The following is a 72,089-nucleotide window of genomic DNA, read 5'->3' on the forward strand; positions in this document are numbered from 1 at the left end:
AATTGAAAGTTGTGGAAAGGTCCTTCCGAAAAATACATTTGACAAGGTGATGACTCTAAACAATGTTTGTATCACAAAATTGTAAGAAATATGAACAAAATATTTGTGAAAAAAAGCTACCTCGCGGAGAGGTTTTCAAACTCAATATTTTTATTTGTTTCTTCTTGCTTGAGTCAAACTGTTTGTGACATGAACACTTGGGGCATGTCAATTACAAAACCTTGTAAGGAAAACTGATCAACTTAGAAGTTTTGTCTAACTTTGAGTGCAATAAATAAAAAAAGTCAAGTTTGCGTGGAATCTAAGTATGTTGAGCATTCTTATAAATCTGTTGAAAGAAATTCTAATCCCTTAGAGTTGATTTACACTGACATTTGTGATATGAAGTCAACACCATCTCGTGGTGGGAAAAAGTATCTCATAACTTTCATTGACAATTGCATTAGAAACAATTATGTCTATTTGCTGAATGGTAAGGATGAAGCAATAGAAAGGTCTAGACAATATAATATTGAAGTTGAAAATCAGTTGGGAAAAAGATAAGAAGTGGTAGGGATGGATAATATAAATCTCTTTTTGCAGAAATATGTTTGGAAAATGGATTTATGCATCAAACTATTGTCCTATTCACCTAAATCTAATGGAATTGCAAAATGAAGAAAAAATAACCAAACTTTGAAGAAAATGATGGTTGCATTACTTATAAGTTCAGGTTTACCACAAGACTTGTGTGGAGGACTATCCTTACTGCAAAAGGGAACAACAAAAAGTTTTGTCTTTTCAGAAAGAAAGCAATTTAATTTGTTCAGGACACAATCTATTTCATATGAGAAATGGAAAGGAAGGAAATCCAACTTGAAATACTTCAAGGTGTGGGGGGTGTCTAGCCAAAGTCCAAGTTCCTATTCCTAAAAGGACTAAAATAGGGCCTATGATTGTGGACTGTAAAATTAGACTTAAGTAGTATAGTGAAGGGTCTAAAAGATCTTGGAAAGAAAAAAAGAGAATGTACTTAATAAAGAGATTCAGAGGTGTAGTAAATGTCAAAGGACATCTAATTCCTTCGAATATGATTTTGTAACATTTCTTGTGTCTTTTGTAGACTCATCCTTCTGGAAAGATAGTGTCAATTGTGAGATTGATGCAATCTTGAGCAACCATATTGGAAGTTAATTGATCTTCTTCCAAAAAATAAACCTTTGGGTTCAAAGTGAATCTTCAGAAGGAAAATGAAAATCGATGGAACTGTTGACAAATATAAAGCAAGACTTTTTGTCAAAGGTTTTAGACAAAAACAAGGTCTTGATCTTGTCGATATATAATCGTCATTAACTAGAATTACATCCATTCGGATGTTAATATTATTAGTTGTGGTATATGACCTCCAAATTCATCAAATGGATGTGAAAACAACTTTCTTAAATGGAGAATCGGAGGAAGAAATTAACATGGAACAGCCCGAGGGTTTTATGGTTCCTGGTAAAGAAAAGAAAGTGTTCGAACTTGTTAAGTCACTTTGTGGACCCAAACAATGACATAAGAAATTTGACCAAACCATGTTGGCAAATGTATTTAAGAATGATGGAAGTGATAAATGTGTTTACATTAAAATCACAAGGTCGTTGTTTGTTTGTATATTGATGATATGTTGATCATCAGTAGAGACACTAATGACATAAATGCTACTAAATGTATGCTAGAAAGCAAGATTGATATGAAAGATCTTGGAGTTGCTGATGCGAACTTAGGTATAAGAATCCTTAGAACTCCATAATGTTTAGCATTGTCACAGTCTCATTGCATCGAAAAGGTACTTAACTAGTTCAAATATTTGGATTTCAATATTGTCGCGACTCTAATAAATGTGAGCTTTGCATTTTAAATAAGTGAAGGTGAAAGTGAATCACAATTGGATTGTGCTAGAGTATTGGGAAGTATGATGTATATCAAGAAGTGTACACGATCAGATATAGTATGTGCTATTAGTAAACTAAGTCGGTTCACGAGTAATCCCAATCAAACTCATTGGATGACAATGAAAGGAGTTTGGGGTATTTAAAATATACTCAAAACTATGTCTTGCATTATAACAATATCCAGCAGTATTGAAAGGATATAGTGATGCAAATTGGATCACCGGGATCAAATGAAGTAAAATTCACGAGTGGATATGTATTTACTCTTGGTGGAGGAGCAGTCTCTTGGAAATCTTCCAAAAAGACATGTATCACTAGCTCTACAATGATCTCTGAGCTAGGTGCTCTAGATAAGGCCGGTGAATAAGTTGAAAGGCTTCGGAATTTCTTGATAGATATTCTTTTTTGGTCTAAACCTTTGGCATTAGTATGCATACACTTTGATAGTCAAGATGCAATAGGTAGGGCATGGAGCATGATGTATAACGAAAAGTCTCTTCATATAAGAGATAGACACAATACCGTTAGAAAACAACTACTCTCTAGTGGAATTATCACAATTGACTATATAAAGTCAAAGGATAATGTGTCGGATCCACTTACAAAAAGGCCTAACTAGAGATAAAGTTGAAAGATCATCTAAGGGAATGGGTTTACGGCTTAGGAAAAGTCATCATGGCGGTAAATCTATCTAGCAAATTGGAGTTACCAAGAGCTAGATTCAAGGAGAAAAACAAAGTTATGACTGACGGTTCGACATTGTCAATCAACTCAATCCATTCTCATGATGAAGACAATGTTCAGGAATGAGGTTAAAACATTAAGGCTTGTTAATGAGTTAATAAAGCTTAAAGTTTATAATGATTTGCTAAGTTTGGCAGACTTGACCAAATAGTGTATCTACGCGATGACACGGTTAGAAATCACCTATGTGAGTGTGAAGTGTAAGCCGCTTCAAAGAGATTATTGTCAAAAGCTTATTCTCTATACACTCACGAAACCAAGAGGTGTTCATGGCTGAAACGAACACAACCGTAAGAACAATAAATGGTAAAGGGTTAATTGTGTGACATATGGTTGTCTAGGTATACACCAAAGCTCAATAGTTCAAAGATATCACATCTACTGATTGACAGAGTATATCCGACATATGTTCACTACGGAAAGTCCAAGGGAAACCTACTTATCCAGATGCAATTAATTCTTGCTTGTAAAATATACACATACTTGTCCGTTTCTTTGTCTTGGAGACATTCCCCATTCATGCGGGGGATTGTTGAGTTTTAAAGGGTATGAATGGAAAATGAAGAGTTACGACTTTTATGAATAGTTGTGACTTTTATGAAAAGTTGCGACTTTTATGAAGATTTGTGACTTTTATGAAAAGTTGCGACTTCTATTAAAAGTTGTGACTTTTATCAAAGGTTGTAACCTTTCCGAAAGATTGTAACTTTTCCAAAGGTTTGTGACCTTTCCAGTAAGGCACAATAAGAACATTTTCACACTACCCTTTGTTTTCTATAAATTGAGGGATTTCCTCTCATTTTAGTTGAATTAATTTTCTGGACTTCTTCTACTACTACTAAATATAGTATTCTAAGTGTACTTTACTGCCGTTGAGTGGTTCGCTGACACCGTGGTTTTAGGTACCGATACACCGGTGAGTAAGATCGTTCTATCCTGGGAGGATATATTCCATTAACCTCGGGTACTTGAGGAGAATAGTTTCCTTAAGAAAACACTGTGCATTCAGTGGGCTCGATTTCTTCTTTGAGAAAAATATTTTGTATATTGTTTCTAATATGTTTCTGATTCTATTTTCTCTACTAGTTTTAATTTCTTAGTTTTGAAAATATTCTTTAAACTTTGTTGTTTCTTATCAAGTTCTTCAAAGTTTTTTTCTAAGTATCTTAGAAATACAAGATGAACAACACTGCCCACAATTTGTTTGTAAAGTATGTTATCAACCTTCTTCCTAGTTTGATCTTTATGTAACTTCAAACCAAGTTCAGCATGAGTGTTAACTGAATTGCAATCCATCATCTGAAATCTATCCATAATTTCCCCTATATATTTCTTTGAGAAATAAAAATTCCTTTATGATATTGTACTACCTCTCTATTCCGAGAAAGTAATGCATCAATTTGAGGTCGTACATTTCAAACTCATCCATCATTGACTTCTTAAATTCTTCAAACATGACAACACAATTTCTGGTAAAAATAAGATCATCAACATACAAGCAAATAATGAGCATCTTTCCTTGATCTCCAATCTTAACAACAATGTATGCTCATAAGGAAATTTCAGAAAATCAACTTTTAGAAAATATTCCTCAATGCGACTATACCAAGCCTGAGGAGCTTGTTTTAGACCATAGAGGGCCTTTTTCAATCTGTAAACCTTATGCTCATTTCCAATTTTAACATAACCAGAGGGTTGTTCAACAAATACCACTAAAAAATAAACCTGAATTACCATGTGAACTTGGTCCTCGTTATTCATTGAAATTATTGGAAAATGATAAGTTCCTTGATTATATCTGACTTCGAGTCAATCCGATATCTTGTTTCGTATGGGGTTGTGTGCTCATTTTTTGTCAAACTGAAGAGTCATACTTATGAAAATACATGACCTGATTCTCTATTACTCAGCTAGAGATTACTCTGATATGGTAGAAGATGATGATGAAGATATACTCATGAAAGCCTTGAATAGGGAGAACTTGAGAAAAATCATCTAGAGCTTGGTCTTATCAAAACAAACTAATACATTACCATGATTTCCTTAATAATTGGCTAGTAGACTAATAATTTTATGCTTGAATATGAATATCTACTAACTCAGTCTCAAACTGTTATATGTACACACTCCAGTCACATCTCGAACAATGTTTAGAATGTATGCAAATGTTATCCCTACTCTTTTACTAACAACATCAATCAAATCATTGAGGAACATACAAAAGGGGAACATGATGTCTCTGTAATACTCAAATATGTACCATCCTTTTTCAGTGCATGTATTCCCTGAGTATGTGTCAAATACAAGCGCTAGTGAACCTTGTCTACCCTAAAAATCCAATTCTGTTAAAAATCACTAAGAATCCTCTCATTGACAATGAGAATCCTTCAATCTCAAACTACTTAAATTATGAGGACCTCAATCTTCCAGCCATCGTTACTTTAATTCAGGGGGAACATAGCCCTACCTCTCACATTTGGACCAGGTTCACAAATTTCCAATTGATAGTCCATCTATTTCAAGTGTATAACCAGATATCTCTCATGGGAACAACTCTTTTAGGAACAAACTACTATTAGTGCCTTCATTATTGATAAATTCATTTCTATTGCACCAAAACTTGATAGATCTTTTACATATAGTTGGTATTCTTTTGAAAAGTCATCAAGAAAAGACTATCTAACAAAAGGACCATGAATTAATGAATTTTTTATGCAGTTTGACCAGAGCTTAAAAAATAAAATAAAATTTAAAAAAAGAAGAAAAAATTCTGAAATTTTGGTGTAGTTGAACCAACTTCAAAGAAAGGGAGTTCCATAACTTAGTTGTTGTTAGTCTAATGCTTGCAAATGCTCACTTGGTCTCCTTGAAACTAATTATGATCAGCTGATGATGACCTCATGATTGCTCTTAATGACATATCACTTTCTAAGAAAGCTAATGATAATGCAGGAGCTGGTGCACAGTGGGCGTATTAAAAAAACTATTGATTGTAGTAAACATCTTCTTCCTCCTCACTTTAGTAATCTTCCTCCTCACTTTAGTAATCTTCCTCCTAATTCTTATTCTTTTTTTTCTAAACTCTTTGATGTGATTGTATTTGTATCATACTAGTGATATCATATGTTTTTTATTTAGGGCTTAAACGGGTACATGCTTGCTTATTTTGTTCCTCATTGAAGATCTTGATTATGTATGAGTAAGATGGCTAAAAAACGGTTGATGGCAGTAAACATCCTCTTCCTCCTAAACTTTATTCTCTATTTTTCCAGACTCTTTGATGTGCTTGTGTCTGTCTCATACTCGTGATATCATATGTTATTGATTTAGGGCTCTAAGGGCTTAAATGGGTACATGCTTGCTTATTGTTCCTCATTGAAGATCTTTATTGTGTGTGCAAGATGGCTAATATCCTCATATTAACTTACCTTATTGTTAACAGAAGTGTACTACAAAGTGTTACCCAAGTGGCCATGAGTTAAGATGATATTGTGCTCATTGTATGTTCATAGAGTTCTTTGGTTATTGGTTTTCAATGATGTCAAAAGGGGGATGTTATATGATGTGGGTTAGGGACATATTGTGCATAGTTTTTCATCATCAAAAAGGGAGAAATATTGAGGAATAAGAGAACATGATGCTTGTAGTTTTAATTATTGACAAAGTGTTTTGATGCTTGACAAAGTAAACTATGATGGATTGCTAATATCAGTTATATGATATGGGTTAGGGAAATATTATGCATAGTTTGTCATCATCAAAAAGGGGGAAATTGTTGGGTAATAACAGAACATGATGTTTGTAGTTTTGATGATTGACAAAGTGTTTTGATGTTTGACAAAGTAAACTATGATGCATTGTTGGGGAATAAGAGAACATGATGTTTATAGTTTTGATGTTTGACAAAGTAAACTATGCTATTTTTTATCATCATCAAACAAAGGGAAATTGTTGGGAAGTAGGAGAACATAAAAGTAATTTTAATGATTGATAAAGTGAACTTGCTTCACTACTTGTTGTCTTATGTGTACTCTCTCAGGTAAACCAGATCCCAGATGTGAATGCGAACAGCCTGTAAAGATATGGGAGATTGCATCAAAGAATAAAACTAATAAATTGTAGAAATAAATGAGTGAAAAAGAAATAAAGAAATAGCTGAAATAAAGGAGCAAAGAAAAAAAGAGATAAAGGAGCAAAGAAGGAAAGAAATAAAGGAGTAAAGAAGGAAAGAAATAAAGAGTACAATTAAAGTCCAAATAGGAGTCAGTTTCTTTATAGGATGAAACTCCTTTTAAAGAAGAAAATTATAAATTTCCTTATTGGAGGACAAGTTCTATTCGAAGTAAGAGTCCTAGTCCGTGGTATACTAGGACATGGAAATTCTCCGGTATATATATTCCATGAAGACCATCGAAAGCCACACTTATTGTATATTCACGAAAATTATCATTTTGAGAGCAATAACAATAGGAGCAAAACTGCAAAACTTCATCAGAGCAACACTGGAATAAGGTTCATGAGTTGTATTCGAGTCTAAATTATTGAAGATTGAAGGTTGATCAATTAAAGGCTAGAGTTATTAGTCTATGTTGAGTAATTCTAGGTTTATTGTTTAGTTGCAATAATTTCTAGATTGAATAACAAGAAGTGGGTTTGACTTCTTGAAGAGTAGTTAGTGAAGTTTGTAACAAGAAGCAAGTTTGACTTCTTGGAAAGTGAGTTTGTGAGAATTCTAACAAGAAGTGGGTTTGACTTCTTGGAGAGTAGAGAAAACAGTTATAGTTAATCATTGAACAATTTGAGTGAACTATTAAGGTGAGGTACTAGAGTTAATCCCTTTGATTATTGAGTTGTAATCTAAAGTTGCTCTTTGAAGTTAGTGAATGTTGTTGAAAATCCTACAAGTTGTAGGTTTTGGTTTTTTATTCCCTTGAGCAAGGAAGTTTTCCACGATAAATGAAGTGTTATTTACTTTCTGTTCTAATACGACTCTAGGAACTAGGTTCCTAGAAATAACTGTTGGTGCATAGTTTCTTTTAATCTCGACCTCTGCTTTGAGATTGATTAGTATTGGCTTTGAAATTCATGTTGAAATCTCTGCATGATCTCCTATTTGTCTTCCTCTTCCTCGGCCTCTACTTCTACCTCTTCACTGTAGTTGCTGAAAAAAGTATTAGTAGAAGCCCTCAACACTTGCTCCTGAACTCCAGAACTTTTATTCATGAACTAGTAAAGAACTTTGCAACTCATCAAGAGATAGTTCATCTATATCTTTTGACTCTTCAATTGCATAGACAACTTAATTATATTTTGATGTCATAGAGCGCAAAATCTTCTCATCAATGTCTACATTGTCTATCTTTTCACCTTATAAACGCATCTTGTTGGTTATTTCCATTGTTCTAGCACAATAATTGGTGACAAATTCTCCTTCCTTAATCTCCAGTGTTTCAGAATCCTTTCTCAAAGCTTGAAGTTGTGCACGCTTCACTCTGGTAAAGCCTTGATACTTCTTCTTCATAGAATCTCAAATATCTTTGGAAGTTTCTTTGCAAAGAATAGCTTTTGGAATGGGACGATCAATTCTCTGAAAGAGATAGTTTTTTGCTTTCAGGTCTTTTAGCTTTCTAGCTTCCAATTCTTCTCTTTGAGCATATGTTATAGTTGTGACTTCTGGTTGCTGAATTTCAGATTCAATGATCTGCCAATACTCTTTGGACCGCATGGAATTTTCCATTAACATGCTCCAATGATCATAGTGACCATCAAAGCGTGGAATAGCTATAGTTGCATAAAATTATTTTTCAGTAGCCATTGGGTAATATGAAGAAGAAATATGTGGCTGCCTCATTTGTTTTTTCTCTCACGATAACCTAGCTCTTGATACCAATGTTAGAAGATGAAGAAGAAAAATAAGAGGTACGTAAAAGAGAAAACAATGTATGGAAACTGATGCTTTCATTCATAACTTCAAGCCAATATATAGACAAACACTTAAAAATATAGTTCCCCTAAAATAGGGCACATATCAGTCCACAGAAACCAACTTACTCCTAGATTCCTAAAAGAGACATAACACATGACTCCACTAATTCCTATAAATCAAAAAACATATGACTATTGCAACTTAAAAAAGAACACAATTCCTAAAGACTAGGTAAATAACTAGAAGAAAATAATTGTAACGTCTTGGATTTGAACGAACGAAAAAGTTGCAGATTTTCATAGTTGGTGTCCCCACCTATGAACTGTAGGTTCTCCTACGAGCCATCGGTGGAAACCGTAGGTGGTAGGGTTAAATGATTTTCAAATTCACCATTAATTGTGGGCTTTTGACATTATGGTATGATAGTATTCACCTATGGAGTTCTTTCCTCCATAGGGTTCCTAAATTCTCCAATTTTACAAGTTCAAGTCTCCAATTGAAGTTAGGATTTTCTTCCATCACATGGGTTCCTTTAAATGTTGATCCAATTGATTGTTTTATATACTTTTATGCATGAATTAAAGTTACTACATGTTTTAAGTTGAATTCCCTAGAACCCATGCATGATTTATGATTTCTAGATTTTTATCATATGATGAAGCTCTTGAACTATGAAAGAGGAATTTATGAAGATTGTTGAGTTTTATAATGCATCGAAATCAAAGAAGAAAGAAGTGAATGATGAAGACGAAGTGAACATTACTAAAGTTAAAACATTGGGTCTTGACCATATCGATAGTGGGCCTGCACAACAGAATGGGAAGACATTTAATCATATTAAAAAATCCAATGATGGCCCATATAGATACAAGCATCAATAATTTGTATATCCATTAGATATACTTATATACATGATATAGTGTAGTATCTTTCTATAGAATATCCTAGAATATGTATATGTGTACAAATTAGGTATAGGTCGATTAGAAAACCTTTTTTTTTATTTACAGTTTAGTCCATTGCAGAATGTACAAAACCGCAGCTTTGGCTGAAGGAAATATGAAAAAGAAAAATATCCTGCGTCTTCAAATTCTTTATGGTATCAGAGCAGTAACAAATCTCTTAATCAATCACATTCCAGCTTTCCCTTGAATCATCACTAATACTGATAATACTTCAACAACAGGGGTGACTCTCCAAACTGGGAATGGAGACTCCAACAATCCCCTTTACCTCCACTCTTCTGATGCTCCAGGGATGAGCCTTGTCAACACTTCCTTTGATGGAAGAGGCTATCAGAGATAGAGGAGATTTGTGCTTATTACACTTTCAGCCAAGAATAAGTTAAGCTTCATCAATGGAGTCATTCCACAACCCAAGCCTGATGATCAGACCTATCTAGCTTGGAGTAGATGTAATGCTATGGTCACCACTTGGAACCTTAATTCCTTGTCCAAAGATATTGCAGATTTTGTTATCTATTCAAGAACTGTGAAGGATCTTTGGACAGATTTGGAGCAGAGGTTTGGTCAATCCAATGGAGCGAAATTATATCACCTGCAAAAGGAAATCAATGGATTAACTCAACGATCTACTGATATTGTAGGATATTTTACTAGGATTAAGAGGCTTTGGGATGAACTTGACTCTCTCAATTCTCATATCAATTGTCTGTGTGCTTGTACCTGTGAGGGAAAGCAGAAAATAGCCAAATCTTTGGAAGATCAAAGACTCATCCAGTTCCTTATGGGACTTAATGATGTTTACTCCCAGGCTAGAGGAAACAATCTTATGTTGAATCCTCTACCTGGAATTAACCATGCCTATTCTCTTCTCCTCCAGGATGAGAATCAGAGGGAGGCATATGTGAACCCTCAAATTCCTACTAATTCCTCATCTTTTATGGCATGTAATCATCATATAGTTGGGTAGAGACCAGCTAAACAAAGATCCAAACCTGTAAATCAGGTTCATGGACAAAGGTCCAGATCTGGAACTAACCAGCCTCAGCGAGGTGGTTTCAAACCAAGAAAGACTAAGTATAATCCTAATGTGAGTTGTACACACTATCTAAACACAGGACATGTGGAGGATGATTGTTATAGGCTCATAGGATATCTTGAAGATTTTGAGTTTATCAATATTAAAGGGTATGTTGTTAAAGGGAATGCCGCAGATGTGACTGAGGAATATGAAGCCATGGATCACCATTGTAATGAACTTTATATCAATGACCTCACAAAACACCTCAGTAAGGGGCAAGTCTCACAAATTATAAAGATCTTTAAACAAACACAAGGAGGGGGACATACCACTAACGCCACTCCAAAGATCAATGCTAATGCTATAGCTGGTACTATGAATAAATATATAGGTTCATGTTTAGCTGCTTTGAATAGTGAGTTTGGATCATTGACTATGGTGCATCTGAACACATGTGTTTTGATGAGAATTCCTTTCACAATTTGATTCCTCTCTCTTATCCTATGCATATTAACCTTCACAACTCCCATAGAGTCACTGTTACACATATAGGCAGTATATATATATTGCCTAATCTAAGATTGAACAATGTTCTTCTTGTCCTTTCTTTTAAGTATAATTTATTGTTTGTGCATAAATTGTGCTTACAATTTAATTGTACTATCTCTTTTAACTCTGATAAGTGTCTCATGTAGGGCCCTACGAGGAGGGCACAAGCTTTTGGTGAATCTAGAGATGGACTCTATCTATTGCAGCCTACCAGTTTTAAGTCTAGGGAGTCTAAAACAAATGATGTATCTAATGTTTCTACTAATGGTCATTTCAATTCAATTCTAGTTTCTTTTCCTTTTACTGCAAATGCACTGTCAGATGTAAAAACTTTGGCATGTAAGACTCGAGCACTTGCCTTTTCAAGCAATGAAACATCTTAATTTGGTTTCTTTTCCATCTAGTTTTGATTGTTCTTGTGATATCTGTCCTCTTGCAAGACAAACAAGAGCACCTTTCCCTATAAGTTCTATCAAAACCAAGATAATTTTTGAGTTGATTCATATAGACACTTGGGGACCTTACAAGGTTCATACACATGATGGATATAAGTATTTCTTAACTATTGTGGATGATTTTAGCAGGGGCACTTGGACCTTCTTACTCACCCACTGCAAAGAGTAATGTTTTTCCAATGCTCAAAAATTTCTTGGCTATGGTTGAAAGACAGTTCAATGTGAAAGTTATGAGGATAAGATCAAACAAGGCTCTAGAACTTGGAAAGGGGTCTCTGGAAGCTAGTTACCTAAACTCTCATGGAATTGTTCATGAAACCTCATGTGTTGCTGCTCCTCAACAAAATGGAGTTGTCAAGAGAAAGTATAGGCACTTGTTAGAGATTGCCAGAGCTCTTCTTTTTCAGTCCAAACTTCCTACATCGTTCTGGGGAGAATCCATTCTCGCAGCCACACATCTGATCAATAGAATACCTTCTAGGGTCCTCCAAGGGAAAAGCCCGTATCAGTTGCTTTTTGGGAAATTGCCTGAATATAGATCCTTGAGAAGTTTCGGATCACTATGTTATGTTTCTACTCTACAACATCGTAGAAGTAAATTTGATCCTAGGGCTAAACCTTGTGTCTTTCTGGGCTATCCACAAGGACAAAAAGGGTACAAATTATTGGCTTAGAAACCAAAAAGATTTTAGTTTCTAGAGATATCCACTTTCATGAGACCATTTTTCCTTTTTCTACTTTTTCTCCTATCCCAGAGCCTATTTTTCCCATGCATGAGTCATCATCTTCAGATTTTACTCCTTCTCCGATCTCAAAATCTCAAGATGTTAGTCATGCTTCATTTCCTTCTCTCTTTGAGTCTGCCACACCTCTCAGCCCTACCCTTGACACCCACTCTTCCCCCTTTCCTACCATTCCTCCCAGGAGATTAGAAAGGACAAGGAAAATACCTGATTATCTAACTGACTTTGTTTGCAATAACATATTTCTTTCAGATGTCACTAGAACTTGTTTTGCAGCACCTATGCAGGCTTCTACTTTCTCCTTTGGGCCTTATCTATGCAGAATCAACACCTCCTAGGTTCTATCAACACTATCACTGAACCTAAAGGGTATTCCCAAACATGTTTGCATCCTGGTTGGAGGGTTGCTATGGATAGGGAACTCAAAGCTCTCATAGATAACAACACTTGGGAAGAGGTTTCCTTACCTAAAGGACGAAAGGCTCTACCTTGTAAATGGGTATATAAGGTCAAACAACACTCAGATGAAACCATTGAGAGACTGAAGAAAAAACTTGTGATCAGAGGAGACATTCAGAGAGAAGGCATTGATTATAATGAGACCTTCTCCCCTGTGATCAAAATGACCACAATCAGGTGCCTCCTAGCCATTGCAGTCAAGAAGGGATGGTCCATTTCCCAACTTGATGTTAATAATGCATTTTTACATGGTGACTTACAAGAGGAAGTCTATATGCAGTTTCCTTTAGGGATGGATAAGCTTAATTCTAACCTAAGAAAATCTCTCTATTGTTTGAAACAAGCTTCACGACAATGGTATGCGAAGCTTGCTGGGGCTTTACAATTTAAAGGTTATTCAGCTTCAGTGAATGATTATTCCTTATTTTTCAAAAAATTAGGTTCTTCAATTTCTATTGTTGTTGTTTATGTGGACGATATTCTCATTACTGGGAATGATCCATCAGAATTTATTCAACTTAAGGGATTTTTGAATTCAGAATTTCATATCAAGGACCTGAGAGAACTACATTACTTTCTGGGCATGGAGGTATTGCGAGAAACTCAAGGTATAATTTTGGGACAGAGAAAATTTACCTTCGAACTCTTGGAGATGTTTGATTGCTCACATCTGCCGCCTGTTTCTTCACCTTTTACTCCTTCTGAAAGCTATCGACTTCTGCTGGTCCTCTCCTGGCAGATCCCACAATATATCGACAGCTTGTTGGTAAGCTTAATTACCTCACTCACACTCGCCCGGACTTGTCTTATGTTGTTCTTTGTCTTAGCCAATATATGCAAACCCCGTGTGTTGGTCATTATAATGCCGGACTCAGAGTGTTGCAGTATTTGAAATCTAATCCAGACCAAGGTTTGTTTTTAAACGCTTCCTCCTCTCTGTCACTCATTGCCTTTTGTGATGCGGATTGGGCATCTTTCAAAGACTTGCGCAGATCGGTTAGTGGATTTTTCATCAGTCTTGGCGGCTCACCTATTTCTTGGAAATCCAAGAAACAAGGTTCCATTTCCCTCTCCTTAGTTGAATCAGAGTATAGATCGATGCGTCGGATTACTACTGAACTCACCTGGCTGACTCGATTGCTCAAGGACCTATCTCTACAACCGAATCTACCTATTCCTGTCTTCTCTAATAGCAAAGCTTCTATTTTTATTGCTCGTAACCCGGTGTTTCACGAACGCACTAAACATGTGGAACTTGATTGTCATTTTGTCAGACAACAATTCCTTGTGGGCTTGATTTCTTTATCCTTCGTCCCTTCATCGGCTCAGCTAGCTGATCTCTTTACTAAACCATTGGTTGGACCTTCTCACCACATGATTCTGTCCAAGTTGGGTATCAGTTCCCTCCCCTCCAACTTGAAAGAGGTGTTGAGTTTTATAGTGCATCGAAATCAAAGAAGAAAGAAGTGAACGATGAAGATGAAGTGAACATTTCTGAAGTTAAAATATTGGGTCTTGACCATATCAATAGTGGGCCTGCACAACAGAATGGGCAGACATTTAATCAAATATAAAAATCCAATGATGGCCCAAGTACATATAGATAGAAGCATCAATAATTTGTACATACATTAGATATACTTATATACATGATATAGTGTAGTATCTTTCTGTAGAATATTCTAGAATACGTATATGTGTACAAATTAGGTATAGGTCGGTTAGAAAACCTTTTTTTTTATTTACAATTTAGTCCATTGCAAAATGTACAAAACTGCATCTTTGGCTGAAGGAAATATGAAAAAGCAAAATTTCCTGCGTCTTCAAATTCTTTAAAGATATGCATGTTTCTTTAAGAAATTGAAGAAAATGATTTAAGTTTGCTTTGAGAGTCAAGAATTGAGGTTGTTGTTGTTGTTGTAAAAGGCTTTCTTACATACTAATCAAAACATGAATGTGACAGGGGTTTTCTAACATGAAGGATTCATAGGGTTGAAAGACTTTCTCAACATAACTTTTAATCAAGATTTTGGAGCTATTCTAATGAACTCTAGCTTGGATTGGCTACTTGATTGTGCCTTTCCATAAATAATAAGATGAATATGACTAATGACTATTCCGTGGGATTTATGCTTAGCACCGAGTGGATATCGAGATGGAGGCTCTCCCGTAGTTGAGGCCGTGTTTCTAATAGCAATCCCCCTATCCCATAACTATGTGCCACCATAGGTCGTCTTAGATAACCATTAGCTAGTGGATCCACTTAAGCTAGATGTTTATGGTTCTTACCTTGGAAAGTAAGGACATCTCTTTTCGGTGTGGGATAGACATCAAATTCCATGTTATATCTCACACGGCCTATGTCGGTTAATGGAAAACTTTCCACAATAACGAACTAAGGTTACTTCTAGAAGTATCTCAAATATGTTAAAATTGGTCGATGGAGAAATTACCATCGATTTCCAAGGCCTTCCATTTTCATAAGATGGATTGTTTAAAAAAGTTATTATTTGATTCATTTATTTTATTCATATTTATTTATTACTAAAACTTTTACTAAGTGTCTTTAGAGGTACCTAGAGTTGCTTCCCAGTGAAGCTATTCGAAAGAAGTTCAAACAATATTTTTGATTCATTATATATTGACGTTAGGCAAACACTAGACCATTTCTTGTATTATTATTTTACTTTGTGACTTGTGTATATTACATGTTTATTATACTTGTACAATGTTTTTATCTCCTCCTCAATTTTTTTTTAAAAAAAATTCAGTCGGGACCCACATTTGTGGATTTTGAATGATGCCTAAAACCTTCTCTTTCGAATCACTTGAACCCTTACCTAGAATTTATTGGTATCTTAGACATTTCTTTCTTTATTAATTAATTAATTGGTTTCCTAGTTTTCCTAAAATTAGATGGAGACTCCCTTTTAAATTTATTCTTTTATTCATTAAATTCTTTCTTTTAAAATTAAATTAATTGATTATATTTTTGTAAGTCACCACGACGTTGTGCCTTCAGGATGTCAACAATAGTTATCACTCCAACATTGATATAACACTATTTGAGGCACTCTGTGGGAGGGAATGTAGATCTCCTATAGGTTGGTTTGAGGTTGGGGATGTGAAACCATTGGGTGTGGATTTGGTTAGGGAAGATTAAGAAGGGTGAGGGAGATTCAAGTTAAGTTGTTGGTAGCCCAGCGTAGGTAGAAGGAGTAAGCACATTGCAATGTTAAGGACATGGCTTTTCAGGTGGGTGATCAAATTTTGTTGAAGGTGTCACCTATGAAGGGAGTCATACAGTTTGGTAAGAAGGGTAAGCTTAGCCCTCGTTATGTTGATCCATTTGAGGTTCTTGAAGGTGTGGGACCAGTGGCTTACAAGTAAACATTGCCGCCCAACCTGTGTGGGTTCATCAAGTATTTCATGTTCCTATGCTAAATAAGTATAATATGGATGGGGATTACATCATTAAATGGGACACAATAATATTGGACAAGGACCGTAGTATGAAGAGGAATTGATTGTGGTTCTTGATTGGCATGTCCAGAAGCTGAGGACAAAGGAGATCAAATCAGTAAAGGTTCGGTGGAAACATCGTTCGGTGGAGGAAGCTACTTAGAAGATAGAAAGGGACATGCGGGACAAGCCCTCACTTGTTTGAAAATTCAAGTACTACCCTTTTTTCTACTTTAGCCCAATATTCCTTATTTGATCACTCAGGGATGAATGATGGCTGAATTGGTATCTATTGGAATGATCTGATTTGGTCATTATAAGTAAGCCAATAGCGAAAGAATTTTGGCAAGAAAACTTTCCGGGTAGTGACTTAATTTTTTTTGGCTAGCCCAGCCTTAGATAAAATATAGGCTAGGTGACGTCTAGGGTAATCCAGGAATGGGTAGGGTATGACTTTGAGGTTTGGTTGATATAGTCTTGTATCCAATCCATTAAGGAGTCTATAAGGCCTTTCATAATTGAATTTGGATAAGTCTAACTCTCGGAATGGATCTTGGCGTTAATGGTATGTGTCGAGATATCTAGGGAAGAGTTTCTGCTGTAAAAATACCTTTTTCTGGAGTTTGAGTTCCTAAACTTTCATCGATTCCGCTATAGCAAGAGGTGTCCCTCTATAGAAGAGTGTGCAGACCGCTATGACAGGGTAAGTTCCACTATAGTGGCACCGCTATAGTGGGCCAAAACGAGATTTATTATAGAAACAACCCCAAAACCCCTATTTTCTGCACTTTGAATTGTTGGACTTGGGAGGGGCCAATTTGGGCAATTTACACTTGTTTTTCCATGGAATTCATCGGTAAAGGTAAAAAAAATGACTCCCCAACCTTATGCATTGGTTCTTAAGCCTTACATGCTAGGTTATTTCCATTGAGGGGAGGTTTTGACATGATTCCATGGTGGAAAAATCCCTAAGTTGGGGAAGATGATCATATTTTGGCATGGAGTTAGGATTTGTTGATGATTTGAGTTAATTAATAGGTCATTAGTGATTGATTGTTGTTTATATTGTTTGTTTTATATTAAGAACAAGCCAAGGCACTTCGCAAAGGGAAATCTCAAGTTATTTAGAGTTTTCAAGAGGCTTGATTTGAGGTAGGTGATGGATGTATATTTTTGGTTTATGTATGTATGCATGTTTATTGCTTTGTAGTATCATTTATGCAATGCATGATAGGGAGAAATATGATATGCCATCATGTAGGTAATCTCATGCAATAAACTTATGGTTTCAAGTGGTTTTGTTCATTTTTCTATGTGATTGTGCATGATTGTTAGTTGTCTCGGGTACCACGCCAGCAGGGGCAGACCCACATGAAGTCCGTTGGGTGCTCGAATACCCATTAGCCTCGTCTCGGAATATATATATCTATGTAGAAATTAAGAGGTATTTGTATAAAATTAACATAGAGCACCTAATGAATAAATGATCTGATTGGCCCATTGGCTCTTGGGTGGGTGCTTAAGACTCTTTTTAGTGTTGTTGAACCAAAGTTCGAATCTCATTGTTAACACGTATTTTTTATATTTTTGACTTTGCTACTTTTAGAGCACCTACAACCTTAAAATCGTTCAGAGTTCAAATCTCATTGTTAACATGTATTTTTTATATTTTTGACTCCGCTACTTTCAGAGCACCCACAACCTTAAAATCCTAGATCCGCCGCTGTCAGTACACTTACTGCATATGGCTCAGGTACCATGATGGTACACTAACTATGGATGGACCGAGTACCACGCCGATACACTAAAATTTTGGGTTTGGGTTTTGTGAGGGCACCATGTATATAATTATGGTTCCATGAGAGAACCGTGCATTTAGATTTGTGATCATGTGGGACATGCATCCAGGTATTATTATCTCACGATATGTGATTGAGAGTCTATGTGGTTTGTTACTTGTTGTTATATGCATTATTTTATGTTATTGCATCGTAGTAAACTGTCTATATCCATATCTTGGACTGGCCATGTGATCTTACCAGTGTACATTATGGTTTGTGTACTGATATTGCACCTGTTCTTTTCCTTGTTGAGCACATGACATCTTCCAGCGCCTGATCCAAGACTTAAGTTGAGAGATACTTGACTTTGAATCTACCATGGATTCTTCTACATATTCTTATCCATTTGCTCAGACACTGACTTGTAAACTTTAGTTTATGCTTAGGTTTGGGGTTACATTCCCAGTTAACTATTTAGAGTTTTGGTATGGTGACTTTTAGTTTTTAGAGGTTATTTCTCATTAAATGTTTTTGAACTATGGAGTTGAGTTTATGGAGACTCAATTCTTAGTTGTCTAAACTGTTCTCATTGATTTATATGATGAACTTTTCTTATTTAAATGGTGTTGGGTTGGTTTCAAGTTAGTCATTGGTTCTCCCATCATGTGGTTTAGTGTTGGTGTCACTCACTACGTCGGGGTCTCGACATTAAGGTTGAATCCCCTTATTCTAAACAACTACACGATTTTCAGTTTCTAGGGGTTAATTCCACAGTGTTGATGACTATGACTTTTGTTTTATTGAAAATTTGATTTTTGAAATTATGATAGTAATTAGTTGGTCCTCCCACGTGGGTTAGTGTGGGTGTTGCTCACGATGGATTGAAGTCATGACAAAGAATCTTTGGATATATTAAACAGATCCTTACCAAATTATTGAAAGAATCAATTAGCTTGCATTTATCACGAGTATGATCCTAATGAGCCAATTTGGAAATTCACAATGACTCTGAAAGACAAGTGGGAAAAAAAAAAGAGAAATAATAACCAAAATCAAGAAATATAGGTTTTTAAAGACTTATCCTAGACCCAAATAAAGTTTGATAAATCCTAGGTCTAAGTTTTCTCGTTTTTCTCCCATGGATAAGCTTGCTAATTTTGTGGCTGGAGCTATATAAAATATCTTAACACTAAATGTCAAACCTTTTGGTGAATTTAAAACTTATGTAACCTTTCAATTTTACACTAAATGTGAAACCTTTATGTGAATTGGTTTGCTTAACTGAGTAATTCACATGCATAATTAATGAATTTGCTTGCGTAATTGTCTCTTATTAACAAGCATGACTTTGAAAAGTATAATTGTTGACTTTTACAATCGTGAAAATTTGAATGGTAACAATTACGACATCTGAAGTCATACAATATGATATAGGGGTGTGCAAAAACCGAACCGAAAAAAGTGTTATTGGTTTATTGTTATTGGGTTATTGGGTTAACGGTTATTTAATGGTTTTACAAAAAAAAATTATTGGGTTATTGGTTCGTTATTGGTTTTTAATATTGGGTTATTGGGTTAACCGATAACCCATTAAGAATATAATAATTTACTATTTTAATTTTTAGTTATACATATATATAATATATTAAACAAAAAATATTAATATAATTAGTAGTATATTAGACTAAAAATATAAAAACCCTACGCAATAATTAGCACTACTTAACAATTAACTCTCCTCTCTACTTTTAGTTATTTAACCTTTAGGTTTTACTTTTTAGTATTACTTATTTACTTTAGTTAGTTTATAATTGACTAATATTAGCTTTTGCACGATTGTAAATATCTGCAATTTGATTAACGTCAAGAATTCAGATTGTGTTTTTTTTTATAGAAAAATAACGTAAGAACTTCATTTAGTTACCATAAGCATGGCCTCATTTGCTACTATTTTGACTTTTGTCTATGATTTGGTTTTATTTGATTCTCTTTATTGCATAAAGGGGACCTTGTTTTATATATTACGGTGATCGAAAATTGACCAAGTCTTTGTTGTGATGACCAAAATACAACAAGTTGGTCCTTGTTGTCCCGTTTGGAATGATTATTTCGATGTATGCGTATCGCGTCAAATTATTGGATAAGTTATATATTTGTTTTTGAAAGCATTTTCTTATTGGTTAAATCGAAAACCGAACCGTTAAAGACCTAAAATTGATAAACCGAAAACCGATAACAAATATCTTATTGGTTTGGTTATCGGTTTAGTATATTTAAAAACCGAAAACCGATAAACCGAACCGATAATACTTATAACCGAACCGAATCGACCGATACACACCCCTAATATGATATGTATTCTAAGAGAAAAATGCTCCTTGAAGGTATAAATCATGTTTTAAGTCATTCAAAAGAGAATAACTCTATAGAACACAAAAGATTCTGAAACTTACAAAGTGTGAAAAAAGAAAGATTTTACTGCACGTAGAATCATCGTAAATTTCTGTCTTGATGACCTCATTCATGAATGTGAGATTGCTCATGCCATGTAGGCACACTTGCGAGAGACATATGAGGGCACATATGGGACTGCCTTATACAACTGACTATCAAATTTGATACTTACAAGAAGCATCATGATTAGAATATCAAACTATACCTTAGGATGATATCAAACATGATTACTCAACTCAAAAATATTGATCATATTTTCTCTGATGAGCAACAAGTTAAGGCAGTAATCCGATTTTTTTCAATAGTTGAAAGAGTTGAAGGTTAACTTAAACCCATAATTAGGGTTGTTCATGGTTATGGTTAAAAGACCAAATCGAACCGCGATCCGAACCAAACCGATATTTGGTTTGATTTGGTTTTAAATTTTGAAAAATCGATACTATTTGGTTTGGTTTTGGTTTTACTAAAAAATAACTGCAAAAATAACCAAATCGAACCGATAAATTATATATATAAATTTTATAGTAATTATTTATATATCATTCATAAATAAAATATAAATATTTTGTTAAATTTTAAGTAACTTAAGTCTTTAACTTTACCATTTTCTCAAGTCCAACACTTAAAGTTTAGTCCATCTATTACATTTTCTCAAGTCCAACACTTAAATTTTAGTCCATCTATTACAATCATAAGTCCAAGTCCATCAAAATTCATTACTTTAGTCTTTACCTACCATACCTTTCATAAGATAGTTACACATTCTCTTAATTAAATTACTTTGTTCGTGTAATGATAACTTTAGTATTGTTTAATTGCTTAATTGAACCGACAATAACTTTACAATGGATTGCTCATGTACTAGGTGTTTATGTCTATCAAGATACGTATGTCCGAAAAAATTTATTACTTTCAAACTGAAAAACCCAGAAAAACTTAACCAAACCATCAATAACCAAACCGACAGTTATTTTTTTCGTTTGGTTTGGTTTTAGATATTTAAAAAATCGACTAACTGGTTTGGTTTTGGTTTTAACCAATAAACGATCCAAACCGAACCACGAACACCCCTACCCATAATGATAACATCAAAAAAAAATCTAATATTGTCCATCATGTTGAGCTTGAAGACAAGTGGCTTGGTGATGCTAAAACTATATCTAGTGCCTATGTGACAATATCAAGCGATACAAAATTTTCAAGCTTCAAGCATATGAAAAGTTACAAAAATGTTAGAAAGGGAAGGAGACTAGAGAAGATCCTCCAAGAAAAAGAACATGCCAAAGTCCAAGAAGGAAAAATATTTGTTCGAGAAGAAAGACGAGAATAAGATAAAGTGCTACAGCTGCCATGTATGGCATTCCAAATTGCATCTCTAAGTGATATATATGTTTCTATCACTGCTTTACAAACTGAATCGTATTTTATGTGGATTGTAGACTCAGAGGCCACCGACCATGTGAATAGAGATCGAGAAACATTTGTGGAGTTCTGTCGAATCTCACATGGATCAAAGTGAATATATGTAGAAAATAATGAAAAACTTGGAGGTAAAGGGATATGCACTTACAAAAATGGACTTGTGTAGTTGTCGATCTTTAATATTGCATAACGACCTATATGCTTTAGAGATTCGACAAAACTTAATTTCTTTATTTGCTCTTTTAGATCTTAATTTCGATTTAAATTTTAGTTACAATGATACATAGATGCGCAAACGCAGTACATAAGAGATGTAAGAGGTTGGGAGAGGTAGAAGAATTAGAAACTAAAAATCATTATGTAGTAGTTTTGACTAATAATTAAATCTTTATTGGAGTAGGTTATTTGCACATGCAAGAGCCAATATAACACCTTCTAGATGATTTTTGTTATCACCCATGACCAATGAAAATTGGAAAATTGTACTTTCTTCTAATCTTATCTAATTAAATTAAATTGCCTTAATAGACCTCTATCTTAAATTAGTATTGAAATTTCCCCAACTTTGACCACTACAAGTCATCTAACTCGGTTTCAATAATCTCAATTTTCCTTCTTCCTCACTATTTCACTCTATCATCCATCCATGGATTCAACTTTACATACCTGGAATCCATAAACCCTAAATAATTTCTCAAGAAAATTCACACCATTTTTGTTATACAAAACACCCATTTTGGGTGTATTTTTGTTAAAGATATATTATGTATAGATCGGGAGCTGTAATGGCATGGAACGTGTTCAGATTCTGTACTGCCTTGCGAGGGCTTGGTTCGATCATGATCCTTTTGGTTTTGGGTGTTGTTGGAGTTACCTATTACGCCGTCGTTTTAACCAACTATGGTCCTTCCCTTGCCAGTAGTGGTGGTTTCCTCGATGCCCTCATCGCTCTTTCAGTACTTGTATTATTCCATTGTCTGGTAATTTCATTTTCTCCCAAATTCTGGTAGTTTGTTTATAAAATTTGATGATTTGTGTTTGACGTATTTCCATTTTTTGAAAATTTATATTTGGGTTTTTATGGGCGGTTCAAACATACAATTGTAGGGAATTTGTTAAGTTGGACCTTGGGAAATTGAAAGTAGTTTTTTTTCGAATCCTGTGGATAATGTGGATGATGGCTTCAATATTAAGTAGACAGATTACTGGAGATTTTAGAAAGAAAAGTTTGAGAGACTTCAAATTCATCTTGTTATCGAGTTCTGTGTCAGAGCTGAGTGGGACTATGGATGGATTGGAAGTTATATTAAGTTGCTAAAAAGTACATATTTGTGATGATTGCAGTTGGTGATGCTTCTGTGGTGCTACTTTTCTGTTGTTTTTACTGATCCTGGTAGTGTGCCTCCAAATTGGAGACCAGAGTTGGATGAAGAAAGAGGGGAAGCTGATCCGTTAACCACATCAGAATTCGGGGCTTCGCCAGCTGACTCAGGGAATACCAGAATACGTTTCTGTAGAAAGTGCAACCAGTTAAAACCTCCTCGATGCCATCACTGTTCCGTTTGTGAGTTCTTGTTTTTTTTCACCTAAATGATGATTTTGATTAAAGTTTTTTCGTTTGAGATTGAGTTGTCTGCTTCCCTGTTTTAGGTGGAAGGTGTGTGCTAAAGATGGACCATCATTGTGTGTGGGTTGTCAACTGTGTTGGAGCATTAAACTACAAGTATTTCCTTCTCTTCCTGGTAAGTTATCATGATTCTTGAATTTTGAGTAGTATTGGCTGCTAGATTCTGAACATATTTATAGCGTCAACAGATGACGATAGCTTTCCTGGATACAAGCAATGCCAATCTTCCTTTTCTTGGGAATCTTCACTAGCTCTATGGATTTTCGCGTCAGTGACCCTATGCTCCAAGACCCTACTCTCAGCCTAAGAGACCCCTTAACCCACGTACCACTCCTTTCTCTTACCCCTGGCCCCGACCGAGGACAAAATATAAGGGAAGTATAACTAAGAAGGAAAAATAATTTTTTTTAATGAAATTTGCACATGGCAAGCAAGGACTGTTCGTGACAAACACTTCCTTTCTTAAAATTGGTTGGGTTGCCCTAGAAAGGGGAATACTAACACCACTTAGAAGTCATTCGGATGGGGGATGTGTACTAGGAACCCCACAAATGTTAAGTGTCTTTTTGGAAATCAAAGGCTAGTTTAGGCGGTTTTTATCTATCCTACTCTCTAGAGTGCTTCTCCACCACTCAAGCTTTTGATGACACTTCGTTGGTTTCATCAATTCGCACTTTATTGTAAGCAATTAACATACATAATGGGATATTAAAATGTATTGTGTTAGTTCATCTATAACTAGTGTAAATAAGTACATGCTTAATGTCGATCTCTATGTTAACTCATGGTTGTGAAAATTGAAAACTCCTTTCTATTTCCTAGTACTACTGCTCTCACACTAGTGATGACTTCTTATAATTATTCGTTATGGGATTTATATATTTAATATAAGTTCCCTTCTTCCCCAACACCCACCAAATGACTTTTGTTAGTACTAAATCATATGCTTTCTATAAGGCAATGAACAACATGTGTAAATCTTTCTTCTCACGAATTTCTGCTAATCAGTCCTAACAAAAGAAATACCATCTGTTGTAGATCTATCTGGTATAAATACAATCCAGTTTTCTGTTACACTTGTAGGGTCCCTAGATCTATGCTCTATCACTCTTTTCAGCAGTTTCATCTTATTGTTGATAAGTTTAATGCCGCGATGCTTCACAAAATTTTAAAAATCTTCTTTGTTCTTATGTTTTGGAATAAGGGTACTCTTCCTCTACTCATCAAGCGTTCTACCACTTTTTAGTATAACATTAAATAGTTTGGTAAGTCATACTTCTCCAACCTCTCCAAGATACCTACAAGCCTTAAAAAAATTCTAAGAGCGTAGCTGAAGTCTTTATCGTGTACAAATATTTGGAGATCTTTAAGCTTATCCTCGTGATTTGAGTTGAACAATTGACCATAGTCTCTTTTTTTTTTTTTTTTTTTTTTGTTTTGATGACAAGGGAAATCCGCAGCCGCTACCCTGTGGGTGCGCATAGAGTAAAACCCCCACTCCTATGCAATAGCTCGCAAACCACATAGGAGAGGTAACCCGCACTAGGCAAGCCCGGCATGACGAGCTCGACCCAGAAGGCAAACCCCTTGCTTTCGCTGGCAAGGGGTTTCGAACTTGAGACCTCCAACATGGAAGTCCCAAGCCTAAACCACTGGGCCACCCCGAAGGGTTGACCATAGTCTCTTCTCTTCTCCGTGATCTCATTATCTCTCGTCAAAACTTGTTGAGAATCATTTTTAATACACTTCACCTAGTTTAACCGTTTAAGTTCTTCTTGTTCTCTCATGCGTGCTAATTTGTACGTTTCTTTCTCCTCTTCTCGTGTCCCTAGCTTCTGGTACAAGCCATCTCCATTTGGGCTTCCCCACAAGTTATGGCCCTATTAGCTTCCCTATTAGCTCTATTATATTCTTCGAAGGATACGTAAGCAACCTATGCCTATATAAATATATTTCCTCCTCATTTTATGAGTCATAGTTTTAATTGGTTATAAAGTTTAAGAATGTAAGCATGGCTTTTGAATCTTGTGGTTTGAGACGAGTAAAGGTGTATAAAACATGCCAAAAAAGTACCCTTCCAGTGCCCTTAAACATCCCATGTCATTCTTATGAGGGATTGTCGTTAAGGATAAAATGAGAATGTTGGAATGGAAAACTTCCTAAATGTTGAATAATAACATTCTTTTTTTTTTGGTCATCAAAAGATAACATTCTGTTTGTAACAGGAATGGAAAACTTCCTAAATGTTGAATAATAACATTCTTTTTTTTTTGGTCATCAAAAGATAACATTCTGTTTGTAACATACTAAATAGGAAAGTAAACACATAAATTTAAATGGTGAGAGCAACATTATATTTATGTTTTTCGACGAAATAGTCTCTTCAGTGGGTATGTTGTTGTTGTTGTCTTAAAAGTCTCCTATGTTATTAATTTCAAAAAAATAAAAGTCTCCTATGTTATTGCTTATATGTCAAGTGGAGTGATTTTGATGTTCATATATATCACAGTCTTTGTCTTAGTATATTGTTTTTTTTTTTTTGTCAGTTCTTTTGATATTTTTGGGGGATGAGTGTCACACATGGTTCTGTTGCCTTAGAAATCATATCCACCCATGAGACCTTTGCAAACCATCATTATCTCCTATGTACAATCAGAGACAGCCAATGTTTTTAGTTTATGCGTTCTAGACCACATTTTATTTTGCTTGCTAGGTTCTGAATAAATTATTTATACATACTAAATGAATTTTTAACTCAAAATACAGGGTTTGAGTCAAAGCTACAGGTTATACGGAGCTATAGCTAGTACTGTGGCTTCGCCACCGTGTACAATTATAGTAGGAGTTTCTTGAATGACATGCTGCTAGTCATGCAAGTACCAATATTAAGCAACTGCGATATTAGCACTATCCCTGCATACAGTATCTGAACGACCATAGTGATTATTGTTTGTAAGGAACTTATTCTAATATTGTTTCCTATATGATTTTATCATTTTCCAAAATTCATCTGGCTATTTCTGTGAGAGTGGAATGCAGTTTCCTTAGAGTATTGCAAGTGATAGTTCATATTGAGAATTTTCTTTTTCCATGTTCTTCCTCCTTGTTGGTGCCTGTCAATTGATGTTTGTATGCATCATTATGCATGCATGAATACTTAACAACAATTGTCCTGGTATTTTCGTCGCATTGCTGTATTTTAATGACCGACTGTTTCTCAACTAATTAAAACCTTCTCTTACTGCAGTTCTATACATTCCTTGAGACCACTGTTGTCACTTTATCATTACTGCCACAATTTATTGCATTCTTCAGTGATGGAGAGATACCTGGGACTCCGGGCACTCTTGCGACTACTTTCCTTGCTTTTGGTATGGTCTGGGGATTGTCTTCGTGAACTTGCTACCTGTGATTTCTTTATGAAGACACTGGTTTTCTTAATTTTTCTACATTTCTTGTGCATCGCAGTCTTGAACCTTGCTTTTGCTTTGAGTGTTTTGGGATTTCTGATTATGCACATATCGTTGGTGTCTGGTAATACCACGACCATTGAGGTACTCCATTTTTCTTATTCCTTAAGTTGAATGGTAAAGTGTTTTCCTTTCTATGGAACGCCTAGTGATCTGAAACATCTTTTGTACTGTGCAAACAGCTCTTTAGTCTTGAGGCAAAACCAGTTTATAGAACCTTTCTCTCTTGGTCTTTGATTTGGAAAAGTATCTTTCTTTTTTTGCGCACATTTAATGGCTTGTCATACTTTCAGGCATATGAGAAGAAGACCAGTCCTAAATGGCGTTATGATCTTGGTCGGAAGAGGAACTTTGAACAGGTTAGATGACTGCACAAGATTGGCTTATTTATTATTTATTTCTGATGGTAGGTTGCTCTCAGTATGAAAGAAAAGATAGATGCTTCTCTAAGTAATGCTGCGCTCTGATCTAAATTCTTAGGTATGAATATTATAATAAGTACCAGATTTATGGAGTTGATTTGGAAGTTATGGTTTGAATGTGACACAACAAAAAACATTAGATATAAAAGAGAACTTCCAATTGCAACTGGCACTCAATGTTTATTCTGAGATATAAACACTTGGAAGCTAATTTAAATGCCCATGGTAAAATAAAAGATTATTGAAGAACCTAAACTTCATGGTAGTAGAGAATGGGGAAACAAGGAAGCTTCATTTACAGATGGTGGAGTAGTGCAAACCAGTGTGGAAACGATATGCCATGTACATAGGACCTTGATATCAGGCGCGTTTATGAAACATTACGTACATCTCATAGCAATGATTAATTGACTAATGTAGTTTCATGATTGAAATATAATCGTTGTATAGTGGGTAGAAAGAAATTTGCAATTTCTGTTGCTTTATCTTTACTTTCTAGTTTTACCCTTTTTTTGGTCTTGATATATGCTTTCATCCTCTTCATGATATAAGAAGCATACATTAAACCTTCATATTAGATGCCACTTCAATACAGTGTTTGCAGTTATTTTATGAAATAAATAAAATGAGAAATGGTCGGTAGGAAATGTTCTAACAGAATGATGTGTTTGCTACCTCACTACCTCCTTACCGTTATATCTTTTTCACTTTCTATATGACTTTATCCGGTATACTTGATTTGGTTTAACATTGATTATTAGTCTACTTCTTTTTAAAGTAAATATTTTTCTTTAGAACTACAGGAACAACACAAATAAAACCACTTTTGTATGAAATATCATGAAAATCGTATAAGAAATGAAATAGGTCGTAAGCAATATTCTTTTTGCTTGAATAATAAAACTTGAAAAGTAACTAGGCCAGTAGAATAGGGTGAAGGGGGGGAGTAAATGACCAAAAACATCCCTTAACTATAACCCAAACTTAAAAATATCCTTATATTGTATTGTAATAATGAATAAATAGCATCTTGAACTATCCTAGAAGTTTTACAAGTTTCAAGTTACATACCTCTCTTAGTTGTCTGTGAAAAACTAACAGAAAATGTGCCTTTGCATGTGACTTATCCCTACAAATCTACCATTATTGTCTCCTCTCCTTCGCTTCTTCAGCAAGGAGCGGAAACATAAGCTAGCTAGTTATTGACGTTTCTTTCACTGTTATCATTTGGAAAAATATAGACAGGAGTAGAGGGGCGGGCCCATTATCCACCAAGTTAAGAAGGCTGTGATTGGTCCAAAGGGCGGGTCACAAACGGATTTCTCGGTTATCAAAAAAAAAAAAATATAGACAGGAAGAAGTGGAAGATAAATATTCTAGTCCTGCGTATATAATATATATAGGATTTATATTTTCCTTTTCTTTTAGAGTGTCATGTAAAAACATTTTTTCATGTTTCACTAGACGTTAATAAAATGATCTGAGAAAAGAAAAAGACAACATATTTTTTTATAAGTCATCACCTTAGGTTGTGAGCTTAAGGTGTGGGAGTTTGGCTTGACCCCTACTGTGTTATATTAATAGGCAAAGAACTTACCATGACTAGAGGGGAACATGAAACCTTGCCTCAAGTCTACAAAAGTTAGATTGAAGGAAGGAAATAGCCCATATAGAATTTCTTCCTGTACAGACCCAGAAATACATTGACTAATAAATTTTTTATATTTTTCAAATCTCCTTTGAGAGGTGGGTAATTTCCATTTATCAAGTTGAAGCAGATCATTTGCTTCTCTGAGAAGACATAAGCCCCTATTGCCACTTGTAACAGCCATCTTGGCGAAAAAAATCAGTAACCTGATTAGCTTATCTCTAGCAGTAAGTGAAAAGAACCTTAGCCCCTGTTAAAGTGTTTGAGGTAGCTTTCAAACAATGTGCTCGAGTTTCAAGTTGCAAGAGTCTTCTTTGATCAGCATATTAGTTATCACTAGAGAGTCAAGTTCAACGTGAATTTTAGAAAAGCCATTTTGGATAAATCTACTGTTGGTGTTTATGGAAAATGGATAGTTATTTGAGGTGTAGTGGGGTAATTAGTAGGATATAATGTGGAGAACATTTCATAGTGGTTACATGAGTTACAAAGAATAATGACACCACTTTCTCCACTATATACCCATTGATTATTATGCACGTTAATATTTTTATTTGACGGTTAAAATGAGTGGGGGAATATTGGTGTTTATGTACATTTTAATGTTAAATAAAAATATTGAAGTGCATGATAGTTAGTCGGCATAAAGTGGAAAAAGTGGTGTCATTCTTAGTTGCGCGGACTCTTCACTTTTGATGCTGCACCCGTGTCATACTCTCCAAAAAATGCACTACTTTTGGCGAATCCGACATGCACCCGTTGAAATTTTTGAAGAGTCTGAGCAACATAGGTGTCATTATTCTTTGTAACTCATGTAACCACTATGACATGTTCTCCACATTATATCCTACTAATTACCCCACTACACCTCAAATAACTATCCACTTTCTTGACATTTACTTGTGCAAGAAATCCACACATGTATAAAGGATGTTTCTTCTTTGTATTTTGATATATGAAAAATATGAGAAGTGGATGAGAAGTATTATATTGTGTTTATATTTTGAAGTTAGTGTAGTGAAAGAGAGTTGAATGAAAGAAAAATATTCTAGGCGTTTGACCATGAAAACAAAAAAAAAATCACTTTATTTGAAAATTTTGAAGTTGGAGTTATGTTTGGCAACTTTCTTATTGGATGGTATGTTTTATACACTGTTTTCCTCGCCTTTAACTTGGATTTGATGTACTTGAGCTGAGGGTCTTTCGGAAACAGCCTCTCTACCTCCACGAGGTAGTGGCAAGGTCTGCGTACACTCTACCCTCCCCAGACCCCACCTAGTGGGATTTCACTGGGTATGTTGTTGTTGTTTGAGTTATGTTTGGCCATAGTTTTTGCTGTTAATATTTAGAATTTAAATGTATTAAATATAAATATTATTTGAATATGGAATATAATTTAAATGATGTTATTTTATGAATTTTTTTAGGATTTTTTTGAAAAAACTAAATTCAAAAATGAAAAAAGTAAAAGTGAAAACAAGGTTTTTGTTGTTTAACAAATTTCAAATACAACTTCAAGTTGTATTTGGAATTTTTCATGGCCAAACACTATTTTTCAAATAAAGTGAAATTATATTTTGGGAAAAAGTGAATAATATTCATGGCAAAATTCTCTCCAACTTACTCACTATACAAAAGAGAGTAATTTTACGTATAAGGAAGTTGTTCTTTTGATGGAGCTTTGGACTCTACAACAGTTCAACTAATTTAGACTTGTTTGAGTTATACTGTATACGACGTTGTTGGGTTGTTGCATCCTAAAGGGGATAAGTTGTCACGACCCGAGACTATCCCTTAGTCGTAACATAATTTTTAAAGCCACAAGTGACCCCAAGCTAACCCATGGTCTGTCATGACATTAAGATTCATATAAATAATCACTGGAAATAACTTATGTAGAAACTGAATCCAAAAGGGACATATCAATCCAAAACACTAAATGGATAAGTGTAGAATATCTGAACAAATCATAAAGTTGATACTGCTCTTTGATTGTTTGATAGCCTCTACTAAGATGAGTTGCTGGGGCAAGCCCCCCCAACTAACTCTAATTGTCTACTAAATAACGAAAATAAGATAGAGAATTGTCCTTGGAAGATGAGGGCTCACCAATACTGCTATTGAGCTGATCAAAAGTAGTACTAACCGCGAGTAGGATGTTGAGCATTTGAACCTATATATTATAAAACAATATGGCGTAGAGAGGTATGTGGTCAATACTTTGAATGTACTGAGTATGTGATGCATGCATCACAAGTCTTGTAAACTTAACATGATAAATCTAAAATGTTGAACTAAAATATATGAACTGATGCAATGACCAAGTAAATCAACATGCAACTAATAAGTACTGAATTGAAATAAATTAATGCAAGGTCAATGCAATAATGTGAGAGTGAACTGTGGGAGATACTAATAATTGATATACTTCGTTTGATCTAAATGGAGTCCAACCTGGACCCAGCTGGGAGCGCTTTGTACCTTGCCAGGGTATGAATACTGTCTAACGTGGATCCACTAAGTTGATGTCCAAAATGGACTAAGGTGTTAGTCCTGGTCTGATGGGTGACCCTTAAAAACCTACGGTGCCACATAGTTCTGGGGCTTAGGAATTGCTACTAAAGGTCTCAGTCCTAACTGATGGGTGACTCTAAAAACCTATGTCTGCTTTGTGCTAAGTAATACCCCCAATTGGCTTTATGCTTACAATATGAAAATACTAATAATACTAAATAACTCATAAATATTGAAAATTTGTTAATAACTGATAAGCACTATCTAAAAGCATCTCTAAGCATGAGGAACTGATAAATTGAGTATAAAGCTAATCATGACAATTCCTGTATTATGAAGGAAATATGCAATTGAAAACAACACAATTCGGAGGCATGAAATATTTGTATTTTGAGGGTTTATGAAAATATACTTCAAGTAAAATACTGCAAGTTATGGAGAGACATGTATTTTTCAACCAATAACGAAGAGAACTGAAATACATTGAAATCCATGCCAATCTTACGAACCCTAGGTTTTCATAGAATTTTAATTACTGAAATACGAAGGTTTCTTTGGGACTCAATGGTTGAAAGGATATCCATTGATGAAATCCCACATACTTGGAATGGAAACACCTAATGGAATTCTTGAACTGAAGTTTGAAGACAAAGAACCCTAGTTTCTTGCTTGAGAGGACTTAGAGTGTAAGTGATTCTGCTTTTTCTGAGTGATAGGCGTAAGTGAGGAGGTTTAATCGACTAACTCCCCTTTTCCCCCACTTAGAGTAGCCCAAAACATTGTGGTCTAGGCATAGGAAGATAAAGAAAGGACAAAAATACCCCTCAAAGTGAGTTTTGAAATTTCTGGCAGGTTCCCACGAGTTACTCCTCGACTCGTGGTCTGACAGTACGAATTGCGAACCAGGTTCATGACTCGTACTGTCAATCGTGGGAACCTTGGTGTATTTGGGGTCTCTAAATATTTTCACGATTGATAGTACAAATCCTAGACCTAGTTCATGACTTGTACGGTCAGTCGTGGGAGCTGGCAGTCTTAGGACCTAACCATGGCTGATGGTACGAATCGCGGGCCTGGCTCACGACTCGTATTGTTAGTCGTGGGAACTGATAAATTTATGGAAGCCTCTGAATGTTTTCATGACTGATGGTACGAATCGTGGTCGTGGTTCAGGACTCGTACTATTAGTCGTGGGAACTGAGTTGACTTAGAGTTAATCCCATGATTGTGTTCACGACTCGTGAACCAACTCGGGGGAACTGGTACTGAAAATTTTTGGGCTGGTTTGTCTATGCCAATTAACGAGTAATCATGGGTTCGAAATGCGAGGTGTTACATAAGTCAACAGTTGTACAACTTGATCGGTGTAGATTATAACGCAGTGGGCCTGAATCTTCTTAAAGAGAGCGAGTTTGCCTCAACCTGAATATTAATTTATTCATTTTTGTTTATTTTATTCAATTGTAATTTGTGGTATATTTAGCAACACCATCTACTCCCAGAATTATAGCACCTAATATGTCAACATGATTATTACTGAAATATTTAGCTAAAAAAGGCCATTGAAAAATCTCCTTGATCATTTCTCACTACTCCGTCCATACATGTCTTTTGAATAGCACTAATATTGCTATAAGGAATACATATTTGGTGAGATTAATTTAAGAGATGTGCAGATTAACATGAAAAATAGCTTCTTCTCTTTAAAATAGAAATATTTTTATATAGCTTTTCTCATTTATATTATTTCAATTTTAATGTTTAGATCAAGTAAATATAATATTGTGGGTTAATGGGATACATAATTTGTCTTTTACAACAATAACAATATATCGTATATAATTTTACAAGTAGGTATGAGAAGGGTGTTGTGTATGTAGCTTTACCCCTATCTTGTAAAGTTTTTTATAATTAATAGTTTACCTCGTTTGTAAATGAAATGAGATACATAATTCGTCTTTTACCTTTATAACTTGAAGAGTTCTATATATTATCAATAGTTACTCTCTTGGAATTCATAAAACGATTTAAAAGTTTACTAATAAACCAATTATTCAGATGTTGAAAATAACAAAGGTATAGAACTTCATCCAAAAACAAAAGTATAGATATCCTTATCATTTTTGGCAAGAATATTTTTGTGTTAGTGTTTTGTTTCTACAACTGAACAACAATGTATTGATTTGATATTAAGGTTAAGGCATGTGCTGAGTCTTTTTAGCGTTAGCTCCAGCTTCCCTGTCCCAAATGGCATACCATAGGGAAGGTGACAGAAGTGTTGGATTTGTGGGGTAGTCATGTGCTTCTGGTTGAACCTGTTATTTCTTTACATAAAACTAACGGAGGGATGTAATTTGTAAGTTTTGGGATAGTTTAGGGGGATGCTTTTTGTTTATTGTGATTGGGCAAGGATGTAGCTTAAGGGTTGGGTATAATTGAGGTATGTTTTTGGCCATTTACTCGCGAAGAGGGCAAGTAATAATGCATTTGTTTTTTTGTTTTTTTCATCTTCAGTTTTAATTTTATTTTTTTGGAGAACACGGGAAGACAATTTTTAGTCCATATTTTCTTACTTAGTTTTTAGTATTTTAACTATTCGAGTAGGTAATTTCGATGATTATGTGAAACATCTTGAGTAGGCCTTGTATTGAGGTGAAATATGTTTTGGCTTATTTAAAGTAAAAGTTAGCAAATCACATGGTCTTGGTGCTTCGGTTTTACTAAAACATTATTTTTTTCTTAATGCTTATTCAGTTTGGAGGGGATGTTACAGAACGAAGTATTCGACATTCTTTTCTATTTAACGAGGCTCTTAATCTGATAACAGGGTTTTCCATAGTAACAAATGAGGTTTTCAAAACCTTGGTATTACCTTCATATGATAAATACACAAGCAAAGCCCTACAGCATATACTGAAGATATTCAGCTACTACCTCACTGATTCTCTACTCTTTAATTTCACTTCCAACAGATCACAACCAGCCATTTTGCAACTTAATGCAGTCCTTCAGATTTCTGTGTTACAATTTACTCTTCTGTCGAAACAATGTGACATTGTAGGGCAACTTTTTGTATGAATCCTTCGTAATTACACTGAACATACTAAATGTACTGGTTAGATCTATACAAGTGTGTCATATTTGTAGACCATTTCTATTCTCCGATGATGCTCCTCTACTGTCTACTCTCCCTTGTGTTCCCAAAGCTCTTACCCCACGCTGTTTAACACCAATTCCTATGTTACTTCATTTTCAATGCCCTTGTTCCCGCAGTGTTGTAACTTTATTCTCAGAATCCATGTGGGGTCTCATCATGTCTACCAGCAACATCAAAAAATTCTCTAAGCCAACATTCTAGTATGCTGTGTTTGGTTCTTTACTGATACAAGCTTTACAAAGAACCTAATCAAGGAATAGAATATCAAATCAAACTTCACACAGAAATACAAGGAAAAGACAGTCCTGAAATTCTCGTGCCTGATCTGCCATTAACTGGAAGTTTTTATCTTAAAAAGAGTACAGCTTTGGTGTTACCTTTTGCTATTTTGGTTATTTAAATGAATAAACATGAGAAAGCTATCACATGCCTGTCATTTTTCAGTTATATTTTACTGGTTAATACGCTGCTGTATTAGACCCAGTGTCGGACTGGACTACCCAATAAACTTGGAGTACTTTCTCAAGTTTACTTGTCTTGAGAAAACTTATCAGGGCACCATTTGGATTGGACTGCAAAAACTAGTTTTGAATAGGACAGCTAATTACCTTTGCTTGTCTTGCCTATGTCATGTTACAAGTTGTGTTAGATCTGTGTTATTTTCATAAAAAATGTTAGATCCCTTTCAGTTTACCATTCTAAGGTTGTATTATATGATTCAGGTGTTTGGTTTGGACAAACGGTATTGGTTCATTCCTGCTTACTCTGAAGAAGATTTAAGACGGATACCTGCTCTTCACGGTCTTGAATACCCATCGAAGCCTGACCTTGATGCCCAAGAATAATCATGATGTGCATACCGAACATAAGTTTCGTTCTTTGTAACAAAATATACAGTGCCTCACGATATCAACTGATTAACCGGCTTTAACTACATTGGACTGGACCTTTGCATCTACTCGTATTACACAGAGCAACACCACAAGAATATGAAGAGTCTGAGCAGGCGAACAACTTGTGGATTGAAGCAAAGGCTGGCATTTCGTACTACGTTGATATGTCCATTTCATGATTTTTAGATATCTATGTGAAATTAATATTCTGTAACATAAAAATGATGCTGATTTTCACGTTTAACAGCAGTGTTCTTGTAATTGATTACTTGATCAGAAATGCAGATTAGATCTCTGAACATTCTCCACCCGAAAACATTGATTTCCTGATAAGAGAAGTGCAGATCAAATCTGTGATGATTTTTCGTCGGTATGATAAGAGTTTTAATTGTTCGTAGCTTCGTTGAAATGGTGACTTTGCCATCAGGATGAGTTGTGAGTTCTGTTCTGGTGGGGTTATTTATTTTGTCTCAAATACACTGGAGGAAGTATACTATCTGAAATTTTGGATAATAGCCATGCTAATGGAAGTCCCTAATGTTTTTTTGACAATAGAGGGTTCATAATTTAACTCTTATATTTGCTCAATACTGCCAAAAATAAAGTAATATACATCTCTCCTGAAAGTTTTGTCATACTCAAATGATGGTTAGCATCATGAACAAAAATGAACACATGGGGTAGGATAGTGTTATAATACCACCTATCATTTTGAATAGAGGTGAACTCAAAATTTGAAGATCGTTGAGAGGGGTATCGCTATCTTTAACATAATCATGTTAATTATTAGCTACAAAATTTAGAATACAAGTTACAACTCTCTTAAACTTGAAAATTGTGAACAATTATGAGCAAATTATAAACTTCAAAATGATCGAACGCAAAATCAGTTTAGTACTAATATAACAAAAGTAGATCATCCATTCATACTTGACATCGACACACTTTCATATTTTGAAAACAGGCAATGATAGTATCATTATTTATATTTACAAACATGTCCTTCTCGATGTACAAGCTAAACAATCACATCGTTCCTTTCATAACAGACAAAAAATACGCACTACGCAATATAAAAATCACACCCTAAAAGAGAACTTACCAATTTGCGAACAAAAATATAATCTTGAAACAAAAAATTGTTTAGCATAATGAAATTTAAAGTAACATGATAGTCTTGTAATATGCAGATTCTGTAAATTCAAAATGGTCAAATGTCATTAATTTAGTACTAATATAACAAAAGTAGATCATCTATTCATACTTGACAAGACGTGCTTTCATATTCTGAAAAACGGTTAATGATATAGTATTGTTACTTATATTTACAACTATGTCATTCTCGATGTAACAAACAAAAACAATCACATCGTTCCTTTCATAGCACAAAAAAAAATACGCATATGGAATCACACCCTAAAAGAGAAGAACTTGTCAATCTGCGAGCAAAAACGATAACCTTGAAACAAAAAATTGTTTAGCCCAACGAAATTTAAAGTAATATGATCTTGTCTTGTAGTATGCAAATCTTGTCTTGCTCTTGTAGTTGAGAGATTGCTAATCTAGTACTCCAATACCAATTGTCATAACCCAATTTACGAAATCATGCAGATACTTACTTGGTTCTAATTCGATTGGAGAATCCTTACCTTCCATCTCTTTTTCAAAAGATAATTTCAGAAAGAATTTCATTCATAGTAATAGTATCTAAACCGAACAACTAAAATCATATTTATTTTCAATATATCCAACATTTTTCAAGGACCTAATATAGATATGTACAAGAGCTTCCAACATAGAGTAATGACAGGGAAATAAAAGTATAAAAATAGTGAATAGTGTTTGAAGAATCTGACTTGCTTTCTCATTCCAGAAAAGTAGAATATATATACATGAGATTGAGTCTCCTACTCCTAAAATCTTTCCTAAAGATATTCCGAGAATATCTTATTCCTATAATATATCATATAATATCTCATAGAATATTACATCTCTCACAAATTAGATACACAATCTAAAGTTACTATATTTACATAGATCTTTGCTTAATACCCTCCTCAAGTTGGTGCGTGAAGATTTTGAATGCCCAACTTGCAAAGAAGGTAGTCAAACTAATGCTTTCCCAATGCTTTTGTAAAAATATCAGCGAGCTGCACTTTAGAGGAAACATATGTTGGATGAATGTTGTCCTTTCGTTATCTCGTCTCGGAGAAAATGACAATCTATTTCTATATGTTTCGTCCTTTCATGAAATACTAGATTCTTTGCTATATGTAGCGCTGACTGACTATCACAATATAGTCTTATTGGAGTAGGATGTGTCACCCCTAGACTGGACAAAATTTTCTTTAGCCACTTTAATTCACAAGTTGTGGTGGCCATAGATTTGTATTCATCTTCTGAAGATGACCTGGACACCGTTTATTGCTTCTTAGTCTTCCAAGATATTGGTGAATTTCCTAAGAGAACAAAACACTAGTGAGAGATCGTCGTGTTAAAGGACAACCAGCCTGTTAGACAATTGGCATTTTTTCCAGCTTATTATTTTTACTGTGTTTTACTTATTTCAGTTTAGTGCTTCCTATGTTCTAGCTAGACTTAGTGAACTTTAGTTGCTCAACTTTCTAAAGTTAGTGGCCCCTTTAATGGTTGTTAGTGGACCCTTTTATGGTTGTTAGTGACACATGTTCTTATTTAGTTTTAACATCCACTTTGTAAGTGGCTACTAGATAGGAAATGGTTAGGTTTTTCCTTGTATAAATTCAAATCTTATGCAAATTAATACATAGCTGAAATTTCATAAGTTCACTCTATTTTTATTCTTCAAATCAGTTTCTTGAGTATTTTTGTTCTAACAATGGCATCAGAGCCTCTAGTTGATCTTATAGGACCAAAAAGTTTTAATCTACAACACAAATGGCATCCAACAACCTACCTTTAAATCCACCATTCACTTTCACCGGTGAAAATTACCAAATCTGGTTTGTGAAGATGCAAGCTTTTCTGGAAGCCTATGAACTTTGGGAAACTGTAATGGAAGATAAACCACTTGTTGCTCTACTAGAAAATCCTACCTTGGCTCAAATCAAATCCAACAACGAAGAGAAGGTAAAGAAATTTAAAGCCAAGTCGCTTATGCAGAATGCTGTGGCAGATTCTGTGTTTTACAGAATCATGGCTTGCAAAACAGTAAAAGAGGCTTGGGATAGGTTGAAAGAAGAATATCAAGGCAGCGATAGAACACGTCAAATGCAAGTGTTGAACCTGAAAAAAAAGTTCGAGTGCTTGAATATGAAGGAAGATGAAACAATCAGTAAGTATGCTGATCGAATCTCCTTAATTGTTAATAACATTAGACTTCTTGGTGAAGAATTTACAGACAAACGGATTGTGGAGAAAGTTCTTGTGACTTTTCCTGAGAGATTTGAATCTAAGATTTCCTCTCTTGAAGAATCCAAGGACCTGGGCAAACTTTCATTAGGTGAACTAATGAGTGCTCTTCAAGCACAAGAGCAAAGGAGGACTATAAAACGGGACAAGTTCACTGAAGGGTCTTTCTCTGTACAAAAACAAATATTTGGTAAAGGAAAGCAACATGCCAACCAAAAGAATAAGGGCAAGCATGATGGAGGAAATAATAGTGGAGATGTGAAGCAGAAGTTCCCTCCGTGCAAACATTGTAAAAGAACTACACATCTGGAGAAGTACTGTTGGTGGAGGGTCGATGCTATATGCGGCAACTGTAAGCAGACGGGGCACGTATCCAAGGTTTGCAAATCAAGAGCAAAGGCCTCTGGTGCTTTGCAAGCACAAGGAGCAGAAGCTGAAGATGCACATGAGGAGCAACTCTTTGCAGTTTCATACTTTTCAATCAATGAATCCTCTGATTCATGGCTTCTTGATAGTGGTTGCACACATCACTTGTGCAATGATGCTGAAATGTTCAAATTCCTCGATGATACATACAAATCTAAAGTAAAAATGGGAAATGGTGAGGCAGTAGAATTCAAAGGCAGAGGTGCAATGTCTATCTCAACAATATCAGGTATCAAAACTATTCCTGATGTTTTGTACACACCTGATATGAGTCAAAATTTGTTGAGTGTTGGAAAAATGCTTGAAAATAATTATTCTCTGCATTTTAAGAATCGCGAATGTGTTGTTTTTAACCCTTCTGGAGTAGAATTATTATATGTCAAGATGAGCAATATAATGTTTTCAATTGATTGGGAGAAAATAACTAAGCAGGCATACACTATTACTTCACAAACATGTACAAACCTATGGCACAAAAGGTTTGGTCACTTCAATCTGAGAATCATCGCAGAGATGAAAAAGAAGGAGCTAGTGGAAAATATGCCTGAATTTCTTTCTAATGCTAAAGTTTGTGAAACTTGCCAACAGGGAAAGCAAACAAAATTGCCATTTCAAGCAAATCAAGTATGGAGAGCTAACCAGAAACTTCAGCTCATTCATACGGATGTTTGCGGCCCAATGAAAACAGATTCATTGAGTGGTAACAAATACTTTCTCCTCTTTATTGATGACTACACCAGAATGTGTTGGGTTTATTTCATTAGACTGAAGAGTGAAGTCTTTGATGTTTTTAAACAATTCAAAGCTTTAGTAGAAAATCAATGTAATCTTAGTATTAAGGCTTCAAGGTCTGACAATGAAGGAGAATATACTTCTTCTCAGTTTGTGGAGTTTTGTAATAGCACAGGTATTGAACGCCAATTGACATTACCATACACTCCACAACAAAATAGCGTGTTTGAAAGGAAGAACATGACAGTAATGGAGATGGCCAGATGTCTTTTGCTCGAAAGAAAGATCCCAAATCAGTTTTGCGCGGAGGCATTCAATACCTCTGTATATTTGTTGGACAAATTGCCTACTAAGGCCTTGCAGGACATGACTCCATATGAAGCTTGGTGTGGGAACAAACCATCAGTACATCATCTTAGAATCTTTGGGTGTATATGTTATTATCGAGTTCCAGAAACAAAGAGGACTAAGCTGGACAACAAGGCTCATAAAGGCATATTTATGGTCTATAGATCATCCAAAGGTTACAGGATTTTCTATTTGAAATCAGAAAAACTAATTCTCAGTTGAGAAATGAAGTTTGATGAAGCAACTGGTTGGGATTGGAAAAATCAGAAGACTTCTTATTCTGATTTATTTTCAAAAGAGCAGCCTGAACTTTCAGAAGATGAACTAGTGGATGATGTACCAGTGAGGGGAACTCGATCATTGAAAGATGTCTATCAGCGGTGTAACTTGGTTACCTCTGAACCAATAAGCTATGCTGAAGCACAAGACTCTCAAGCATGGAGGAGAGCTATGCAAGATGAACTAGACATGATCGAGAAGAATGGAACCTGGCAACTTATTAATAGACCTAGAAATCGCAAGGTGATTGGTGTAAAATGGATTTTCAAGACAAAACTCAATCCTGATGGAACAATTTGCAAACATAAGGCTAGATTGGTGGTTAAGGGATACTCACAACAATATGGTGTGGATTACCAGGAAACATTTGCTCCTATAGCAAGGTATGACACAATCAAGCTTATTCTTGCATTTGCATCTCATAGTTCCTGGCAGATTCATCAACTTGATGTCAAATTGGCTTTTTTGAATGGTTTGCTTGCTGAAGAGATCTATGTACAGAAACCTGATGGTTTCTCAATTCCTGGAAAAGAGGATCAAGTTTATCTCTTAACGAAGGCATTGTATGGCCTAAAACAAGCCCCAAGGGCATGGTATGAGAGGATGGACAATCATCTCATCCAACTTGGCTTTAGTAGAAGTCAAAGTGAAGCTACTCTGTATGTGAAAGTCACTATATGTGAGTCCTTAATTGTCTCCATTTATGTGGATGACATGTTTGTGATAGGAAGCAAAATTGAACTAATCCAAAGGTTCAAGGATGAATTGGAGAAAATCTTTGAAATGACTGATCTTGGAGTCATGAAGTACTTTCTTGGCATGGAAGTGTTGCAATCCAGTGATGGAATTTTCATATGACATCATAAATACATTTCGGATATTCTAAACAGGTTCAAAATGCAAGACTGCAAACCTATGAGTACTCCAATCTCTACTGGTGTGAAGCTTGGCAAGGATGAGGATTCCGAAAAAGTGGATGATAGTATATATAGAAGCTTAATTGGCAGTTTTCTATAGCTAACCGCAAGCAGACCTGACATTCTATTTGTTGCAAGTTTGCTCTCTAGGTTCATGCATTCGCCTAGAGACACACACTTCACAGCGACTAAAAGAGTGTTAAGGTATATTAAAGGAACCAGCAAGTTTGGAACTTTTTTCCCAACATTTGCCGAAGTAACTATGAACCTGATTGGGTACTCTGATAGTGATTGGGGTGGCGGAGTTGATGATTCCAGAAGCACCTTTGGATATATTTTTTTGTTTGGGGACAAGTTGTTTTAGTTGGAGCTCTAGGAAACAAAAAACTACAACTCAATCAACAACAGAAGTTGAGTACATAGTTGTTGCATCTACTGTGAATCAAGCTATTTGGCTACGGAAGATGTTGAAGGACTTGGGCCATGAACAAACAGAAGCTACCAAGATCATGTGTGACAACAGTTCAGCAGTTTCAATCTCAAAAAATCTAGTGTTTCATGGTCAAACTAAGCATATCAAGACCAAGTTTCATTTTATTAGAGAAGTTCAACAATCTAATGAAGTGTTGCTTGTTCATTGTTAGAACCAGCTAGCTGACATTTTCACTAAGTCATTGCCAAAGTAAAGGTTTGAAGATCTGAGGCAACGAATTGGTATTTGCCACAAAAATGCCAAGTAGGAGTGTTAGACAATTGACATTTTTTCAAGCTTATTACTTTTTACTGTTTTTACTTATTTCAGTTTAGTGCTTCCTAATTTATAACTAGACTAAGTCAACTTTAGTTGCTCAACTTTCTGAAGTTAGTGGCCCCTTTAATGGCTGCTAGTGTCCCCTTTTATGGTTGTTAGTGGCACATCCACTTTGTAAGTGGCTACTAGATAGGGAATGGTTATTGGAGTAGGATGTGTCATAGACTGGACAAAATTTCCTTTAGCCACTTTAATTCACAAGTTGTGGTGGCCATAGATTTGTATTCAGCTTCTGAAGATGACCTGGACACCGTTTGTTGCTTCTTAGTCTTCCAAGATATTGGTGAATTTCCTAAGAGAACAAAACACTAGTGAGAGATCGTCGTGTTAAAGGACAACCAGCCTGTTAGACAATTGGCATTTTTTCCAGCTTATTATTTTTACTGTGTTTTACTTATTTCAGTTTAGTGCTTCCTATGTTCTAGCTAGACTTAGTGAACTTTAGTTGCTCAACTTTCTAAAGTTAGTGGCCCCTTTAATGGCTGTTAGTGGACCCTTTTATGGTTGTTAGTGACACATGTTCTTATTTAGTTTCAACATCCACTTTGTAAGTGGCTACTAGATAGGGAATGGTTAGGTTTTTCCTTGTATAAATTCAGATCTTATGCAAATTAATACATAGCTGGAATTTCATAAGTTCACTCTATTTTTATTCTTCAAATCAGTTTCTTCAGTATTTTTGTTCTAACACTGCCCAATCTGAATCGCTCCATCCATATAGATTCAAATCATATGCACTAAACAATAAGATACATTGTCTAGGTTTTCCTTTCAAAAATCGAACTACTCATAGCGCTGCTTCCAGTGTTCTTCTTGTGGGCAATGCATAAATTGGGATAGTACATGCGCACAATAGGACACCTCTGATCTAGTGAAACACAAATATATGAGATGACCTACTAATCGTCGATACCTCTCTAGATCAACAAGTGGACGTCCTTCCGCTAGTTCTAACTTGTGGTTTGACTGCATATGAACATTTGCACGTTTGGCTCCTAGTAATCCAACTTCAGAAATAATATCCAAAGCATACTTACATTGACATAGGAAAATGCCTTCTGAATTTCTCGCAACTTCAATGCCCAAAAAATACTTCAAAGCACCTAAATCTTTCATGTGAAAACAATCACTCAAATAGCTTTTGAATTTTCGGATGGCACTATGATCATTTCCAGAATTTATCAAGTCATCCACATAAACAAGAACATTAAGTTGTATACAATTTTTCTGTAAAGTAAACAATGAGTAGTCAGAGTAGGATTAAATGAAACCATACTACTTCAAGGAAGTTGATAACTTTGCGAACCAACATCTTAGGGCCTGCTTCAATCCATAGAGTGATTTTTTTAGTCTACAAACCATATCAGAATGTTGTACTTTGAAGACCGGGAGCATTTCCATGTACAATTCTTTTTGTAGGTCTCCATGAAGAAAAGTGTTATGAACATCCATTTGATGCAACTCCCACTACTTTGCTTCAACTACAGCTAAAAATGTCTGCACTGTAACCATCTTGGCACATGGAGCAAATGTTTCATTATAGTCAATTCCCTCTTTTTGATGGTTGCCAAATATTACTAGTCATGCTTTGTGTCACTCCACAGAACCAAACCATCAGAATGATATTATATTTTATAAATCCACTTGCACCCAAGTGCTTTCTTTGTAGGTGGTAATTTTTCAATTACCATGTCTTATTCTTTTCAAGAGCCTCAATTTCAATCTGCATTGCTTGTCTCCACCTTGCATCTTTCACTACTTCTGAGAAGGATGATGGCTCATGATCTGTAGTAATAGCTGCAAGAAAATTTCGATATCACAAAAAAAATTTGTCACAATTCACATAATGTGTTATTGGGTAAGGCGTACCTGCGGTATGCGCTGTAGGAGATGAACTTGTGGAAGGACTCAATTTTCAGATGGTATTAGTAACATAATCACATAGGCGAGCTATTGTTTTATTCGATGCCCACGACCCAATTGAGGTTCATTATTTTGTTCTTCGCTGCCCTCTACCTCTTGGATACTAGACATGTCTCCTTCTCTCATTTCTTGAGCATCTTGCACCTCAGTAACTTGTGAATTAGACATATTAATCACTGGTTGGCGTTCACCGTGCTCAACTCCAATATCACTCACAAAATCATCATCAACAGATCCATTGTCAACAACAACTTTTTCAATATTCTCATAAGAAATGGGAACTTGTTGGATAAACGGGAATTCATTCTCAAAAAATACAACATATCTGGAAGCAAATAATATAATTTCCAACCATTTTTTACCATATGGGTCCCCAACAAAAATACATTTATGACTCTTACTTGTAAATTTATCTCCTTTTCTTTCATGATTATGAGCATAACACAGTGAACCAGTGATCCTCAAGTTCCCATAAGAAGGAGGCTCTCCATGCAAAATTTCATACAAAGTTTTTCCATTTAAAATTAAAGGAGTTCTATTAATCAAATAACCTGCAACCAACACACATTCTCCCCAAAAATTAATTGGAAGATGACCCTGAAAACGTAGTGCTCGTGCTATATTCAAGATGTGCCTGTGTTTTCTCTCCACCCTACCATTTTGTTGTGGTGTTCCGACACAAGATCTTTGAAAAACAATTCCCTGTTCAAGAAAATAATTTTTCATGCAAGTAAATTCCGTCTCATTATCACTTCAAGTAATTTTAACTTGTTTATTATACTGTCTTTCCACCATGGCAAGAAAATTCAACATCATGTGTGACACCTCTTTCTTATCAATTGACAAAAATATTCATACTGCACGGGAATAGTCATCTACAATAGTTAGAAAATATGAAGCACCACATGAAGATAGATTTCTGTATAGACCCCATAAATCACAACAACTTATCACAAGCATTATTTTTACTTAAAGGAAACCTATCTCTAGTCTACTTAGCTCGTTGACAAACATCACAAGCTTTATTCATCATCTCACTATCATTAGTGGGAATAACATTGGAAGCTAACTTGGTAACCCTTAAAGAAGGATGCACGCTTGTGCCAAAGATCAGGTGAGTCTGCCCCATTCCTTATTGCCATAGCTTGTGGTACCACCCGAAAATAATAGAGTCCATCCCCTTGTTCACCCGCACCAATCAACATCCTCGAAGTGAGGCCTTTCATAACACACAATTTTTTAATGAATTGAACAATACAATTGACTTCATCTATCAATTGCGATACGGAAATTAAATTGCATTTTAAACTAGACACATAAAACATTTTCAAGCTTCAAGTTCTCGCTAAGTTTTACAGATCTCTCTTTTGTAGCAGTTGTATGCCGTCCATCTGGAAGGCCCACAGGACATCCAACCACTTCACACAAGTTCGTCATGCACTTCAAGTTTGCAGTCATATGGTTTGATGCCACTGTGTCAATTATCCATGGAATTTTGTCATGTTTACCTGTCATCCTCTCATTCATACCAGTTTTATGGTTGTTCACCATATCACGCAGAATCAGCCATTGTTCATTGCTCAAGCCAACAATGGCCATATCAGTTACTGTGCTAGTTGTTCCCAATCTTCCAGCACCTTCGATAGTAGTTTCAGCAGCATTAGCATGTACTTCTCCGCTAGGTCCTCCAAATAAAATATTATATGACATACTAGTAATAAAAAAATATTTCCTAAGATTGTTTTAATTAATGTACATATTTGTTTTTATTTTTTTTGTCAAAATATTTAATAATAATCTTACTTACAATTTTTTATAGTTTATTTCGCAACCTTATTCAGAAGATGTTATCAATGGATTGCATGAGTGATATCGTTTAGGACAATCCGTCTGGATGGCATATGTGCCACTCATTTGTGGAATTTATCGTGAGTGGCACATGGTTGATCATGTTGTGAGACAGTTTGGTTATTTACAACATATTCCTGGACCGTGTACCCAAATTTTTCGAACATCATTTTAAGCATGATAAACGATCCAAAATAAAACAAGAGGATATAGATGTGTTTAACTACATACAATATTTATGGAAACAACGTTAAAATTGTATATTTTGGCCTCCATTTGTAAGTGATCAAGCAGATTACTTTCGTTGGTACATGAGGCATTCCTGCATGTTCAATGGAAATTCACAACATGTTGTTCAAAGAGGGTATCAACACATGACAGGAAAACATGATGCATTAGTATATATATTATGAAAAATTTAAATTACCATATCAATCTTTAACAGTTTTTTTGTTATTAATAATTTGTTATTTAGTTTAGGCTAGGGGTCATGAAATGCAGTATCGTCGAACTTGGATGATTGAAAATGATGAAAATCTATCTAATGAAATGAGACAATATGAAGAGGAAGTCGCTTGTATTTCAATGGAGTCAATGAATGCGGCCTCCCAGGGAATGCGATTGAGCTTTGCTCCTGATTAGAATCCCCCCACTCAATACGAGGAACCGCTACCAATACAAGTATCTCATCGATTGCAAAAAACAACACCTAGAGATGGTGCACATTGAGGTAGAAGGAGCACTGATGAAGGTCGTGGTCGAAATCGTGTGGAGCATTATTTGATTGATGAAGATAATTTGGTTGATAATAACACACATTTGGTGTCTACTTCTAAGCCTTATTATCCCACGTTTGAATTTTATGCAGGGCCCTTTAACACTAATGCCAATTTGTCAAGTGAGGAAACAGTTGGTTTTGTAACTCCAAATGTTCCAATATCTGATTTTGCACAATCTAGCGGATCTCAGTATGGTATTCAACATGGTATGCGTGAATTTCCTATGCATAATTCTCCATTTGGTGGGAGGTTGAATTTTTCAAATGTAAGTATGATAATTTTAATTGAAATTTTATAAACTTTTCTTAATTTTTGTGCATATTTATTTAATTATTTTATATTATATTGTATAATAGGTGATCATGTCACATGATCCAAGGTTTAATGATGAAGCTTCACAAAATTCAATTTTTGATAGAGAAAATCTCCCTCGAAGAATATTCAGGCCACACAAATCAACTAGATGTGGTACATGCAGTCACTATCAAAATGAGGAAGATTCTAAAAATGAAGACGAAAATGAAGACGTAGAAGATTTGGAAAACTCAGAAGAATAATTTTTATGTATCTTTATTCGGAAACTAAAGAGTTTTATGCAGTAAGATCTTTATATGTGCTGAAATTTATTGTTTTGTGCAAATTTCAATAAAGAGTTTGAAATTTGTTGTTTGTACATTTAATTATATGAGAAAATGTACTTTAAAGATATATTTAGATTTTATTATAAAGACAAATTAAAAAAAGAGAAGTTTGCCTTAGTATGGAGAAAGTAACAAGTTATGGGGATAACAAAAGAGCAACAAAAACAAAAGAATTTATATAATCATTTTTTTTTATTTTTTTCCAGCTAATTTATAACAAAGGTGACGGAGGAACTGAAGAGAGAAAGTTCAAGAAAAGGAAAGAGAAATAATTGAAAAAGGGAAAAATAGTTACTTTCTTTCTCTTTTTTTTTATTTTTGTATAATCTGTTAAAACGTTTTAACTAGTATCATTTTCTCTTTATTGTTTTAAGGATTTCTCTTTTTTTTTTATATTGAAAAAAGTGGACGAACATATAAAAATGTGTATGTGTTGAAATTTGTTGTTTTGTGCAAATTTCAATAAAGAGTTTGAAATTTGTTGTTTTGTGCAAATCAATTTTTGTTTACATTCTCCTATTTTTTTCAAATATTCTATTCCTCTTTTTATTTTAAAAACTACAGTCATTTTTTCCCTTTAAGTTAGGTCAAATCATTACTTTTTAAGTTAGGTCAAATTATTACTTTTAAAATTAGGTCAAATCAATTATTTATTATAATATAGTTATAATCCAAATGCAGTGTACTTACAGATTTATTTTAATATTTAATTTTACAAAATACTAAATTATTTCTTTTACTATTTAACTCACTTGAATGGTCAATTTATTATTATACAATTTATAGTGTAGTATAGTATAATACAAACAATCTCTCTCTCTCTCTCTCTCTATATATATATATATATAAAGGAGAAACATGAGCATGCTGAGGTGGCATGCCTCAATGATCAGGAAATGGATTTATCTATTTTCTCAATTTTTTTTTAAATTTCTTTGCATTTTTAATTTAAAAAAGCTTTCACTTTAATTCAGTATTCATTGTGAAAGAGAAATTTTAGTACATTTTTGTAACTGTCATTTAAAAACTTCATGCTGAAACGTCTCTATATTAAAGCTCAAATTCTAATTAAATCTCCTACCACTTATTACACATTTATTACTCTTCCAAATCCATAAAAACTTCCTTCTCTGCTGAAATATTTCATTTTATTTTTTCATTATTTCCGTCTTATCCTTTCTTTCAAGTTTCATTTTCCTTACTCATTAAACATATATTTTTCCTTTCTATAGTACCCTTCACATGAATCTTTTATAATTCTTTATTCATCATTTGCACACATTTTTGTATAATTATTTGTATAGATTTCACAAATATTTGCTAACATATATTTTGTCGCTTTTCAAGTTCTACAAGTAGAGATTTATAATTTGTAGTTTGGGCACGACAAAGAAAACAAATGACACTATAAACAAGGTGAGATGAAGATGCTTCAATTATAAATTGTATAAATTGTATATTTAATTATATGAGAAAATGTACTTGGAAGATGTATTCAAATTTTATTATAAAGACAAATTAAAAAAAGAGAAGTTTGCCTTAGTATGGAGAAAGTAACAAGTTACAGGAAAAACAAAAGAGCAACAAAAAGAAAAGAATTTACATAATTTTTTTCTCCGGCTAATTTATTACAAAGGTTATGGAGGAACTGAAGAGTGAAAGATCAAGAAAAGGAAAGAGAGAGAGAGAGAGAGATAACAGGAAAAGAGAAGAATAATTACTTTCTTTCCCTTTCTTTTTTTTATAATCTCTTAAAACGTTTTTATTAGTATGGTTTTCTCTTTATTGTTTTAAAGAATTTTCTTCCTTTTTTTTATATTGGAAAAAGTGGACGGACATATAAAAATTTATATGTGTTGAAATTTGTTGTTTTGTGCAAATTTCAATAGAGTTTGAAATTTACTGTTTTGTGCAAATCAAATTTTTTTTTAAGTAAGATTATCCTCATTTTTTTTCAAATATTCTATTCTTTTTTCTATTTTCAAAATTTGTAGTCTTTTTTTTTCCCTTTAAGTTAGGTCAAATCATACTTTTTAAGTTAGGTCAAATCATTACATTTTAAATTAGGTCAAATCAATTATTTATTATAATATAGTTATAATATAAATGTAGTGTACTTACGAATTTATTTTAATTTTTAATTAGCAAAATACTAAAATATTTCTTTTACTTTTTAACTCACTTGAATGATCAATTTATTTTTATATAATTTATAGTGTCGTATAGAATACAAACAATCTCTCTCTCTCTCTATATATATATATATATAAAAGAGAAACATGAGCATGCTGAGGTGGCATGCCTCAATGATCAGGAAATGGATTTATCTATTTTCTCATTTTTTTTAAAATTTCTTTGCATTTTTAATTTAAAAAAGCTTTCACTTTAATTCAGTATTCATTGTGAAAGAGAAATTTTAGTACATTTTTGTAACTGTCATTTAAAAACTTCATGCTGAAACGTCTCTATATTAAAGCTCAAATTCTAATTAAATCTCCTATCTCTTAATTACATATTTATTACTCTTCCAAATCCATAAAAACTTCCTTCTTTGCATAAATGTTTCATTTTTTTTTTTTTTCATTATTTCCTCTTATCCTTTCTTACAAGTTTCATTTTCCTTACTCATTAAACATATATTTTTCCTTTCCATAGTACCCTTCACCTTCACGTGACTCTTTTATAATTCTTTATTCATCATTTGCACACACTTTTGTATAATTATTTGTATAGATTTCACAAATATGCTAACATATATTTTGTCGCTTTTCAGGTTCTATAAGTAGAGATTTATAATTTGAAGTTGGGGCACGACAAAGAAAACAAATGACACTATAAAACAAGGTGAGATGAAGATGTTTCAAATATAAATTATATAAATTTGTATATTTAATTATTTGAGAAAATGTACTTTAAAGATGTATTCATATTTTATTATAAAGACAAATTAAAAAAAAGAAAAGTTTGCCTTAGTATGGAGAAAGTAACAAGTTACGAAAAAAATAAAAGAGCAACAAAAAGAAAAGAATTTACATAATATTTTTTTTTCCGGCTAATTTATAACAAAGGTGACGGAGGAACTGAAGAGAGAAAGTTCAAGAAAAGGAAAGAGAGAGAGAGAGAAATAACAGAAAAAGAGAAGAATAATTACTTTCTTTCTTTTTTTTTTTTTTGTATAATCTGTTAAAACGTTTTAATTAGTATCATTTTCTCTATTATTTTAAGGAATTCTCTTCCTTTTTTTTATATTGAAAAAAGTGGACGAACATATAAAATTTTATATGTGTTGAAATTTGTTGTTTTGTGAAAATTTCAATAAAGAGTTTGAAATTTGTTATTTTGTGCAAATCAATTTTTGTTTGTCGTAAGATTCTCCTCATTTTTTTTCAAATATTCTATTCCTTTTTTTATTTTCAAAATTTATTGTCTCTTATTTCCCTTTAAGTTAGGTCAAATCATTACTTTTTAAATTTGCTCAAATCAATTGTTTATTATAATATAGTTATATTATAAATGTAGTGTACTTACGAATTTATTTTAATTTTAAATTTACAAAATACTAAATTATTTCTTTTTACTTTTTAACTCACTTGAATGGTCAATTTATTATTATACAATTTATAGTGTAGTATAGTATAATACAAACAATCTCTCTCTCTTTATATATATATATAAGAAACATGAGCATGCTAAGGTGTCATGCCTCAATGATCAGGAAATAGATTTATCTAGTTTCTCAAATTTCTTTAATTTTCTTTGCATTTTTAATTTAAAAAAGCTTTGACTTTAATTCAGTATTAAATGTGAAAGAGAAATTTTAGTACCGTTATGTAACTATCATTTAAAAACTTCATACTGAAATGTCTCTATATTAAAGCTCAAATTCTAATTAAATTTCCTACCTCTTATTTACACATTAATTACTCTTCCAAATCCATAAAAACTTCCTTCATTGCTGAAATGTTTCATTTTATTTTATTTTTTCATTATTTCCGTCTTATCCTTTCTTTCAAGTTTCATTTTCCTTACTCATTAAACATATATTTTCCCTTTCTATAGTACCCTTCACGTGACTCTTTTATAATTCTTTATTCATCATTTGCACACATTTTTGTGTAATTATTTGTATAGATTTCACAAATATTTGCTAACATATATTTTGTCGCTTTTCAGGTTCTGACTTACTTACTCAGTGGAAGACTTAAACATAAGAAACACAACTCATGCAATACCTTAAGAGATAATAACTTAGCCAAAATGACAACTCAAGTCTTAAACATATACAACTGAAATAAATAAGACTAAAGAACTATAACTATCTGTCTATGAAGCCTCTAAACAATGAGGGATGTCGGGACAAGACCCTTGATCATCCTAACAACAGAAATACTAGAAATCAAAGTAAAAGGAGTCCTCCGAAATGCAATGAGGCTCACCAACTGACTCTAAGTGCTCAACTGGATCAACGGGGCCTTGGATGTTGATCCTACTTACCTGTGTCTGCATCATAAAATGATGTAGGCCAAATGGCATCAGTACATTGAATGTACGAGTATACGAGGGGAATACTGAACATAACATAAGCTTGAAAGGAATCTGAAAGAAACACTTACCTTGCCTTTACTCAACTCATGAATAATTTAACTCAATATAAAGCAATAAAACACATTCAATATATAGAAAACCTTTAAAACAGTATAAAACAACTTAGTTAGTCAAAGAAAATGCAATAACAAACTCAATTTTACTCATATAATAAAGTAATATAGTTTATGTGGAAGTTTCTCTAATCGACAACCACCACTATGAGCCTAAGTGGTGATACAACGTCTTGCCCATGCTGCCAGAACTGTCCTATATTTTTCCGTCATATAGAACGCCTTAACTAAGTGGATCCACTAGTCTCTGCTAAAAAGAACTTTAGGAATCATCTCAAAAGTATGATCCTTTACTACCCATGATGGCTACATGGTTTATGGAGACTTGAGTTATTAAGAACTCGCATCCCCATATCGGTGCTTAATACTACTCCCAAAATATACTTAGCTCATATGTTTTTAAAACAAAACTTCTTTCTTTGGGTTGAGATAATTACTCAAAACTTAGCTTTAAAACTCTCTTGGAATCGATGTTCCTTTTCTTGCTCAGATGTGAAAACATTTTTTACTCTTAGGAATACTTAATTCCCGTATAATCCTTGAAGAAATGAGCTTTTACTCTTACTCTTTACTCAACTAAGAGCTTAAGTCTTAAAACAAAGTTAAAACGTTTGTAAAATACTTTCGGAAACTTTATGAACTTCTCTTAACTTGACACTTAACTTTCTTTGACATGACTCTTAACTTTCCTAGAATTGAATTATGGATTCAAGGATTGTGACTTGTGATAGGAACGACCTCATGATGTTTAGGAGTGTTTTTAGATAGCTAAACATGAGAAAAGATCAAGAAATCATTGTCTGGAAACTAGTCTGCGACACGAAGATGTATTTAAATTTTTGAGAAAGAACGGTCCGTGACCGCTCTGCAACGCGAGGGAGGACTTTCCCAATCTCAGGTCTACGACGCGGACCTGGTACCCAGATTCGCCCGACAATTTTCCTTTTTCATTTTCCAGCCCCAATTTGCCTAAACTCGGTTCTTTTTCCCAAATTCTCTTTAGATTCAGATACCCAACAAATACCTACAAACCTAACTTAAAACAACTCTATAACTCGACGTATGATCTCAGAAACTTCTCAATCTCAGCCCAATTCAAGAACGATATCAAATTCAAGAATACATATCAAGAACATCAAACTTTCAACTCTTTTAGGAAGAATTCATGCTGATATAAACATGATTGACACATGAGTGAATCAACCCAACGTTATGAAAGCCTCACATACCTCATAGGGATCACCCTTAGACGAAATCCACAAGCGATTCTTGAAGAACTTGACGATTCTTGCTCCTTCTCCTCTTCTTTTCTCTTCTCTCAAAACCCTAACTTAATTTTCAAAAGCGTAAACTGACAAAGTTTAGTTTAGACCCCTAAGTAATTACAAAAAATGAATTAATTTAATTGGGTATGGTAAAGACCAAAATACCCTTCCAAAATCCGGTTTAGACTTTCCTTATTTGAACATCCCAATTTCAAATGGGCATGTCTCACTCATACGAACTCGGAATTGCACAAACTCGGCGGCATTGGAAAGATAATTCCAAGATCATTCATACGGTATCTAGAAGCACACCTAACTTATCCTGATCTAGGATTTATGGTTTTTTTAAGTGGACCAAAATCCAAACTTAACATAACTTGATAAATTTTCCAGATTTTTCATTGTTTCCTAAAATGACTATTTCCAATTCTAACTCTTTCTAGTTATTTCAATTAGCGAGATGTTACAATATCTCCCCCTTGGGAACATTCGTCCTCGAATGAGATTACTCTTACTAGGCTAAGGGTGTAACATCTAACATTCAGCTCAAACACCCCACAAGCAATGCAAATACAACATGTCAACTTATAAATTAAAGAGTACTAAGAAGAGAATTTGTACCTTGGTCTGAAATTTCTCCAGTTTCAAAGAGATGTGGATATCATTTCTTCAAATCTTTCTCAGCTTCCCAAGTCGCTTCCTCAACAAATTGGTTCCTCCAAAGGACTTTGACAGATGCTACTTCCTTTGTTCTCACCTTGCGAACTTGGTGATCTAGAATCTGAACAGGAATCTCCTCATAAGACAAGCTATCCTTGATACCAATATATTCAGTTGGTATGATCAATGACGGATCGCCCATGCACTTCTTCAACATGGGAATGTGAAATACCGGATGAACCGCTGCTAACTCTTGTGGTAGCTCTAACTCATATGCTACATTACCAATCCTTTTGGATATTTTGTAAGGGCCAATATACCGGGGACTGAGTTTTCCCTTCTTACTAAATCTCATAACACCCTTCATGGATGAAACTCTCAACTATACCCAATCATCTACTTCAAACTCTAACTCCCTTATCCTAACATCAGTGTAAGATTTCAGATGACTCTGGGTTGTTTTCAACCTCTCTTGAATCACTTTCACTTTCTCCATAACTTGATGGACTAAATCTGGTCCTATCAACCATGCTTCACCAACTTCAAACCATCCAATAGGAGATTTGCACCTTCTCCCATAAAGAGCTTCATAAGGAGCCATTTGGATGCTAGAGTGGTAGCTATTATTGTAAGCAAATTCAATAAGAGGTAGGTGATCATCCCAATTACCTTTGAAATCAATCACACAAGCCCTCAACATATCCTCTAATAGTGTGTTCTGCTTGCCCATCTGTTTGAGGATGAAAGACAGAACTTAAGTTCAACTTTGAACCCAAGCCTTTTTGGAATGACTTCTAAAACTGTGTAGTAAATTGCGCACCTCTGTTTGAAATAATGGAGACCGGAACCCCATGAAGTCTTACCACCTCTTGAATATACAACTTAGCATAATCTTCTGTTGAATGGGTAGTCTTTACAGGCAAAAAGTGGGATGACTTCGTCATTCTATCGACAATCACCCAAATAGAATCATGTTGCCCGTGAGACCTCGGCCAACCTGTGTTGAAGTCCATGTTGATCATCTCCCACTTCCATTCTGGAATCTCTATATTCTGAGCCAAACCACCAGGCCTTTGATGCTCTACATTTACTTGTTGGCAATTTGGACACTTGGCAACAAATTTTGCAATGCCCTTTTGCATACTGCTCCACCAATACACTTCTCTCAAATCGCGATACATCTTTGTGGAACCTGGATGAATGGAATATCTGGAGCTATGAGCTTCCTCCATGATCCTCTCTTGGGGTTCATCCACCCTTGGTACACACAACCTACCTTGATACCTCAATACACCATCTCCTTCTTGTTCAAAAGCCATTACTTTTTTCTTATGAACATTTGCCTTTAATTCAAGCAAAATAGGATCTTGGTCTTGTTTCTCTTTCACTTCTGACACTAAGGATGATTCAGTCCCATTCATCACCACTACTCCTCCTTTTATGGAATCCATTAGTTGGACTCCCAAGCGTGCAAGTCTGTGCACATCTTTTGCTAGATCTTTCTTAACTTCCTCAAAATGGGTGGTACTACCCATAGACAACCTGTTCAAGACATTAGCAACAACATTAGCCTTACCAGGGTGATAAAGAATACTCATGTCGTAATCCTTGAGTAACTCTAACCACCTTCGCTATCTGAGATTAAGTTCTTTCTAGCTAAACACACACTGAAGACTCTTGTGATCGATAAACACATCCACATGAACACCATATAGATAATGACGCCATATTTTTAAAGCAAATACTATGGCAGCCAATACTAGATCATGGGTTGGGTAATTCTTCTCATGAACTTTCAACTGTCTGGAGGCATAAGCTATAACTTTGCCATTCTGTATCAACACACAACCCAAACCAACTCTAGATGCATCACAATAACAACAAAACCTTGAGTACCTTCTGGTAAGGTCATTATTGGGGTAGTAGTCAACCTCTTTTTCAATTCCTGAAAGCTTTTCTCGCAAGCTTCACACCATTGAGATTTCACTGTCTTCTGAGTCAACTTGGTCAAAGGGGATGAAATAGATGAGAAAACTCCTAATGTCAGTTGGAGATGTGGGCCTAGGCCAATTCTGCACTACCTCTATTTTCTGAGTATCAACTTTAATTCCCTCTCCAGACACTATGTGGCCTAATAATGCCACAGACTCAAGCCAAAACTCACACTTAGAGAACTTGGCATACAACTCTCTATCCTTCAGAGTTTGGAGCACTATTCTGAGATGAGTAGCATAATTTTCTTCATTCCTTGAATAAATTAGTATGTCATCAATGAAGACGATAACAAACATATCTAAATAAGGATTGAATACTCTATTCATAAGGTCCATGAATGTTGCAGGCGTATTGGTAAAACCAAATGGCATGACCATAAACTCATAATGACGATAACGAGTCCTGAAAGCTGTCTTTGGATTATCACATTCCCTTACTCTTAACTGATGGTAACCAGATATGAGGTCTATCTTAGAGAAACAGGTAGCACCCTGAAGCTGATCGAAATGATCATCAATCCTCGGAAGAGGATACTTATTCTTAATGGTAACCTTGTTCAACTGGTGGTAATCTATACACATCCTAAGGGAACCATCCTTCTTTCTCACAAACAAGACTGGAGCACCCCAAGGTGAGACACTTGGTCAAATAAAGCCCTTATCAAGGAGATCTTTCAATTAATCTTTAAGCTCTTTCAACTCTGCTGGAGCCATTCTATATCGTGGAATAAATATAGGACGAGTATCTGGAAGGACATCTATTTCAAAGTCTATCTCTCTCTCAATAGGGACTCTGGGTAAATCATCTAAAAAGACTTCTGGAAACTCTTTTACTACTGCAACTAACTGAATATGAGGTATCTCAACACTAGAGTCATTAACTCGGACTAAGTGATAGACACACCCCTTGGAAACTAACTTTCTTTCCTTAAGGTACGAAATAAAACAACCCTTAGGCACTGCTTTTCCACTCTAAGACTGGTTCATTTGGAAACTGGAACTTGACTACTCGAGTTCTACAATCTATTAACGCATAACATACATGAAGCCAGTCCATACCCAGAATGACATCAAAATCTACCATGTCTAACTCAACTAAATCAGCCATGGTACTCTTGTGATTGACAGAAATGGGACAATCACGATAGAATCTTTCTGCTAGAATAGACTCACCAACAAGTGTAGAAACACTGAAGGGCTTACTAAGTTGCTCAGGAAAAACATCGAAATTCATAGCAACATAAGGAGTTACAAAGGATAAACTCACTCCTGGGTCTAGCAAAGCATAAACATTAAAGTTAAAGACTTGGATCATACTAGTGACAACATCTGGCAAATCCTCTTGCTCTTGCCGACTAGTGATCACATACAGGCGGTTTGCTCCTCCGCCAATACGGGAAGTAGATCCTCTAGTTGCAGCCCTGTCTGGTAGAGAAACTGATGAAGATTGGGGTCTATTTCCCTGATTCCCATTACCTTGCCGATTCTTAAGACACTCTTTCATGAATTGATCCTCTTGTCCATACTTGAAACAACTTGTGGAGCCATCGCGACATTTACCTGCGTGGGTTCTACCACACTTAGCACATGCAGGAGCCCAGTTACCTCTTTGTGCCACCCTACCCTGAGATTGGGCAGGTCTATCCCTGAAATGTTGTAGATTTTGACTATTGTACTCACATTTGTTTCTGGGTGCAGGTGCACTAGCAGATGATGGAGCAGGTCCCTTTTGCTTTTGTTGAAAGGACAAACGGTTCACATTACCTTTTTGCTGCCTAGACTCATTTCCTATCTTTGCTTTCTTGTTTCTAAACTCCTCCCTATCCCTCAGCTTCTCTTCCTTAACCTGCTGCACATAGACCATCAACCTTGATATATACATGTCACCTATTAGCATTGTAGCCTTACCTTCATTACTCGACATACGAGACGACCCAGCAACAAACAAACTCATTCTACTCCTCATATCCGCAACCATATCCGGAGTATAATGGGATAGTTGGGTGAACTTTAACCCATACTCATGAACGTTCAAAGATCCTGCTTAAGTGTGAGAAACTCTTGTACCTTGGCCTATCTCAATTCTCGGGGAAAGAAATGCCCCAAGAAGGCCTCTTCAAACTATGCCCAACTCGTAGGTTGTACTCCTTCAGCTCTACCCTTCTTCCACTGGTCAAACCAGGTCATAGCAACATCTTGCAGTTGATATGCAACTAGTTCTACTCGCTCAACATCGACAACGTGCATAACCTCAAATACCTTTTTCAGCTCCTCAATAAAGTTTGCTGGATCCTCAGTAGTGCTTGAACCAGTGAAACTTGGAGGATTCATCCTCAAGAACTCACGAATCCTCAAAGTATCATTCCCTTCCTGTCGGTTCTCTCTCTGCCCGGCTTGGTTGGTCACAGCTTGGCCCAACATTCTTATCATTTCCCTGAACTGAGCATTGGTAACTTTTCCTTGGGGTTGCACTTCAGGTGCATTGGGTACCCCTTGCTCCTCAATATTATGCCTAGCAGAACGACCTCTGACAGCTCTTCGCGGCGACATGATCAATAACTAAAAACACGCGCAAGCATAAATTAGAAGAAACTTCATAGAGATTAACTCTATCGCACGAAATGAATGTGAAAGAAGTGAGATAGTTTCCTAAGTATCGCAGTCTCCTAATTATAAATGTGGCGCACTTACACCGATAACTAGGACTCTACAAAAACGACTTCATAGACTCCATATGACTCTTGAACTCTGGCCTCTGATACACAGTTTGTCACTCCCCGAGCCTACACCCTAAGCAGAACTGGCACTCAAGAACCATTGTTGTCCCCAAGCGAACCCTTGGCCTGACTTACTTACTCAGCAGAAGAATTAAACATAAAAAACATAACTCATGCAATAACTTAGCAAAAATGGAATCTCAAGTCTTAAACGTATACAACTGAAATGAATAAGACTAACGAACTATAACTATCCGTCTATGAAGCTTCTAAACAATGAGGAATGTCAGGACAAGACACCCGATCATCCTTACAACAGAAATACTAGAAATCAAAGTAAAAGGAGTCCTCCGGAATGTAAGGAGGCTCACCAACTGACTTTGAGTGCTCAACTAGATCAATGGGGCCTGGATGCTGATCCTGCTTATCTGTGTCTGCATCATAAAATGATGCAGGCCAAATGGCATCTGTATATTGAATGTACGAGTATACGAGGGGAATTCTGAACATAACATAAGCTTGAAAAGAATCTGAAAGAAACACTTACCTTGCCTTTACTCAACTAATGAATAACTTAACTCAATATAAAGCAATAATACAAATGCAATATATAAAAAGCCTTTAAAACAGTAGAAAACAACTTAGTTCATTAAAGAAAATGCAATAACAAACTCAACTTTACTCATATAATAAAGTAATATAGTTTTTGTGGGAGTTTCTCTAACTGACAACCACCACTATGAGTCTAAGTGGTGATACATTGTCTTTCCCACGCTACCTGAACTATCCTATACTTTGTCGTCATACAGAATGCCTTAACTAAGCGGATCCACTAGTCACTGCTAAAATGCACTTAAGGAATCATCTCGAAAGTATGATCCTTTACTACCCATGATGACTATATGGTTTAGGGAGACTTGAGTTATTATGAACTCGCATCTCCATTTCGGTGCTCAATACTACTCCCAAAATATACTTAGCTCATATGTTTTTAAAACAAAACTTCTTCCTTTGGTTTGAGATAATTACTCAAAACTTAGCTTAAAAGCTCACTTGGAATCGATGTTCCTTTTTTTGCTCAAATGTAAAAACATTTTTTACTCTTGGGAATACTTAATTCCCGTATAATCCTTGAAGAAATGAACTTTTACTCTTACTCTTTATTCAACTCAGAGCTTAAGTCTTAAAACAAAGTTAAAACATTTGTAAAAGACTTTTGGAAACTTTATGAACTTCTCTTAACTTGACTCTTAACTTTCCTTGACTTGACTCTTAAATTTCCTTGAATTGAATTATGGATTCAAGGATTGTGACTTGTGATAGGAACGATCTCATGATGTTTAGGAGTGTTTTTAGATAGTTGAACATGAGAAAAGATCAAGAAATCATTGTCTGGAAACTAGTCCGCGACGCGTAGATGCATTTAAATTTTTGGTTGCAAAAATAACTTTTGAGGTAGAATAGTCCGTGATCGCTCTGCGAAGCAAGAGAGGACTTTCCCAATCTAAGGAATAGGTCTGCGACGCGGACCTAGTACCCAGATTCGCTCGACAATTTTCCTTCTTCGTTTTCCAACCCCAATTCGCCTAAACTCAGTTCTTTTTCCCAAATTCTCTTTAGATTTAGATACCCAGAAAATGTACCTAAGAACCTAGCTCAAAACAACTCTATAATTCGATGTAATGATCTCAGAAACTTCTCAATCTCAGCCCAATTCAAGAACGATATCAAATTAAAGAATACATATCAAGAACATCAAACTTTCAACCCTTTTAGGACAAATTCACATTGAAATAAACATGTTCGGCACGTGGGTGAATGAACCGAACGTTATGATAGCCTCACATACCTCGTAGGGATCACCTCTTGATGAAATCCACAAACGATTCTTGAAGAACTTGACGATTCTTGCTTCTTCTCCTCTTTTCTCCTTTTTTTTTTTTCTCTTCTCTCAAAACCATAACTTAATTTTCAAAAATGTAAACTAACTAAGTTTAGTTTAGACCCCTAAGTAATTACGAAAAACGACTTAATTTAATTGGGTATGGTAAGACCAAAATACCCTTCCAAAATCTTGTTTAGACTTTCCTTATTTGAACAACCCAACTTCAAATGGGCATATCTCACTCATACGAACTCGAAATCACGCAAACTTGGCAGAGTTGGAAAGATAATTCCAAGATCTTCTCTGTGATATTTGTAAGAACACCTAACACATCGTGAGCTAGGAGTTATGGTTGTTCGAAATTGACTGAAACCCAAACTTAACATAACTTAACAAATTTTCTAGATTTTTCATTCTTTCCTAAAATGACTATTTCCAATTCTAACTCTTTCTAGTTCTTTCAATTAGCGAGATGTTACAGATTTATAATTTGAAGTTTGGGACGACAAAGAAAATAGATGACACTATAAAACAAGGTGAGATGAAGATGCTTCAAATAGAAATTGTATAAATTTGTATATTTAATTATATGAGAAAATTTACTTTAAAGATGTATTCAAATTTTATTATAAATTAAAAAAAAAAGGAGAAGTTTGCCTTAGTATGGAGAAAGTAACAAGTTATGGGAAAAACAAAACAACAACAAAAATAAAAGAATTTACATAATCTTTTTTTTATTTTTTTCTGGCGAATTTTAAACAGAGGTGACGGAGAAACTTAAGAGAGAAAGTTCAAGAAAAGGAAAGAGAGAGAGAGAGAAATAACAGAAAAAGAGAAGAATAGTTACTTTCTTTCTCTTTTTTTGTTTGTATAATCTATTAAAACGTTTTTATTAGTATCGTTTTCTCTTTATTGTTTTAAATAATTCTCTTCCTTTTTTTTTATATTGAAAAAAGTGGACGAACATATAAAAATTTATGTGTTGAAATTTGTTGTTTTGTGCAAATTTCAATAAAGAGTTTGAAATTTGTTGTTTGTGCAAATCAATTTTTGTTTGCAGTAAGATTTCTCCTCATTTTTGTTCAAATATTCTATTCCTTTTTTTTTTTCAAAATTTGCAGTCTTTTTATCTTTCCCTTAAGTTAGGTCAAATTATTATTTTTTTAATTAACTCAAATCAATTATTTATTATAATATAATTATAATATAAATGTGTACTAACAAATTTATTTTAATTTTTAATTTACTTGAATGGTCAATTTATTATTAGACAATTTATAGTGTAGTATAGTATAATACAAACAATCTCTTTATATATATATATATATATATATATAAAGGAGAAACATGAGCATGATGAGGTGGCATGCCTCAATGATCAGAAAATGGATTTATCTATTTTTTCAATTTTGTTTTAATTTTCTTTGCATTTTTAATTAAAAAAAGATGACTTTAAATATGTATTAAATGTGAAAGAGAAATTTTAGTACCGTTTTGTAACTGTCATTTAAAAACTTCATGCTGAAACGTTTCCATATTAAAGGTCAAATTCTAATTAGATCTCCTATTTCTTAATTACACATTTATTACTCTTCCAAATCCATACAAAATTCCTTCTTTTCTGAAATGTTTCATTTTATTTTATTTTTTCATGATTTACCTCCTATCCTTTCTTTCAAATTTCATTTTCCTTACTCATTAAACATATATTTTTCCTTTCTATAGTACCCTTCACGCGACTCTATTATAATTCTTTATTCAACATTTGCATACACTTTTTTGTAATTATTTGCATAGTTTTCACAAATATTTGCTAACATATATTTTGTCGCTTTTTCAGGTTCTATAAGTAGAGATTTATAATTTGAAGTTTGGCATGGCAAAGAACACTGATGACACTAAGGTCAGCTTTAAATATAAATTGTATAAATTTGTATATTTAATTATATGAGAAAATGTACTTTAAAGATGTATTCAGATTTTATTATAAAGGCATATTAAAAAAAAGAGAAGTTTGCCTTAGTATGGAGAAAGTAAGCACTTACGGGGAAAACAAAAGAGCAAAAAAAAAAAAGAATTTACTAAATATTTGCTATTTATTTATTTATTTATTGGCTAATTTATAACAAAGGTGACAGAGGAACTGAATAGAGAAAGTTCAAGAAAAGGAAAGAGAGAGAAATAACTGAAAAATAGAAGAATAGTTACTTGTTTTTGCATAATCTGTTAAAACATTTTAATTAGTATCGTTTTCTCTTTATTGTTTTAAGGAATTCTCTTCCCTTTTTTTATACTGAAAAAAGTGGACGAACATATAAAAAAAGTGAAATAAGATATGTTACAGGTGTAAATTGTGTAAATTATGTGTTTAATTTAAGAGATAGAATGTAAACTTGTAACGACCGGGTTCTGTCGTTATAGAAAAGCCAACGGAGAAAAATTTGGGCCGGAAAACATTTTCGTAGTAACTTGGATTTTTCCAACCTAGTCCAGATTTGGACGAAATTGGAGTCATTAAGGTGTAGGGAAATCTGGTAATAATCGGGTGATTTAATTATGATTTTGATTAGATGCGTAGTTAGATAAGTCATTAAGGAATCCTTACGACTTTATGGAATTGAATTGGGGTGAGTAGAACTCCCGGAATCGACTTAGCGTGAACGGTATTTTTTTAGCATCATTGGTTAAAGGTGTGTTGTGAAATGGGGGTCTTGGAATTATTAAACGGAAAAGGGTCAAATATGCCCATGTACTATTGGAAATAGTTTGTATATACCCTTCGTTATACTTTCGGGTCATAAATACCCTTCCCGTCATACTTTGGTACATATATCCCCCTAATTTTACTAGAATGACACATGTCAGCTTAAAAGTCAAATAACCCATCCCCATTTTTAATTACCCAATTCCTTTGAAACCCACCCATTTAAAACCCATTTTCCGGTTGACCCGCCTTCAACCAAATCCAATTTCACAAGTAATATTCTTTATCTAAAACCTCCATTAAAATCAGCCACAAAAACTAACTGGGAAACTAAAGAAGGAAGTGAAACCTCCATTAAAATCAGCCACGAAAGCTCACTGTGAAACTAGAGGAGGAAGTGAGAAGCATTGGTTCCATTTTTTTTAAAACTAGGATAAAGTAATTTTATTAATAGTAGTAGTACCAAGGGAGTACTGCATAAGTAAAAAAAATAGAAGTTCAACAAACCGGATGCTAAATCTCCTTCAACTGTAATTTCCCACTATAAGCTTCAGTATCAACTTTCCTTAAAAGGTATTTGCATCATTTGTGTTACGAAAAGTTATTCATTTTATATTGTGGGATGCTTTTGCTGGTGTTGGTTGCCGAAAGTTGAGGATTCAGTCCAGATGGTATTGGCTTTTCACTTCTTCCTTGAGTTTCACAGTGGGCTTTCATGGTGGTTGAGGCTTGATTTTAATGGAAATTTTAGATTAAAAAGATGACTTAACAAACTGAGTTTCTTTGAATGTGGGTCAGTAGGAAATGGGTAGGTTTCAAAGGAATTGGGTAATTAAAATTGGGGATGGGTTATTTAATTTTTAAGATGACATGTGTCATTCTGTTAAAATTAGGGGTATATATGTACCAAAGTATAACGGGAGGGGTATGCATGACCCGAAAGTATAACGAAGGGTATATATAAACTATTTCCAATAATATAGGGGTATATTTGACCCTTTTCCGATTATTAAAATAGCTCACTGTTTCGTGCAAGCCGTTTTGACTGTGGTTTTGGTCGCTTTGGCTGGGCTGCTGTAGCGGAGTGAGGATCGTTGTGGCGTGCCAGACGCGACTTAAAGTTGTAAATAAACCCCAAAATGACTTTATTCTTCACTTTTCAATTTTTAGAGCTAAGGAACGAACCCCAGGCGAATCTTGACAGTTTTCCACCATTCTTGAGGCTAAAGGTAAGCTTTTCACTTCCTGAATCCATTTTTCGATCCGTAGAACGTATTAGAATGGGTAATTATCAATAAGGGAAGGTTTTGATCTAAATTCTATGGTGGAAACAACCCTATTGTGGGTGCTTCGGATTATGGGTATAATCTAGGGTTCATAGAATTGTTAGTGATTCGGATAATTAGTGATTATTTATTGATTTCCGTGTTTTTATGATTGTTTGTAGACCAAGAACAAGCGGAATGAATCCGGAAAGGGAAGGATCAAGTTTCTTAGGGTTTCAAGCTTATTTCGAGGTAGTTGATGGTTGTAATTCTATGATAGTGTGATGTATGTTTGTTCTTGCTTCATTATGATTCATGTATGTATGTGAATGTTGCATCATTGATCACACTTGTGAAATTAGATAGAGGGATGATGAATGCCATGAATCATGACTAAATTGTATGAACTTGAGAATATACTTGTGATTGTGATTGTGGTGTATTGAATGGATCGATTGCCACGTTTCGGAATAACTAACTTGGATCGGTTGTGTCACGACCCAAGCCATCGTGATTGGCACCCGCACTAACACTCCGGTGGGAGAACCACTACTATAACCCAAACCAAGCAACTAAAGCAATAACTAAGGCATTTAAGTCAAATACTAAGGAAAGAAAATAGAGTTCTCATAAACTCTAACAAAAGTCTAACAATAATAAACTAACAATGCGAAAAATAACCTAGAACCTGAAAGTCAATGTACCAAAATTTCTAACAACGAACCAAGTCTAAACAAGAAGGGATACAACCCCAAACTAATGAACTAATCAACTAACTAAACCAATTGTCTAAGTTCGGAAATGGTGGACATAGATGGAAGAGAATCTCATGGCAGCCCGAAAGAATTGGCTCACCGTTGAATTTGAAGCAATGACTGATCTCCTAAGCAAGGTCTGTCAGTAGCCGTTTGGAGATGCCCTGTACTCAATAAAAATAAGAGCAAGTGCAGTATCAGTACACAACCACAGTGTAGTGGTAGGATCATGCGGCTATCCCACTAGTGCAACATAAACAAGTCAAGACAATAATATAATCACAAGCATATATGTTAACATATACAATATTATCAATATTTACGAATAACGATCAGTTTCATATTTTATATCACATCATTGGTCCTCTCATGGAACCCAAACAGTTAGCATGCCGAAACGTGGTAACCAATCCTATATTTAAGCAGGAACGTGACAATCAATCCTATATTTAAGCAGGAACATGGCAATCGATCCCATATTTATGCCGAAATATGGCAACCGATCCAAGTTAGTTATGCCGGAACGTGACAACCAATCCCATTCACACCAAACAATCACAAACACAAGTATATTCTCAAGATCATACATTCAAGTCATAATATCATGTCAATGATAATTCATCTAACTCATTTACAACAAGTGTGATCAACATTGCAACATTCATACATATACAAGTATCATAATGAAGCAAGAACAAGCATACATCACACAATCATAGAATCACAACCATCACCTACCTTGAAACAAGCTTGAAACCCTAAGAAACTTGATCCTTTCCTTTCTGGATTCATTACTCTTGTTCTTGGTCTACAAACAATCAATACAATACGGGAATCAATAAACAATCACTAATTACTCGAATTACTAACAATTCTATGAACCCTAGATCAAACTCATGATCTCAATTGTCCAAATTAGGGTTGTTTCCACCATAGAATCTATAAAAAAAACCCTCCCCCATCAATATTCACCCATTCTATTACGTTCTACGAATCAAAAAATAGATTCGGGGAGTGAACAACTTACCTTTAGCCTTAAGAATAGTGAAAAACGAGCAGGAGTCTCCTGGGGTTCATTCCCTAGCTCTAAAAGTCGAAAAGCGCATAATGAGGTCGTTTAGGGGTTTATTAATGACTTTAGTTCGCGTCGAGCCCGCCACAGCGGTTGTCACCCCGGTCTAGAGGCCCCGCCAGAGAGACAAAACCCAGCGCCAAAGCGGGTTACGTGAGACAGAGGGCTAATTCAAGAATTCCAAAATTCCCATTTCACAACACACCTCTAACCAACGACGCTCAGGAAATACCATTATCGCTAAGATTGATTTCGGGAGTTCTACTCACCCGAATTCAATTCGGTAAAGTCATACATGTTCTTTAATGAGTTATCTAATTACTCATGTAATCAAGATCAAAATCAAAATCAACTCACCCGATTGCTACCATATTTCCCTACACCTTAAAGACTTTGATTTCGTCTAAAATCTAAAATAGGTTTGGAAATTTGAAGATACTACGAAAAAGTTTTCCGACCCAAAATTTTTCCCCGTTGGCTTTTCTATAACGATGGAACCCGATCGTTACAATAGATACCAATTTACCCATCACTCGTCCCCGAATGACAAACTTAGTAAAAATAGGCTAAGGAAGGAATGAAGTAGTACCTGAATCGATGAACAATTGGAGATACTTGTCTCGCATGTCCCTCTGGTCTCCCAAGTAGCTTCCTGAACTGGACGATGCTTCTATTGAACCTTCACGGACTTAATCTCTTTGGCCCTCAACTTACGCACATCATGATCAAGAATTGCAATCGGCTCCTCCTCGTATTGGAGGTCTTTGTCTAACACAATTGAGTCCCACATAATGATATAATCCCTGTTACCATGATACCTCTTCAACATGGATACATGAAATACCGTATGAACACTCTATAAATTAGGAGGTAAAGCCAATATATACGCTATCGGCCCCACACGTTCAAGAATCTCAAATGTACCAATGTATCTAGGACATAGCTTACCTTTCTTACAAAATCTCATCACCCCTTTCATGGGTGATACCTTAAGAAGAACATTTTCACCGGATTGAAACGCCATGTCTATTACCTTATGATCCACATACTTCTTTTGTCTACTCTGGGTTGCTAGAAGTTTAGCTTGAATACTCCTCACCTTATCTTGAGCATCCTTCACTAAATCAACCCCCAAAGGTTTCACATCGCTATCCTCAAACCATCATGTGGGTGATCTATATCCCCTCCCATAGAGTGCCTCGAATAGTGCCATATCAATGATGGAGTGATAACTATTATTATAGGAGAATTCACACAAAGGTAAGAACTTATCCCAATGCCCTCCAAAATCAATCACACATGCCCTCAACATGTCTTCCAACACTTGAATAATCCTCTCCGATTGTTCATCCGTCTGTGGATGAAAAGCTGTACTAAAAGTGAGTTGTGTGCCCAATTCATCATGCAATTTCCTCCAAAACTTGGATGTGAATTGGGTACCACGGTCTGAGATAATAGAAAGGGGCACCCCGTGCAACCTCACTATATCCTTCACATATATTTTAGCCAATTGTTCAACATTATAATCTATTCTTACCGGAATAAAGTGGACTGACTTAGTCAATCTATCAACCACTACCCAAATAGAATCAAATTTCCCCAAAGTCTTGGGAAGACCAACAACAAAATCCATGGCTATTATTTCCCATTTCCATTCCGAAATTGGCATTCTTTGAAGCAAAGTTGCAGGCCTTTGATGCTCATACTTCACTTGTTGACAATTTTGACACTTCGCCACAAACTCCGTTATATCCTTCTTCATGCCCGACCACCAATAAATTCACTTCAGATGTCTGTACATCTTGGTCACACCCGAATGAATAGACTATCACAAACCATGAGACTCTGCCAATAATTTCTCAATCAAGTCATCTACTATAGGAACACATATTCTCCCTTTAAAATTGAGCACACCATCCGCATCAAGAGTGGTCTCATGTGCCTTACCAATCCTAATCTTCTTTCTAAGATCCTCCAAATTTTCATCTACAAATTGTTTGGCCTTGATCTTTTCAATGAAAGTGGCCCTTACCTTAATACTAGCTAGCACCCCACCTCTTTTTGAGATGCCCAACTACATGAACTTAGAATCTAAGGTCTGAATTTCTTTAGCCAAAGGTCCCTTCGCTACACTTAAGCAAGCTAAACTACTCATACTCACCGCTTTCCGACTCAAAGCATATGTCACTACATTAGCCTTGTCCGAATGGTATTGAATGGTCACATCATAATCCTTGAATAACTCCATCCACCTTCGTTGTCTCAAACTCAGATCCTTTTGAGTGAATACATACTGCAAACTACAATGATCGGTAAATACCTCAATCTTGACACCATAGAGGTAATGTCGCCAAATCGTAAGAGCAAACACCACTGCTGCCAACTCTAAATCATGTGTTGGATAATTCCTCTCATGCACCTTTAATTGACACGAGGTATAAGCTATAACATTTTTATCCTGCATCAACACAACACCCAAACCAGAATGTGAAGTATCACAATAAACAATAAAATCTTTACCTTCCACCGGTAATGCTAGGATAGGTGCGGTGGTCAAGAGAGTCTTGAGTTTTTGAAAGCTCTCCTCATATTTTTTAGTCCATTCAAATGGTATCTCTTATTTGCTCAAATTAGTCAAGTGCGTGGCGATAGAAGCAAAGTTCTACACAAATCGACGATAATAGCTAGTGAGTCCCACAAAACTCCTAACTTTCGTCATAGAACTAGGCCAAACCCAATTCCGAACCTCCTCAATCTTTTGAGGGTCTACCATTACTCCTTCTTTTGAAACTACATTCCCCAAAACTGTAACCGATTTCAACCAAAATTCACACTTCAAAAATTTAGCATACAACCTTTGCTTCCCAAGAATACCCAAAACAATACGAAGATGGTTGGCATGCTACTCCTGACTTTTCGAATAAACCAAAATATCATCAATAAAGACTATGATGAAAGAATCAAGAAATGGCTTGAACACCTCTATTCATTAAACTCATGAAAGCTACAGGCGCACTGGTCAAACCAAAAGATATAACCAAAAACTCATAATGCCCATAGAGAGTACTAAACGCCGTCTTAGGCACATCTTCCGGCCTAATTTTTAATTGATGGTAACCAGATTTTATATCAATCTTAAAGAAAACCGCTGCCCCTTGCAATTGGTCAAAGAGATCATCTATTCGAGGCAAAAGATACTTGTTTCGAATAGTGACTCTATTTAATTGCAGGTAATCTATACACATTCTCATGCTACCATCCTTCTTCTTAACAAACAAAAGTGGTGCACCCCATGCAGAAGCACTAGGGCGAATAAATCCCTTATCAAGAAGCTCTTGGATTTGAGCCTTAAGCTCTCTTAATTCTGTTAGAGCCATGTGATATGGAGGGATAGAAATGGGACGAGTACCAGGCACTAAATCAATGCAAAAATCTATGTCTCTATTCGGAGGCATACCAGACAAATCATTAGGAAACACTTCACCAAATTCAGACACCACAAGAATAGACCCAATGGATGGAGCTTTAATCTCAACATCCCTAATATGAGCCAAATAAGCCAAACAACCCTGCTCCACTAATTTACTAGCCCGAATGGAGGATATAATCTTAGCTTGCTTAGTCTTGTACACCCCTTTCCACTCTAATTTTTTCCCTTCCCGAAATTTCTAGAGTTACAGACTTAGTATTACAATTAAGCACAACATAATAGGGGGACAACCAAGTCATGCCTAAGATTATGTCAAAGTCAATCATATCCAAAATCACCAAATCAACCCAAGTTTGAAAACCCATAAACAAAATAGGACAAGCACGATAGACATGGGTAACTATGACTGACTTTCCAACTGGGGTAGAAACACGAATTGGTGCATCAAGAATATCACAAATCATATCAAAATCTGAGGCAAATCTCACGGATACATATGAATAAGTAGAACCCAAATCAAATAACACATTAGCCATCCAGTCACAGATAAGAATATTACTTGTGATCAACGCGTCAGACGCCTTCGCCTCATTTTTGCTCGAAAAAGCATAACATTGAGCCCTATCATCTTGACAAGCCACTTCCCTGCCTGGTTATGTGTAACCCCTACGTCCGTTACCATTTCCTCTACCTCCACGACCTTATTGGTTACCTCCTCGCCCACCTTGTGGACGTCCCCTACCATTACTACCATTCCACGCGGGTACCATTGCTCTAGAAGGCTGCTGCGTGGCATCTAATACCCGCGGATGGGGACAATCTCTTCTCATATGCCTAGGTTCTCCACAATTGTAGCAAGTACGATAAAAAAATGGTCTGCCACCCATCGAAGGCGCGACTCCCTAGCTATCTTGAAAATTATAAGATGGAGTTCCCGAGTAGTTACCTGTAGAGGCGGGAATAGCAGACTGAATTGGCTTGGCAGCGAGCATTGGCCTCTCTGAACCTCTGGAATAAGAACCTTGAAAGTTGCATGAATTCTTAGCCCTTTTTGCCAACCCTTTAGCTTGACCGTCTCGCCTTAACCCCTCCACTTTCTTAACATAATCTGTCACCTCATTAAAGCTCCTCCCTATAGAAGTCATATGAACAGATAATACTTGCAACTCAGAATTCAATCCCCTAATGAATAACCGGATCCTCTCCTCCTCAGTAGTAACCAACTACATAGCATATCTAGATAAAGCATGGAACTTGGTCTCATAAGCAGCCACAGACATACCACTTTGTTCCAAAGCCATAAATTCATCTTTCTTACGATCTCTCAAAGTTCTAGGCACATACTTTTTTAGAAATAGAGCATGAAATTGGGTCTAAGTAAATAGAGGTAAAGTAGAAGATTTGCATTCCATGTATGCTCTCCACCATTGCTTGGCCTCACCTTGAAGTTGAAAGGACATAAACTCAACCCCATGCTGATGAACAATAGCCAACTTATGAAGCTTCTCATAGCAATCCAGAATGAACTCATACACATCCTCACTCTCAAAACCAAGAAATGCCAGAGGCTTAAGCTTCAGAAACTTAGTCAACATGTCATGCTCATTACCAGTCATGACAGAACCCAACAAAGGATGGAAGAACGCAACATTATCTCCAGTCCCGCCCACCTTAGGCGCAGTGGTAGAAACAAAAGGATTAGTAGGAGCTTGATTTGCTTGAGCGGGATGAAGCACTCCAGGACCAACCAACCCTTTTAAGAATGACATGATTTGTCGAGCTAACACTTGGTTTATGGGTGGAACATCATTAGTCTCAGCTTGCACCTCTTTCTCTTGCCTAACCTTCTCAACATTCTCAACATCAGCATCCTCTTCTATCTCTTCATGTTGTACGGGAAGGGCCTTATTCATAGAATATATTACTATATTCTAAAACCCAAGATGAACACATAAGATTATTAGA

The 72,089-nt window shown here is 35.2% G+C and overlaps 2 protein-coding genes and 1 pseudogene across 2 annotated transcripts; all 3 read left to right on the plus strand.

Annotated features, from left to right (window-relative positions):
- Positions 1-10,008: 10,008 nt before the first annotated feature.
- On the plus strand, positions 10,009-10,518 carry LOC125863667 (uncharacterized). Its single transcript, XM_049543706.1, has one exon. The coding sequence runs from the start codon at positions 10,009-10,011 to the stop codon at positions 10,516-10,518; it is 510 nt and encodes a 169-aa protein (XP_049399663.1).
- An 11,937-nt stretch (positions 10,519-22,455) lies between these two features.
- LOC125865638 (probable protein S-acyltransferase 14) lies at positions 22,456-35,998 on the plus strand. The gene is made up of 7 exons (XM_049545842.1): positions 22,456-22,874; positions 23,239-23,458; positions 23,545-23,636; positions 26,769-26,892; positions 26,990-27,075; positions 27,285-27,350; positions 35,455-35,998. The coding sequence occupies exons 1-7, from the start codon at positions 22,659-22,661 to the stop codon at positions 35,575-35,577; spliced, it is 927 nt and encodes a 308-aa protein (XP_049401799.1). The 5' UTR covers positions 22,456-22,658; the 3' UTR covers positions 35,578-35,998.
- Positions 35,999-46,345: 10,347 nt separating this feature from the next.
- LOC125863668 (uncharacterized) lies at positions 46,346-47,635 on the plus strand (annotated as a pseudogene).
- Positions 47,636-72,089: the final 24,454 nt, after the last annotated feature.

Source organism: Solanum stenotomum, chromosome 5 (genome assembly GCF_019186545.1).
Source record: "Solanum stenotomum isolate F172 chromosome 5, ASM1918654v1, whole genome shotgun sequence".
Lineage (NCBI taxonomy): Eukaryota > Viridiplantae > Streptophyta > Magnoliopsida > Solanales > Solanaceae > Solanum > Solanum stenotomum.

Excerpts from the sequence above, each read along its gene's own strand:
- LOC125865638 (XM_049545842.1), top strand. The coding sequence starts at position 22,659 with ATGTATAGATCGGGAGCTGTAATGGCATGGAACGTGTTCAGATTCTGT. Across the intron at positions 26,893-26,989 it reads GACTACTTTCCTTGCTTTTG|TCTTGAACCTTGCTTTTGCT; the intron begins GTATGGTCTGGG and ends TGTGCATCGCAG. Across the intron at positions 27,076-27,284 it reads GTAATACCACGACCATTGAG|GCATATGAGAAGAAGACCAG; the intron begins GTACTCCATTTT and ends TCATACTTTCAG.
- LOC125863667 (XM_049543706.1), top strand. The coding sequence starts at position 10,009 with ATGGTCACCACTTGGAACCTTAATTCCTTGTCCAAAGATATTGCAGAT.